This window comes from Anolis sagrei, chromosome 12 (assembly GCF_037176765.1).
Source record: "Anolis sagrei isolate rAnoSag1 chromosome 12, rAnoSag1.mat, whole genome shotgun sequence".
NCBI lineage: Eukaryota > Metazoa > Chordata > Lepidosauria > Squamata > Dactyloidae > Anolis > Anolis sagrei.
The window spans coordinates 16682036-16754124 of NC_090032.1; the positions used below are offsets into that span (position 1 = coordinate 16682036).

The window sequence follows — 72089 nt, forward strand, 5'->3', positions numbered from 1 at the left end:
TGAATCGTCATATAAATATCTGATATACAGGATGTATTTTCATCCACAGGACCAAATACTGGTGGAGTTTGGGGAAAATACACTTTGACATTTGGAAGTTGTAGTTGCTGGGATTTATAGTTTACCTACAACCAAAGAGCGTTCTGAACCCCACCAGCAATGGAATTGAACCAAACTTGATACACAGAACTCCCACAAACAACAGAAAACACTGGAAGGGTCTGGTGGGCAATGACCTTGAGTTTGGGAACTGTAGTTCACCTACATCCAGAGAACACTGTGGACTCAAACAACGATGGATCTGGACCAAATTTGGCACGGATACTCAATATACCGAAATGTGAACACTAGCAGAGTTTGGGGGAAATAGACCTTGACATTTGGGAGTTGTAGTTGCTGGGATTTATAGTTCACCTACAACCAAAGAGCATTCTGAACCCCACCAACGATGGTATTGAACCAAACTTGGCACACAGAACTCCCACAAACAATAGAAAATACTGGATGGGTTTGGTGGGCATTGACCTTGAGTTTGAGAGTTGTAGTTCACCTACATCCAGAGAGCACTGTGGACTCAAACAATGATGGATCTGGACCAAACTTGGCACGGATACTCAATATACCCAAATGTGAACACTAGCTGAGTTTGGGGGAAACAGACCTTGACATTTTGGAGTTGTAGTTGCTGGGATTTATAGTTCACCTACAACCAAAGAGCATTCTGAGCTCCACCAACGATGGAATTGAACCAAACTTGGCACACAGAACTCCAACAAATAGAAAATACTGGATGGGTTTGGTGGGCATTGACCTTCAGTTTGGGAGTTGTAGTTCACCTACATCCAGAGAGCACTGTGGACTCAAACAATGATGGCTCTGGACCAAACTTGGCACGGATACTCAATATACCCAAATGTGAACATGTGCAGGTACAACTGCACCAGGAGTTCCAATTTTGTTTGCTTTGCATTAAATGTTTGTTGCAGTCCTAAGTTTCAGGGACTCTGCAGATAGGTGGCTTCTTTTGGCTGCAATCATAGGGCAAGCCACCTGTCAATTATAGTTAGGTTCCCTGGTCCCGCCCCTTTTTGGGTTTTGTAGGGAATAGGAGCCATTTTGGGCCAGTCCACACAGAGAAGCCTTCCATGCAGGACATAATACCAAGAGCTCCTGTAGAAAACTTTGTCTTCTACGGCTTGGCCGGGAGATATACAGCCTTTCAGCTCCCTTGCTGAGGGAATCCGGTCTCACAGCACTTCAGCCAGCCATCACTGAAACCTGAACTCCTTTTTTCCCTTGGAAGTCTACAAAGCTCTGCTTGGTAAGGGTCACTCGCGGAAGCCAGAAAGCAGTTGGTACCGGGTGTAGGGGCTCCATGCCAACAGAGGCAAAGACAGACTGCCCAGATTAGAAGTTAAGGATTTCCCCATTAATGTATTGTCGAATGCTTTCATGGCTGGAATCACTGGGTTGTTGTAGGTTTTTCCGGGCTATATGGCCATGTTCTGGAGGCAATTTTTCTCCTGACGTTCCGCCTGCATCTATGGCAAGCATCCTCAGAGGTAGTGAGGTCTGTTGGAAGTAGGAAAAATGGGTTTATATATCTGTGGAATGACCAGGGTGAGACAAAGGACTTTTTTCTGCTGGGCTAGGTGTGAATATTTCAGCTGATCACTTTGATTAACATTCAATGGCTTGGAAGTGCCCGGGGGGAATCCCTTGTTGAGAGTGATTTTATCTGCCTGTTTGTTTCCCCTACACTGCCGTTCAGCAGTGGAACTCTCTGCCCTGGAGTGTGGTGGAGGCTCCTTCTTTGGAAGCTTTCAACAGAGGCTGGATGGCCATCTGTCAGGGGTGATTTGAATGCAATATTCCTGCTTCTTGATAGGACTGGATGGTCCATGAGGTGTCTTCCAACTCTTTGATTCTATGATTCTAGGATTCTAGGAGCATCACTGAAAATCTAAAAATGTTGTTGTTGTTCTTGTTACAGAAAGCACCGACTGAGGAGCAAGCCAAGCCACGGAAATATCGACCAATGTACGGGACTCTGTGAAGTTGAGCGGAATTTCAAATTCAAAAGGGAATATGCTGGTGTTGCCAAAACCATAGCAGAGAGAACAGAGTCTAGTCATAGCATCTCCCTATGTGCAGGTTGATGGGGGTGTTGGGGCCACACATTGCAGAATTAAGGGCCGCATCCGCCTTATGGTTGCCTTCAAAGGGCCATTGAATCCATGGATGGAGGATCTATGGATACAGAGGGCCATACAAACAAACAAAACACAAAGTTTGCAAGCTTGGTAGTTGATTAAATGTCCTTTGACCAGTATCTGGCCACTTGGAGTGCCTCTGGTGTTGGCGCAAGGAGGTCCTCCCTTGTGCATGTGGCAGGGCTCAGGGTGCATTGCAGCAGGTGGTCAGTGGTTTGCTCCTCTCCACACTCGCATGTTGTGGATTCCACTTTGTGGCCCCATTTCTTAAGGTTGGCTCTGCATCTCGTGGTGCCAGAGCGCAGTCTGTTCAACGCCTTCCAAGTCGCCCAGTTTTCTGAGTGCCCAGGGGGGAGTCTCTCATCTGGTATCACCCATGAATTGAGGTGCTGGGTTTGGGCGTGCCACTTTTGGACTCTCGCTTGCTGGGGTGTTCCAGTGAGTGTCTCTGTAGGTCTAAGAAAACTATGTCTTGATTTAAGTTGTTGACGTGCTGGCTGATACCCAAACAGGGGATGAGCTGGAGATGTCTCTGCCTTGGTCCTTTCACTACTGGCTGCTACTTCCCAGCGGATGTCAGGTGGTGCAATACTAGCTAAACAGTGTAATTTCTCCAGTGGTGTAGGACGCAGACACCCGTAATAATGCGGCATGTCTCATTAAGAGCCACATCCACTGTTTTAGCGTGGTGAGATGTGTTCCACACTGGGCATGCATACTCAGCAGCAGAGTAGCATAGCACAAGGGCAGATGTCTTCACTGTATCTGGTTGTGATCCCCAGGTTGTGCCAGTCAGCTTTCGTATGATATTGTTTCTAGCACCCACTTTTTGCTTGATGTTCAGGCAGTACTTCTTGTAGGTCAGAGCACGGTCCAGAGTGACTCCCAGGTATCTGGGTGCGCTGCAATGCTCCAGTGGGATTCCTTCCCAGGTCATAATCCTCAGAGCTCGGGATGCTTGTCTGTTCTTGAGATGAAAAGCACATGTCTGTGTTTTAGATGGATTAGGGATCAGCTGGTTTTCCCTGTAATAGGCAGTAAGAGCACCTCGAGCTTCGGAGAGCTTCTATTAAACCATCTCAAAGCTCCCTGCTTGAGCGGTGATGGCACGATCATCAGCATAGATGAAACTCTCTGTCCCTTCTGGCAGTGGCTGGTCATTTGTGTAGATATTGAACATGGATGGAGCGAGCACGTTCTCCTGAGGCAGGCCGTTCTTCTGTTTCCGCCATCTGCTTCTCTGGCCCTGGAACTCAACAAAGAAGCTCCTGTTTTGTAGCAGGTTTCCTATGAGGCGGGTGAGGTGCTAGTCCTTTGTGATACTATACATTTTTCTCAGGAGGAGGCGGTGGTTCACAGTCTCATAAGCCATTGACAGGTCTATGCTGCCTTTCAAAGCCAGAGTGAATTTTGAAAAGGTGTGAATGATGCCTGTTTAGCCAAGGAGGTATTGTTGACGTGAGCCTTTTCTCTTGCATATCCAGGTTGTCCCGGCTGTTTACTTTCATACCCCATGAAGGCAAACCGGTAGGCTTCGTGATCTACCTCTTGAGTGGGTTTACTATCCCTGGACTAGTTGGGTTTCTTTATAGTTTTGTAAACTTTTAGGAAAAGAAGAATCAGATAAGTATTTGATCCAGTTGGGAAGGGAAATTATACTTGACTTTAATTACAATGCCTTTTTGATGGGGTGGGGCGGGGGTTGTTCTTTTTTAAATCTGTTGATATTCTTGCAGAAAGCCGTCCTGAGAAAGCCAACCGTCCTTCTGGGAGAGAACATCTCAAGGTACAAAAGCCCTAACTGCCTAGATATCACCTTTAAGAGGGATTTGGCCACGGTACTTGGCCACGGTAGTCCACGCTGTGGTTACATCCCGCCTAGACTACTGCAACGCTCTCTACGTGGGGTTGCCCTTGAAGACGGCCCGGAAGCTCCAATTAGTCCAACGTGCGGCAGCCATGATTCTAACAGGAGCGGAACACAGGGAGCATACAACCCCCCTGTTGCGCCAACTCCACTGGCTGCCGATCTGCTACCGGGCTCAATTCAAGGTGCTGGCGTTGACCTATAAAGCCTATAAAGCTACCTAGCCAACCGCATCTCTGCCTATGAACCCACCAGGACTTTGAGATCTTCCGGGGAGGCCCTGCTCTCGATCCCACTGGCTTCTCAAGCACGGCTGGTGGGGACGAGAGATAGGGCCTTCTCGGTGGTGGCTCCTCAGCTGTGGAACGCCCTTCCCACGGACATTAGATTAGCACCATCTCTAATGGTATTCTGCAAAAAAGTGAAGACCTGGCTGTTTGTGCAGGCGTTCGAATAATTAGTGCAATGATTGGTAATTGAACACCCTGCAGGGGACTCAGGGCGGATTACAGTGTACACATATATGGCAAACATTCAATGCCAATTTTTGACATACAAACATATACAGACATACACAGAGGCTATTTTAACTTTTTTCTGGCAGCCAGGGGAGCTGTCGCTTTCAATGTCCATCTGCGACGCTGATGAAGCTTTACACTAATGCACAGAGCATGGGAAATAAACAAGACAAACTCCAACTTTTAGCACAACACCACAAATATGATATCATAGGCATCACTGAGATCTGGTGGGACGACTCCTATCGCTGGAATGTAGACATCGAGGGCTATAACCTCTTTCACAGAAACCGAACAAAGGGGAGAGGAAGCGGAGTAGCCTTATATGTCAAAAACTCTTATGCTGCAGAAGAGATGCAAGGCAGCAATCCGGGAAACCAGCTTGAAAGCATCTGGATAAGAATCAAGGGAACTGGGACTCAAAAAGATCTCGTTGTAGGCGTCTACTACAGACCCCCAAGCCAGGAGGAAAAACTGGATGAAGTCTTCTGCCAACAGTTGACCAAACAGGCACAGAGAAGAGATGTAGTAGTCATGGGCGATTCCAACTATGGCCATCTGTCAGGGGCGATTTGAATGCAATATTCCTGCTTCTTGGCAGGTTGGACTGGATGGCCCATGAGGTCTCTTCCAACTCTTTGATTCTATGATTCTATGAAGCACTTCCGCATTCCCCGCATGCTTCCCCGCTGGAATGCTTTGCTGGAGTCTTCTTTATGGCCTCATAAATCAGTTAATTTAGCCTCCCCACACTTTAAGGTGGTACCTAATTTTCCTACTTGACAGATGCAACTGTCTTTTGGGTTGCAAAGGTCGACAACAGGCTACACACAATTGGTTGGAAACCCACTCCAACCCGGGCTGGCTTCGAACTCATGACGTTTTGGTCAGAGTGATCTTAACCAACACCAAAGGAAGGAAGGAAGGAAAGAGGCAGAGAAGGAAGAAAGAGAAAGGGAAGGAAAAGAAAAAAGGAAGAAGGAAAGAGGAAGAGAAGGAAGGAAGGAGAGAAGGAAAGAAAAGGAAGGAAAGAGGAGCAAAGGAAGAAGAGAAAGAAAGAGAAAGAGGGGGGAAGGAAGGAAAGACAAAAGGAAGGAAGAAAGGAAAGAGGCAGAGAAGGAAGAAAGAGAAAGGGAAGGAAAAGAAAAAAGGAAGAAGGAAAGAGGAAGATAAGGAAGGAAGGAGAGAAGGAAAGAAAAGGAAGGAAAGAGGAGCAAAGGAAGAAGAGAAAGAAAGAGAAAGAGGGGGGAAGGAAGGACAGACAAAGGGAAGAATGGAAACAAAAACCAAAGGAAGGAAGGAAGGAAAGAGGCAGAGAAGGAAGAAAGAGAAAGGGAAGGAAAAGAAAAAAGGAAGAAGGAAAGAGGACGAGAAGGAAGGAGAGAAGGAAAGAAGAAAAGGGAATGAGGGAAAGAAGGAGAGAAAGAGGGAGGTAAGGTGGGCCACAGCAACGCATGGCAGGGAAAGCTAGTACTAATATAATAATAATAATAATAATAATAATAATAATAATAATAATAACTTTATTTTTATACTCTACCAACCATCTCCCCTAGGGGGGGACTATTAATTATATTATTATTATTATTATTATTATTATTATTATTATGTGGATTAAATATAAATTGAAAGCCACACAGCAAGACGTTGATACCCCTCCTGCTTCTGGGACTGTGTTCCCCATATAGCACATGGCAAGCCTGACTAGAATAATAGAATCATAGAATCAAAGAGTTGGAAGAGACCTCATGGGCCATCCAGTCCAACCCCATTCTGCCAAGAAGCAGGAATATTGCATTCAAATCACCCCTGACAGATGGCCATCCAGCCTCTGCTTAAAAGCTTCCAAAGAAGGAGCCTCCACCACACTCCGGAGCAGAGAGTTCCACTGCTGAACGGCTCTCACAGTCAGGAAGTTCTTCCTCATGTTCAGATGGAATCTCCTCTCTTGTAGTTTGAAGCCATTGTTCCGCATCCTAGTCTCCAGGGAAGCAGAAAACAAGCTTGCTCCCTCCTCCCTGTGGCTTCCTCTCACATATTTATACATGGCTATCATATCTCCTCTCAGCCTTCTCTTCTTCAGGCTAAACATGCCCAGCTCCTTAAGCCGCTCCTCATAGGGCTTGTTCTCCAGACCCTTGATCATTTTAGTCGCCCTCCTCTGGACACATTCCAGCTTGACAATATCTCTCTTGGATTGTGGTGCCCAGAATTGGACACAATATTCCAGGTGTGGTCTAACCAAAGCAGAATAGAGGGGTAGCATGACTTCCCTGGATCTAGACACTATGCTCCTATTGGTGCAGGCCAAAATCCCATTGGCTTTTTTTGCCGCCACATCACATTGTTGGCTCATGTTTAACTTGTTGTCCACGAGGACTCCAAGATCTTTTTCACACGTACTGCTCTCGAGCCAGGCGTCCCCCATTCTGTATCTTTGCATTTTGTTTTTTCTGCCAAAGTGGAGTATCTTGCATTTGTCACTGTTGAACTTCATTTTGTTAGTTTGGGCCCATCTCTCTAATCTGTCAAGATCGTTTTGAATTCTGCTCCTGTCCTCTGGACTATTGGCTATCCCATCAGAGATACTCATGTGCATACAGAATAATAGACTGGTTAGAACACAGGAAGGCAATATCCATACCATGTCGTTGCACCATCATGGGTTACTAATGTGTTTGTCTTCTCTTTCTCGTCAAGGGCATCCAAGATCATAATCGAGAAGAGCAGCCATGAAAACACAAAACAGGATAAGGTATACTGTGGATTTTATATCTCTTCCTTTGCTTCTGAACGTATCTCCTTCTACCAAATTTGGACACAATACACCTATCAGATAGGCTTGGGCGATCCAGTTCGTTAATTTTGTAATTCGTTATTAATTCGTATTTAAATTAGCTTACGATCCAATATCGAGCCATGCAGGAATAGTGTGAGGAGTAATTAAGAATCAAAACAATTTTTCTAATTTTCGTAATTATTTCGTAATTATTTTCGTATGCCTGGTGCAAGTTTTACAATCTCGCATGTACCCCACTTCCGGTCCCTTTGCTCTGCTGCTTCCCTCCTCTTTCCTCGTGCTTCTTCTTGCCTCACTCTAATATACAATACTATAATATAATATATAATATTATAATAATATAATATATATATATATATATATTATATTTTTATAATACTATTATATTATGTTATTGTATATTATATTATATTATTATATTATATATTATATTACTATATTATTATATTATTATTATTATTGTATATTATATTATATTATATTATTATTGTATATTATATTATATTATTATATTATATATTATATTACTATATTATTATATTATATTATAATTGTATAATATAATATAATATACAATAACATAATATAATAGTATTATAAAAATATAATTGTATAATATAATATAATATAATATAATATACAATAACATAATAATATATAATATATAATATAATATATTATAATAATATAATATACAATAATATAATATAATAATATTATAATAATATAATATAATATACAATAATATAATAATATTATTATATAATATACAACAATATAATATAATAGTATTATAAAAATATAATTGTATAATATAATATAATATAATATAACATAATAATATATAATATATAATATAATATATTATAATAATATAATATACAATAATGTAATATAATAATATTATAATAATATAATATAATATACATTAATATAATAATATAATATAATATACAATAACATAATATAATAGTATTATAAAAATATAATTGTATAATATAATATAATATACAATAACATAATAATATATAATATATAATATAATATAATAATATAATATACAATAATATAATATAATAATATTATAATAATATTATATAATATACAATAATATAATAATATTATAATATAATATACAACTATATAATATAATATAGTTGTTGTTAGTTTTATCACACCAACAGTCAACAACAGAGGGAGAGGGAAGCTTCAGCAGTTCCCCCTGTCCCATTTGGAGGTTTTTTTAGCATATTGCGATATCGCGTCCGCCATTAACGAATCGATTCGTAATTTACAAAATTTCAGAAATTTTGAAATCTTAAATTTTGGAAGTCCTCAGAATTTAGAAACGCTAGCGCACCCTAGAAACGAAACGAGTTTAGAACCAATTTTTTTCTTGATCGCCCAAGCCTAATATATATTTTGTGCATTGGCATATCTTTGTTCCTAACAGTGGAGAGAGATAACCTGGTATATCAGTCTAACAACTGAGAAACCTAATTTGCCTTGCATGAATACTAGCGGATATTTTTTACCACTTAGGAAAAGATTCACTCAAGTATTTTTTAAAAAAACAATGTTTGTATGTCATAAACAATTCCAAATGGGATTGTTTTCATTGTCTATGCGATTGCATCGTCGGGTTTAAATTGGTTTCTGTTTGCAAGCTGTCTTGGGAGAAAGGCAGTATACGAGTGAAATGAAGTAATACAACCCTGTTGCTACAGGTCGATTCAGATGTGCCCACAGAGACTGAGCGTGAAGATGGCGATTCAAGGTACGGAGCAGAAATTGCCCAGCAAACGCATTTGGTTGCCTTTGGAAAGTGGTCACAGGAAACTCATTGTTGTTTCGGGTTGTTCTACAATAGGCCAAGAACCCCTTTCCGCCCAGGACCACACAGAGTCCAGAAACACTGTATATACTCTAAGATAAGCCCAGTTTTTCATCCCAGAGCCTGGAGGCCATTGCTTGCAATCTATGTTCTATTTCTCTCTCCTCTTCCCCTCCCTAAACAGTGTGTTTTCTTTTCTGCTTCTCCTGGAGGCCATTGCTTGCAATCTATGATCTATTTCTCTCTCCTCTTCCCCTCCCTAAACAGTGTGTTTTCTTTTCTGCTTCTCCTGGAGGCCATTGCTTGCAATCTATGATCTATTTCTCTCTCCTCTTCCCCTCCTTAAACAGTGTGTTTTCTTTTCTGCTTCTCCTGGAGGCCATTGCTTGCAATCTATGATCTATTTCTCTCTCCTCTTCCCCTCCCTAAACAGTGTGTTTTCTTTTCTGCTTCTCCTGGAGGCCATTGCTTGCAATCTATGTTCTATTTCTCTCTCCTCTTCCCCTCCCTAAACAGTGTGTTTTCTTTTCTGCTTCTCCTGGAGGCCATTGCTTGCAATCTATGATCTATTTCTCTCTCCTCTTCCCCTCCCTAAACAGTGTGTTTTCTTTTCTGCTTCTCCTGGAGACCATTGCTTGCAATCTATGATCTATTTCTCTCTCCTCTTCCCCTCCCTAAACAGTGTGTTTTCTTTTCTGCTTCTCCTGGAGGCCACTGCTTACAATCTATGTTCTATTTCTCTCTCCTCTTCCCCTCCCTACACAGTGTGTTTTCTTTTCTGCTTCTCCTGGAGGCCACTGCTTACAATCTATGTTCTATTTCTCTCTCCTCTTCCCCTCCCTACACAGTGTGTTTTCTTTTCTGCTTCTCCTGGAGGCCACTGCTTGCAATCTATGTTCTATTTCTCTCTCCTCTTCCCCTCCCTAAACAGTGTGTTTTCTTTTCTGCTTCTCCTGGAGGCCACTGCTTACAATCTATGTTCTATTTCTCTTTCCTCTTCCTCTCCCTACACAGTGTGTTTTCTTTTCTGCTTCTCCTGGAGGCCACTGCTTACAATCTATGTTCTATTTCTCTCTCCTCTTCCCCTCCCTAAACAGTGTGTTTTCTTTTCTGCTTCTCCTGGAGGCCACTGCTTACAATCTATGTTCTATTTCTCTCTCCTCTTCCCCTCCCTAAACAGTGTGTTTTCTTTTCTGCTTCTCCTGGAGGCCACTGCTTACAATCTATGTTCTATTTCTCTCTCCTCTTCCCCTCCCTACACAGTGTGTTTTCTTTTCTGCTTCTCCTGGAGGCCATTGCTTGCAATCTATGTTCTATTTCTCTCTCCTCTTCCCCTCCCTACACAGTGTGTTTTCTTTTCTGCTTCTCCTGGAGGCCATTGCTTGCAATCTATGATCTATTTCTCTCTCCTCTTCCCCTCCCTACACAGTGTGGTTTTTTTTCCTGCTTCTCCTGGAGGCCATTGCTTGCAATCTATGATCTATTTCTCTCTCCTCTTCCCCTCCCTACACAGTGTGGTTTTTTTTCCTGCTTCTCCTGGAGGCCATTGCTTGCTATCTATGATCTATTTCTCTCTCCTCTTCCCCTCCTTAAACAGTGTGTTTTCTTTTCTGCTTCTCCTGGAGGCCATTGCTTGCCATCTATGATCTATTTCTCTCTCCTCTTCCCCTCCTTAAACAGTGTGTTTTCTTTTCTGCTTCTCCTGGAGGCCATTGCTTGCAATCTATGATCTCTTTCTCTCTCCTCTTCCCCTCCCTACACAGTGTGTTTTCTTTTCTGCTTCTGCTTTTGTTCTCCTCCCAGGCAGGAATGTTTTGAAAAGGGAAAGGAGAGGGAGAGAAGCCCTTGCAAGTCAGGAAGATCCATTCATCCTATGAAAGCATTTTCCCCTTATTTATTTGTCGTGTCAGAACAACCAGTCCATTATATTACATTTCTAACAGAACAAAGCAAACAAACAGAAAAATACAAAACTTGTGAGTTTGGTAGTTGGTTAAATGTCCTTTGACCAGTATCTGGCCACTTGGAGTGCCTCCGGTGTTGCTGCAAGAAGGTCCTCCATTGTGCATGTGGCTGGGCTCAGGTTGCACTGCAGCAGGTGGTCAGTGGTTTGCTCTTCTCCGCACTCGCATGTCGAGGATTCCACTTTGTAGCCCCGTTTCTGAAGGTTGGCTCTGCATCTCGTGGTGCCAGAGCGCAGTCTGTTCAGCGCCTTCCAAGTCACCCAGTCCTCTGCGTGCCCAGGGGGAATCTCTCATTTGGTATCAGCCATTGGTTGAGGTTCTGGGTTTGAGCCTGCCACTTTTGGACTCTCGCTTGCTGAGGTGTTCCAGCGAGTGTCTCTGTAGATCTTAGAAAACTATGTCTAGATTTAAGTCGTTGATGTGCTGGCTGATACCCAAACAGGGGATGAGCTGGAGATGTCTCTGCCTTGGTCCTTTCACTATTAGCTGCTATTTCCCGGCGGGTGTCAGGTGGTGCGATACCGGCTAAGCAGTGTAATTTCTCCAGTGGTGTAGGGCGCAGACACCCTGTGATAATGCGGCATGTCTCATTAAGAGCCACATCCACTGTTTTAGCGTGGTGAGATGTATTCCATACTGGGCATGCATACTCAGCAGCGGAGTAGCACATCTCAAGGGCAGATGTCTTCACTGTATCTGGTTGTGATCCCCAGGTTGTGCCAGTCAGCTTTCGTATGGTATTGTTTCTAGCACCCACTTTTTGCTTGATGTTCAGGCAATGCTTCTTGTCTAGATACTAGATATGAATATAGATATATAGGATTTGCAGATATTGCTGGGGAAATGCATGCACACACATACTGTATTTATATATATATATATATATATATATATAAATCTGTTAGGTTGGTTCAACCGGACAGCAAAACTCCACAACCCCCCAACGAAACTTAACCAAAATTCCCATGCCCATAACACAACCCACAAGGTACAAACATATCTACGCAAAATGAAAAACAACACAACAACACACTCACAAAACGGCAAAACAACAAAACTCAAAAAAACCCCAACGAAACTTAACCAAAGTTCCCATGCCCATAACACAACCCACAAGGTACAAACATATCTACTCAAAATGAAAAACAACACAATAACACACTCACAAAACGGCAAAACAACTGAGCATGCGCATTGGTGCCCAGCCGCAAGTTCCCTGGCGCGCGCACACGGCCTTCCGGCCAACGTTCCCTCTGCAGATGCCATGCCCACTCCAAGCCCCTCCGCGCCGCTTCCCGCACACACACACACCCTGCCGCACGCACACACACAACCCCACGCTCCATCACTCCCCCCGCCACCGCACACACACACGCAACCCCACGCTCCATCACTCCCCCCGCCGCTGCACACACACACGCAACCCCATGCTCCATCACTCCCCCCGCCGCTGCACACACACATGCAACCCCACTCCCCCCGCCGCTGCACACACACACACACAACCCCATGCTCCATCACTCCCCCCGCCGCTGCACACACACACACGCAACCCCATGCTCCATCACTCCCCCTGCCGCTGCACACACACATGCAACCCCACTCCCCCCGCCGCTGCACACACACACACACAACCCCATGCTCCATCACTCCCCCCGCCGCTGCACACACACACACAACCCCACTACCCCCGCCACCGCACACAGACACGCAACCCCAGGCTCCATCATTCCCCCCGCCGCTGCACACACATAATAGTCCAGATATCTACCTCAACTTTGATAAGTTTTACTATAGGCCACAGCAATGCGTGGCAGGGCACAGCTAGTGTATGTGTGTATGTATATATATATATGTCTAGATAGATATAAACGTAGATATATAGGCTTGCAAATATTGCAGGATGGAAATGCACATATATAGAGAGAGGATTTGCAAACGTTTCAGGGGGAAATGCATATGTGAAATTAGTATATATAATTATAGATCTTAAGCAACTGAGAGGGGAATGGAAAGGGCCTGAGGATGTTAGAAATTATGGGAGTTGAAGTCCAAAACACTTGGAGGGAGGGCCCAAGTTTGCCCGTGCTGCCATTAGAAGAAGTAAGTTGACTTCATTTCCTCATGTGATGCTTTTCCTCTGACATTTCTAGGACCCCGGAGAGCCTTCAGGAAGGTGGTTCTGGATCAGAAAAACAGGTAAAGAGATAATGACTGCAAAGGGAGCCATAGTTTAAGTACAGCTAGCGCCTGGCTTTCCCTCTTTGGACTTATCAGCCACAGAGACGGGAAAAGTGGCATTTTTGTTTGCCCCATAAACCAACAAAGGTCTTGGCTACAAAGTGGTATTTTCGAATCCATATATATATCCTAGATATAATAATAATAATGATAATAATAATAATAATAATAATACACTTTATTTATATTCTGCTCTATCTCCCCGATGGGACTCAGAGCAGATTACAGTATACACATATAGAGGCAAACATTCATAGAATCAAAGAGACCTCACGGGCCATCCAGTCCAACCCCATTCTGCCAAGAAGCAGGAATATTGCATTCAAATCACCCCTGACAGATGGCCATCCAGCCTCTGCTTAAAAGCTTCCAAAGAAGGAGCCTCCACCACACTCCGGGGCAGAGAGTTCCACTGCTGAACGGCTCTCACAGTCAGGAAGTTCTTCCTCATGTTCAGATGGAATCTCCTCTCTTGTAGTTTGAAGCCATTGTTCCGCGTCCTAGTCTCCAGGGAAGCAGAAAACAAGCTTGCTCCCTCCTCCTCCCTGTGGCTTCCTCTCACATATTTATACATGGCTATCATATCTCCTCTCAGCCTTCTCTTCTTCAGGCTAAACATGCCCAGCTCCTTAAGCCGCTCCTCATAGGGCTTGTTCTCCAGACCCTTGATCATTTTAGTCGCCCTCCTCTGGACACATTCCAGCTTGTCAGTATCTCTCTTGAATTGTGGTGCCCAGAATTGGACACAATATTCCAGATGTGGTCTAACCAAAGCGGAATAGAGCATGGGTAGCATTACTTCCTTAGATCTAGACACTATGCTCCTATTGATGCAGGCCAAAATCCCATTGGCTTTTTTTGCCGCCACATCACATTGTTGGCTCATGTTTAACTTGTTGTCCACGAGGACTCCAAGATCTTTTTCACACGTACTGCTCTCGAGCCAGACATTGTCCCCCATTCTGTCTCTTTGCATTTCGTTTTTCCTGCCAAAGTGGAGTATCTTGCATTTGTCCCTGTTGAACTTCATTTTGTTAGTTTTGGCCATTCATCTCTCTAATCTGTCAAGATCGTTTTGAATCCTGCTCCTGTCCTCTGGAGTCTTGGCTCTCCCTCCCAATTTGGTGTTGTCTGCTAACTTGATGATCCTGCCTTCTAACCTTCCATCTAAGTCATTAATAAAGATGTTGAACAGGACCGGGCCCAGGACGGAATTCAATGCCTTTTATACAATGACAACAATGGCATACAATACACAAACAAAGGCAAAAGTTTCCCTTTCCATCTCCGGCATCTGGAGCCGATGCTCACCTCTGGCCATGGGGAGGTGCTCTTGTTCCATTTTCCATGCCAAGGAGCGTGATGTCCATAGATCCTCCTTGAGAAACTGCAAGTCGCCTCTGGTGTGAGAGAATTGGCCATCTTGTTGCCCAGGGGACGCCCAGATGATTTGATGTTTATCATCATCCTTGGGAGTCTTCTCTCATGTCCCCGCATGAGGAGCTGGAGCTGATAGAGGGAGCTCATCCGCCTCTCCCTGGACTCGAATCTGCGACCTGTCAGTCTTCAGTCCTGCTAGCACAGGGGTTTAACCCACTGCGCCACCGGGGGCTCCTACCTCCCTGCTGAGGCAGTACCTATTGATCTACTCACAATACATGTTTTCGAACTGCTAGTTTGGCAGGAGCTAGAGCTAACAGCGGGAGCTCACCCTGATCCATGGCTTCAAACTATTAACTTTCCAGTCAGCAAGTTTTTCTACAGCTAACAGAAAATCCCGCGGTCCTGAGTTATCAGCCTCGGGACTTGGGAAAGTTATCTTTTGGATTAAAGTTCAAAGATTACCCTACAATCTATATATATAAAAATGCTCTGGTCATAATGAGTACCTTAAAAACAAAAGAATCAATGGACGAAATCACGCCAAATTTGGCAACAAAACGTCTCACAACACAAGGAGTGACCATCACTCAAAAAATTATGATTTTTGTCATTTGGGAGTTGTAGTTGCTGGGATTTATAGTTCATCTACAATCAAAGAGCATTCTGAACTCCACCAACCAAACTTGGCTCACAGAACTCCCATGACCAACAGAAAATACTGAAAGTGTTTGGTGGGCATTAACCTTCAGTTTTGGAATTGTAGTTCACCTCCATCCAGAGAACACTGTGGACTCAAACAATGATGGATCTGGACCAAACTCTACACAAATACTCAATATGCCCAAATGTGATCACTGGTGGACTTTGGGGGAAATAGAATCTTGACATTTGGGAGTTGTAGTTGCTGGGATTTATAGTTCACCTACAATCAAAGAGTATTCTGAACTCTACCAATGATGGAATTGAACCAAACATGGCATACAGGACTCCCATGACCAACAGAAAATACTGGAAGGGTTTGGTGGGCATTGACCTTGAGTTTGGGAGTTGTAGTTCATCTACATCCAGAGAGCACTGTGGACTTAAACAATGATGGATCTGGACCAAACTCTATACAAATACTCAAGATGCCCAAATGTGAACACTGGTGGAGTTTGGGGAAAATAGAATCTTGACATTTGGGAGTTGTGGTTGCTGGGATTTATAGTTCACCTACAATCAAAGAGCATTCCGAACTCCACCAACAATGGAATTGAACCAAACATGGCACACTAGGACTCCCATGGCTAAGAGAAAACACTAGAAGGGTTTGGTGGGCATTGACCTTGAGTTTGGGAGTTGTAGTTCACCTACACCCAGAGAGTGTTCGATGGATCTGGACCAAACTTGGCACGAATATTCCAGTGTGCTTCCGGTGTTGCTGCAAGAAGGTCCTCCATTGTGCATGTAGCAGGGCTCAGGTTGCATTGCAACAGGTGGTCAGTGGTTTGCTCTTCTCCACACTCGCATGCCGAGGATTTCACTTTGTAGCCCCATTTCCCAAGGTTGGCTCTGCATCTTGTGGTGCCAGAGCGCAGTCTGTTCAGCGCCTTCCAAGTCACCCAGTTTTCTGTGTGCCCAGGGGAGAGTCTCTCATTTGGTATCAGCCTGGGTTTGAGCCTGCCACTTTTGGACTCTCGCTTGCTGAGGTGTTCCAGCGAGTGTCTCTGTAGATCTTAGAAAACTATGTCTAGATTTAAGTCGTTGACGTGCTGGCTGATACCCAAACAGGGGATGAGCTGGAGAATGTCTCTACCTTAGTCCTTTCACTATTGGCTGTCACTTCCCGGCGGATGTCAGGTGGTGCAATACCAGCTAAGCAGTGTAATTTCTCCAGTGGTGTAGGGCTCAGACACCCCATGATAATGCGGCATGTCTCATTCAGAGCCACATCCACTGTTTTAGTGTGGTGAGATGTGTTCCACACTGGGCATGCATACTCAGCAGCAGAGTAGCACAGCGCAAAGGCAGATGTCTTCACTGTATCTGGTTGTGATCCCCGGGTTGTGCCAGTCAGCTTTCGTATGATATTGTTTCTGGCACCCACTTTTTGCTTGATGTTCAGGCAGTGCTTCTTGTACGCAGAGGCGGCCCTAGGTAATTTTCAACAGTAAGCAAACAGTATTTTGGCGAACGCCCCCCCCCCCCCCCAACCAATCATTGATATATATTTTCTGTTCGTCGTGGGAGTTCTGTGTGCCATATTTGGTTCAATTCCATCATTGGTGGAGTTCAGAATGCTCTTTGATTGTAGGTGAACTATACATCCCAGTAACTGCACTTGCCGCACTTGCTCCCTTGCCTGGCCCGCTTTGGGTCTGGAGGCGTGCCTGAAGACCCCGGCGTGTGCACCAAAAGTCACCTCTTCTCCTGACTTTCTCCTCAACCATTGGGACCAAGAGAGAGGGAAAGAGAGAGAGAGAGAGAGAGAGAGAGAGGTGGAGATGCCCACCTTTCCTGAAGGTAGGCGCAAAAACAAAGGAGGGAGCGGAGGTGGGAGATACCTCCAGCCGGAGGGGCTCTCTCTCTCTCTCTCTCTTGGTCCCAAAGGCTGAAGAGAAAGTCAGGAGAAGAGGCAACTTTTGGTGCACACGCTGGGGTCTTCAGACACACCTCCAGACCTGAAGCGGGCCAGGTGCGGCGGCTCCGCTCCTTGGCCCACCCGCGGATTGGGGAGAGGAGAGGAGGCGGGTGGAGCGCCGGGGGATCGGGAAAGGGAGCCGGTCATGGGGAAGGGATCGAACGCGGAGAACGATTGAGCGCCGGCTCTGCTCGCGCACCCGGTGGCCAGGTGGAGCAGGAACGAGAGGGGCTAGGCGAGGCTCAAGGGCCCGGCCCATTTGGGAAGAGGATCGCCCGGCAGCGAGGCAAGAAAGCCGAGGCTCCCCCCGGACTGCTAGGGCTGTTGTGAGCTGAGGGGGCGCTCCTCAAGTGGCGGTCGAGGGGCATTTACAGAGACGCATCTGCGCCCCTGGCAAAAAAAAAGTGTTCTGCGACCGCTTACTTCGCGTAATGTACGAGCCACCCCTGCTTGTAGGTAAGATCACAGTCCAGAGTGACTCCCAGGTATTTGGGTGCGCTGCAATGCTCCAGTGGGATTCCTTCCCAGGTGATCTTCAGAGCTCGGGATGCTTGTCTGTTCTTGAGATGAAAAGGACATGTCTGTGTTTTAGATGGGTTGGGGATCAGCTGGTTTTCCCTGTAATAGACAGTAAGAGCACCTAAAATAAAACAGAAGCGACCAGCATGCAAGCAAGCAAAATATGCTATTGAAGTCAATGTAAAAGTAGATTTTTGTGACGCACATTGTGATGTCTGTATAATGCATGCATAATTATTTTAAAAGGTATATAAACCAAGGATTTCCTTTGTTCTGAACCCTTCTTTCCTGGCTTACCAGGAGGGTCCATATCCGGTTGGCGCCAACCGAGAATAAAGCCGTGCTTTTCAGTTCTCAGGATCTCTCTTTGTCTCTTTTCCTCAAACCTTCTCCCTGCCATTTCGGCACTAGTTGGATTGGCTACCCTTGCAATCTGGGACCCATCTAAAAGGTAAAGGCTGCCCCCTGACATTAAGTCCAGTCATGTCTGACTCTGGGGTGTGGTGCTTATCTCCATTTCTAAGCCGAAGAGCCAGCATTGTCCATAGACAACTCCAAGGTCATGTGGCCAGCATGACTGCATGGAGCGCCCTTACCTTCCCGCCGGAGCAGTACCTATTGATCTACTCACATTTGCATGTTTTCGAACTGCTAGGTTGGCAGAAGCTAGGGCTGACAGCGGAAGCTCACGCCGCTCCCCGGAATCGAACCTGCGACCTTTCGATCAACAAGCTCAGCAGCTCAGTGCTTTAACCCACTGCGCCAACGGGGGAACTAGGGAAAAGGGTTTATATATCTGTGGAATGACCAGGGTGGGGCAAAGGACTCTTGTCTGCTGGAGCTAGGTGTGAATGTTTCAACTGACCACCTTGAGTAGCATATAATGGCCTGACAGTGCCTGGAGCAAACTTTTGTTGAGAGGTGATTAGGTGTCCTTGTTTGTTTCCTCTCTGTTGTGCTGTTGTAATTGTGCTGGCTGTTGTATTGAATCACACGTCGGACATTTCCCAAGTGTCTAGGACTGTGTGATGTATCGGCGAATAATGCGTGCAGATCCCAGTAGGGTGGCCTTTTGCAGCTGGCAGGTGGTAATTTTGTCAGCACCGATTGTGTTTAAGTGCAGGCCAAGGTCTTTAGGCACTGTACCCAGTGTGCCAATCACCACTGGGACCACCTTGACTGGCTTGTGCCAGAGCCTTTGCAGTTCGATCTTCAAATCCTTGTATTGTGTCAGCTTTTCCAGTTGCATGACTGCATGGAGCGCCGTTACCTTCCCGCCGGAGCAGTACCTATTGATCTACTCACATTTGCATGTTTTCGAACTGCTAGGTTGGCAGAAGCTAGGGCTGACAGCGGAAGCTCACGCCGCTCCCGGAATCGAACCTGCGACCTTTCGATCAACAAGCTCAGCAGCTCAGTGCTTTAACCCACTGCGCCAACGGGGGCTCTACACCTCCATATAAAATCCACATTATGTGCTTTGAACTGGATTATATGGCAGTGTAGATTCATATAATATTTCTATTGGTTTCTGTAGGATGTGTGTCTGCCCTGACCCAATGAAGTCTTACAAATCTATTGCAAAGGGCTTTGTATATGAGAAGATTTCTTTTCTCTTCTCCCTACATGATCGGACCTGCCTCAACAGGACGAAGCTGCTGGAAAGAGCGATGGTGCCCATCCCAAGAAACTCAAAGATGAGTCCTCTTCTTCATATCCAGGTGAGGGCAGGGGAATATATAGTTTCCTTGAAAACTGTTTAGAGCTGCTCTGTGTCTCGGTCACGAAGATAAAAGAGGGATGAAAATAACAAAACAATGGCTTCAAACTCCAAGAGAGGAGATTCCATCTGAACATGAGGAAGAACTTCCTGACTGTGAGAGCCGTTCAGCAGTGGAACTCTCTGCCCCGGAGTGTGGTGGAGGCTCCTTCTTTGGAAGCTTTTAAACAGAGGCTGGATGGCCATCTGTCAGGGGTGATTTGAAGGCAATATTCCTGCTTCTTGGCAGAATGGGGTTGGACTGGATGGCCCATGAGGTCTCTTCCAACTCTTTGATCCTGTGATTCTATAATAATAATAATAATAATAATAATAATAATAATAATGTATTTTAATTGTTTTGAGCCGCTTTGTGTTGCAATCACAGAGATAAAAGAGGGGTAGTAATATACCACTACTACTAATAAGAATAATAATAAGAATAATAATATATTTTAATTCTTTTGAATCACTTTGTGACTCAATCGCAGAGATAAAATAGATTTAGAAATATAATAATAATAATAATAATAATAGTGTATTTTAATTGTTTTGAGCCGCTTTGTGACTCAAAGATAAAAGATGGGTTGAAATATAATAATAATAGTAATAATAATAATAATAATAATAATAATAATAATGTATTTTATTTGTTTTGAGCCGCTTTGTGTCTCAATCACAGAGATAAAAGAGGGGTAGAAATAATAATAATAATAATAATGATGATGATGATGATGATGAAAGTTAATGGTTTGGGGCCTCTTTGTGTCTCAATCACAGAGATAAAAGAGTTTTGAAATATAATAATAATAATAATAATAATAATAATAAATCTTAAATTTTTTGGGCCGCTTTGCGTCTCAATCACAGAGATAAAAGAGTGGTAGAATAATAATAATAATAATAATAATAATAATAATAATAATAATGTATTTTAATTGTATTGAGCTTGCTTTGTGTCTTAATCACAGAGATAAAAGAGGGGTAGAATAATAATAATAATAATAATAATAATAATAATAATAATAATAATGAAAGTTAATGGTTTGGGGCCTCTTTGTGTCTCAATCACAGAGATAAAAGAGATTTAGAAATATAATAATAATAATAATAATAATAATAATAATAATAATGTATTTTAATTGTATTGAGCTTGCTTTGTGTCTTAATCACAGAGATAAAAGAGATTTAGAAATATAATAATAATAATAATAATAATAATAATAATAATAATAATAAATGTTAAATTTTGGGCCACTTTGTGTCTCAATCACAGAGATTAAAGAGATTTAGAAACATAATGATGATGATGATGATGATGAATGTTAATGGTTTTGGGCTGCTTTGTGTCTTAATCACAGAGATAAAAGAGATTTAGAAATATAATAATAATAACTATTATTATTATTATTATTATTATTATGTATTTTGATTGGTTTGAGACACTTTGTGACTCAATTGCAGAGATAAAAGTGGGGTAGAAATACAACAACAATAATAAAAATGTATTTTAATTGTTTTGAGCCGCTTTGTGACTCAAAGATAAAAGAGGGATAGAAATATAATAATAATAGTAATAATAATAATAATGTATTTTAATTGTTTTGAGCCGCTTTGTGTCTCAATCACAGATAATAATAATAATAATAATAATAATAATAATAATAATCAATCACAGAGATAAAAGAGGGGTAGAAATAATAATAATAATAATAATAATAATAGCTGGTAAGAACATGGCTTTGAAATACTGCATTTGCAGAATGATGACTGAGTCAATAACTGCTGACCACATGGGTGGATGGCAATGAATTTATGATTTATTCTGACGAACTGACCTTTTGAAAGTTGTATATTTGTATTTTAATGTATTTTTGTACTGTTGTATTATGATGTTTACTGTGGTTTATCTTACTGTATTTTAACCCTCTGCTGTTAGCCGGCCTGAGTCCCTCTTCGGAGGTCGAGAAGACCGGGTTATAAAAGCTCGAAATAAATAAATAAATAAATAAATAAATAATGCAGTTCAATTGTTTGAGCTGCTTTGTGTCTCAATCACAGAGATTAAATTTATTTATTTATTTATTTATTTATTTATTTATTTCTTGCATTTATTAACCGCCGCTCTCAGCCCTAGGGCGACTCGTGGCGGTGTACAATACAAAAAAGACACTTTACAAAGCAATCAGGACAACAAACTAACATCACTAATACACAACATTTAAATTACACTAAAAATCCGCTGCGTCATATTATGGAATCATAATCAATCTCGTAGTCGTAAATTCATTCCGGTTGTCATTTCCAGTAACATAGCACTCAGTTGAAAGCCTGCTCGAAGAGCCACGTCTTCAGGCCCTTACGAAAGGCCATGAGGGAGGGCGCCTGTCTGATGTCAGCAGGGAGGGAGTTCCACAGCCGGGGGGCCACCACCGAGAAGGCCCTCTCTCTCGTCCCCGCCAGGCGTGCCTGTGAGGCAGGCGGGATCGAGAGAAGGGCCTCCCCAGATGATCTCAAGGTCCTCGTGGGCTCGTAGGCCGAGATGCGGTCGGAACCGTTTGGGCCGGAACCGTTTAGGGCTTTGTAGGATAACACCAGCACCTTAAATTGGGCCCAGTAGCAAATCGGCAGCCAGTGGAGCTGGAACAACAAGGGCGTTGTGTGCTCCCTGCGTCCTGCTCCTGTTAACAACATGGCTGCCGCGCGCTGGACGAGCTGAAGCTTCCGGGCCGTCTTCAAGGGCAGCCCCACGTAGAGAGCGTTGCAGTAGTCAAGACGGGATGTGACCAGAGCGTGTACCACCGTGGCCAAGTCAGACTTCCCAAGGTACGGGCGCAGCTGGCGCACAAGCCGAAGCTGTGCAAATGCTCCCCTGGTCACCGCTGAAACCTGGGGGTCCAGGCTCAACGATGAATCCAGGATCACACCCAAGCTGCGAACCTGCGCCTTCAAGGGGAGTGCGACCCCATCCAGCACAGGCTGTAACCCTATGCCCTGCTCGGCCTTGCGACTGACCAGGAGTACCTCTGTCTTGTCTGGATTTAATTTCAGTTTGTTCGCCCTCATCCAGACCATTACAGCGGCCAGGCACCGGTTCAGGACTTCGACAGCCTCCTTAGTAGCAGGTGGGAAGGAGTGACAGAGCTGGACATCATCTGCGTACAGATGACACCGCACCCCGAAACTCCGGATGATCTCACCCAGCGGCTTCATGTAGATATTAAACAGCATGGGGGACAATATAGAGCCCTGTGGAACCCCACAAGTCAAAGGCTGTGGGGTTGAAAAGGAGTCCCCCAATAACACCTTCTGGGTACGACCCTCCAGAAATGACTGGAGCCACCGCAAAGCAGTGCCCCCAAGACCCATTTCCGCAAGGCGCCCCAGAAGGATACCGTGGTCGACGGTATCGAAGGCCGCTGAGAGGTCCAGGAGCACCAACAGGGACACACTCCCCCTGTCTAGCTCCCGGCGCAGATCATCCACTAAGGCGACCAAGACCGTCTCGGTACCATGTCCCGGTCTGAAACCAGACTGTGCCGGATCCAGATAATCCGTGTCTCTCAAGAATACCTGGAGTTGTGAGGCCACCACGCTTTCCATGACTTTGCCCAAGAAGGGAAGATTGGAAACAGGCCGAAAGTTGTCGAATTTGGTGGGGTCCAATGATGGTTTCTTCAACAGCGGCTTTATAATAGCCTGTTTTAGGCTCGCTGGAATCTTGCCTTCCCGAAGGGAGGCATTAACCACCACCGTTACCCACTCGGCCAATCCCCCTCTGGCCTCCTTCAGAAGCCAGGATGGGCAGGGGTCTAGGATGGACGTGGTGGGCCTCATTCCTCCAAGTATCTTGTCCACATCCTCGGGCTTCACAAGCTGAAAAGAATCCATCAAAACAGGACAAGCAGGTGCTCGTGTCACATCCACAGAGACTGCATTTAATATGGTGTCCAGCCCAGAACGGATCAAAGCGACTTTGTCTGCAAAGAACCGAGCAAATGCTTCACAGCGCGTGGCCGAATTGTCAGGGCTCCCGCCTGAGGTGGCGGGAGTCAAAAGACCTCTGACAATCCGAAACAACTCCGCCGGACGGTTTTTTGCAGACGCAATAGTGGCCGCAAAGAAAGTTTTCTTTGCGGCTTTTATTGCCGCGGCATATGCCCTTAGAAAGGACACAAACCGTGCTCGATTTGGCTCGCTTGGGTCCAAGCGCCACACGCTCTCTAGTTCCCTCTTCCTTCGCTTCATCGCTGCCAGCTCCTCAGTGAACCAAGGGGCTGGTTTAGCTCGGTTACTTGAGAGGGGACGTTCCGGAGCGATCATGTCAATTGCCCTGGTCATCTCCCCATTCCAGAGAGCGACCAAGGCCTCGACATGATCACCTGCCGAGGTAGCGGGAAAGTCCCCAAGAGCCATCAGGAATCCATTCGGATCCATAAGCCTCCTTATTTATTTCAAAGTTTTCTATACCAACCTTCTCACCTCATTGAGGGACTCAGCCCGGTTTCCAACCATACATACACATACACATACAATCAGTAAAATATCATAGTTCACAATTACAGTAACACATTTAAAATAACAATATATTTAAAACTACGGTGGTCAGTCGTCATATTAAAATCAAATATACATCATCTTCCATCCAAAATCCTAGGGTGTTGTCTCATTCATTGAAAGCCTGTCTCCACAACCACGTCTTCACCTGTTTCCTAAATGTCAGGATAGATGGGGCGGTTCTGACCTCCGGTGGGAGAGAGTTCCAGAGTCGCGGGGCCACCACTGAGAAGGCCCTGTCCCTCGTCCCCACCAGGCGCGCCTGTGAGGCTGGTAGGACCGAGAGCAGGGCCTCTCCAGACGATCTTAATAATCTTGATGGTTCGTAAGGGAGAATACGTTCGGAGAGGTAAACAGGGCCGGAATCGTTTAGGGCTGTATAGGTTAACACCAGCACTTTGAATTGTGCTCGGAAGCTAATTGGCAGCCAGTGGAGCTGGTGTAACAGCGGAGTGGTGTGCTCCCTGTACCCAGCACCCGTTACAAATCTGGCTGCCGCGCGTTGGACTTGCTGCAGCTTCCGGGCAGTCTTCAGAGGCAACCCCACGTAATCTAAGTGGGATACAAACAAACAAATAAATAATAGCAATAATAAGCTGTCCCCAGTTGAAAGCAAAGCAGTGTTTCTTTTAGCCTTCTCCATCCTGAGCCTTGAGGGCAAAGGGCATAAACCCACAGGTGGAGAAAGGTGAGCCTGGATAAGAACGAATTATGAGAGATATATATCTAGCTTGAGTACCCGGCGTTGCCTGGGTTATTTGAAAGAGTCAAATAAAGAGTGCTTCTCCATATAACTACAACATGAATGAAAAGGAGTCTGCTTCCTTCTCGCTGGCCAGGCTTTTCCAGCTCGGTCTGGAGCATGGGACAACGAATCAGCCACTGGAAGATGGCCCACACCCGTGGCTATCATGCAGGACAGCTGACTCAGGTGAGTGCAAATGGAATGCAGAATTGGGTGGGCGTGGGACCAGAAAGAGGAGGAATGTTAGGCAGGACTAGGGCCCCATCTACATTGACATCATAATGCAGATTGGACTATAGTATATGGTCGATGTAGAGACTCATATAATGCAGTTTAGCTGTAATGGTGTGAGCAGTTCAAAGGAAACAAATAAACAAAATTTTCAAGGAGAGAAGTGTTTGGGAGTGATGGGTTTTGTGCACTTGAACAGAATATGAACGATCACTGGTGGCGACAGCCAATCAGGAGAGATGGAGGCGGGATGATCTTTAAACAAAGGAAATGCCATGTGGCCGGTGAGACAAAGAGCTCAAGCAGGGCTGCTTTGAGTGTTGTGAATCAACATGTGTAAAAATATCCAGATCCTTCCTGGCTGTGAGACAGGAGAACAATGGTGGCAGCCTGAGGTTAATTCTAAGTAAACAAAAGCAGAGGGGAAGATTTCCCCTTATCTTACAGAAACTTTTGTCAAACAATTCTTTACTCTAGTGGGCCATCTTCCGATGCTAGAGATAAGAATCTCCTTCTTTTATCCATGCAAGTGTGTCTTTGGCGGAAGGTTTCAGTAACCGCTAATGGCTTTTGTTTCTGAAGGCCAGGGGGTTCCCTTACATATTTCTTTGGAGGGAGAAGGGGCAAAGGGTCAGGAATACAAGGAAACATAAAAAAACATATAGAAATTATACACAGGGAAATCATATGTAGGTATCTTCCCATTCAGTGTTTTGGAGTGATGGGTTTTGTGCACTTGAACAGAATATGAACGATCACTGGTGGCGACATATAGAAATTATACACAGGGAAATTATACACAGAAATTATACTTGGGGGGGGGGGTTGAAAAATAAGGAATCCTTTTGACCCTCATTCCCTGGCCCTTTCTTTCCTTACAGGATAAAATTTACAAGTACAGGCTTCTGAAGCACGAGCGGGACACCAAGGCTGCTGTGAGTCTTTTTGGGAATTTTTTCTTTTCCACCCACAGTGTTTTGCGTTGCATCCCACATCCCTGGGCTTTGGTCTAGGGTAGCGTTTCTCAACCTGGGGGTCGCGACCCCCGGGGGGGTTGCAAGAGGGTTTCAGAGGGGTCACTAAAGACTATCAGAAAACCATATATTTCGGATGGTCTTAAGAACTCCTTTGGCAGAGAAGGCTGAAGATCTCTCCGCTTGTCCTTCTCTCCCACCAAAGGCCTTCCTCCACTGTGATTGGCTGCCTCTCAGCCAAAGGGAGGGATGTTTCTGAGACAAGAAGTGGGTAGGAGAGAGCAGGTGTGCTCGGTGAGGGAGAGCGTGCAAGGCTGGAGGGAGGCTCATGCCAGCGAGTTCCTTCAAGTCATGTGTGGAAATTTTAGCCCAATTTGGTGAGGGAGAGCGTGCGAGGCTAGAGGGAGGCTCATGCCAGCGAGTCCTTTCAAGGCATGTGTGAAAAGTTTGGCTCAGTTCTGTGAGGGAGCGCGTGTGAGGCTGGAGGGAGGCTCATGCCAGCGAGTCCCTTCAAGGCATGTATGGAAAGTTTACCCCAATTTGGTGAGGGAGAGCGTGCAAGGCTGGAGGGAGGCTCATGCCAGCGAGTCCCTTCAAGGCATGTGTGAAATGTTTGGTCCAATAAGGTGAGGGAGAGCGTGCGAGGCTGGAGGGAGGCTCATGCAAGCGAGTCCCTTCAAGGCATGTATGGAAAGTTTAGCCCAATTCGGTGAGGGAGAGCATGCGAGGCTGGAGGGAGGCTCGTGCCAGTGATTCCCTTCAAGGCATGTATGGAAAGTTTGGCACAATTTGGTGAGGGAGAGCGTGCGAGCCTGGAGGGAGGCTCATGCCAGCAAGTGCCTTCAAGGCATGTATGGAAAGTTTGGACCAATTTGGTGAGGGAGAGTGTCCGAGGCTGGAGGGAGGCTCATGCCAGTGAGTCCTTTCAAGGCATGTGTGAAAAGTTTGGTCCAATACGGTGAGGGAGAGCGTGCGAGGCTGGAGGGAGGCTCATGCCAGCGAGTCCTTTCAAGGCATGTGTGAAAAGTTTGGTCCAATTCGGTGAAGGAGAGTGTGCGAGGCTGGAGGGAGGCTCATGCCAGCGAGTCCCTTCGAGGAATGTGTGGAAAGTTTGGCCCACTTTGGTGAGGGAGAGCGTGCGAGGCTGGAGGGAGGCTCATGCCAGCGAGTCCCTTCAAGGCATGTATGGAAAGTTTGGTCCAATTCGGTGAAGGAGAGCGTGCGACGTTGGAGGGAGGCTCATGCCAGCGAGTCCCTTCAAGGCATGTGTGGGAAGTTTGGCCCAATTCGGTGAGGGAGAGCATGCAAGGCTGGAGGGAGGCTCGTGCCAGTGAGTCCCTTCAAGGCATGTGTGAAAAGTTTGGCCCAATTCGGTGAAGGAGAGCTTGTGAGGCTGGAGGAAGGCTCATGCCAGCAAGTCCCTTCAAGGCATGTGTGAAAAGTTTGGCCCAATTCGATGAAGGAGAGCGTGCGAGGCTGGAGGGAGGCTCGTGCCAGTGAATCCCTTCGAGGCATGTGTGAAAAGTTTAGCCCAATTCGGTGAGGGAGAGCGTGCGAGGCTGGAGGGAGGCTCATGCCAGCGAGTCCCTTCAAGGCATGTATGGAAAGTTTGGTCCAATTCGGTGAGGGAGAGCGTGCGAGGCTGGAGGGAGGCTCATGCCAGCGAGTCCCTTCAAGGCATGTATGGAAAGTTTGGTCCAATTCGGTGAGGGAGAGCGTGCGAGGCTGGAGGGAGGCTCATGCCAGCGAGTCCCTTCAAGGCATGTATGGAAAGTTTGGTCCAATTCGGTGAGGGAGAGCGTGCGAGGCTGGAGGGAGGCTCATGCCAGCGAGTCCCTTCAAGGCATGTATGGAAAGTTTGGTCCAATTCGGTGAGGGAGAGCGTGCGAGGCTGGAGGGAGGCTCATGCCAGCGAGTCCCTTCAAGGCATGTATGGAAAGTTTGGTCCAATTCGGTGAGGGAGAGCGTGCGAGGCTGGAGGGAGGCTCATGCCAGCGAGTCCCTTCAAGGCATGTATGGAAAGTTTGGTCCAATTCGGTGAGGGAGAGCGTGCGAGGCTGGAGGGAGGCTCATGCCAGCGAGTCCCTTCAAGGCATGTATGGAAAGTTTACCCCAATTTGGTGAGGGAGAGCGTGCGAGGCTAGAGGGAGGCTCGTGCCAGCGAGTCCCTTCAAGGCATGTATGGAATGTTTGGTCCAATTTGGTGAGGGAGAGCGTGTGAGGCTGGAGGGAGGCTCATGCCAGCGAGTCCCTTCGAGGCATGTATGGAAAATTTGGCCCAATTTGGTGAGGGAGAGCGTGCAAGGCCGGAGGGAGACTCATACCAGCGAGTCCCTTCAAGGTATGTATGGAAAGTTCATCATTATCCATGTCAGTATCCTGTATCCATGTCAGGAGGGCTTTTGGCATTTTCCATTTTATTTCAGGTTCCTCTGCCTCTGCAGTCGTTGATGGAGGAAGAGGTGTACACCATCTTAAAGGCTGTTTTACTCGGTGAGTAAAGGAGGAATCATAGAATCATAGAATCAAAGAGTTGGAAGGGACCTCATGGGCCATCCAGTCCAACCCCATTCTGCCAAGAAGCAGGAATATTGCATTCAAATCACCCCTGACAGATGGCCATCCAGCCTCTCTTTCAAAGCTTCCAAAGAAGGAGCCTCCACCACACTCCGGGGCAGAGAGTTCCACTGCTGAACGGCTCTCACAGTCAGGAAGTTCATTCCTCATGTTCTCTTTTCTTGTAGTTTGAAGCCATTGAAGACTTGGGTATGTTGAAGTGGGGGCAATGCATTGGTTCACATTTCTTGGCCCCAAATGAGGCCATGCTGGTGAGAAAAGGGTTCATTCAGATAAGGAGATTTAGTAACGTATAGTCCCCACTTTATATGGCAGTGTAGATGGGACCTCAGGATGGATCTACACTGCCGTATTATCCAGATTATCAAAGCAGATAATGATGAGATATTGGAAAAATATAGATATTTATTGATTTATGCATAAATTGTATATATTTTTCAGTTACTGAAATGCATAGAAAAATCAGGCTCTCTGTGTATAGAAAGAAACCCAAGCTGACAAGACTATCAGGCTACACCCAAGGCATGGCAGGAGGGAGGAGAAGGGGGGCATGTTATCTCTACATTCCAGGAGATAAGCCACAGAGGCTGGTACGAAAGGCCCAGTGTCTTCCATCTAAGGAAGGAGCCAATCCCCCCTTCCTTCTGACATCTCAAAGTGGGCCTCTTGACTGATGAATGTAAGCCATGGTTGCTCTTCAGCAAGACACAGACTTGCATATTAGGAGACAGAATATGATGCTAAGATGACGTAGGAATGACGATATTGTATGTAGTAGCATGTTTCTTTGTTTGCTTGATTGTGAAAACTATAAAAGGCAGTCAGCCCCTTGATCTGGTGCTTTAGGAGAGAACTCCTCACCAGGGTCCCAGCTGGATAAATAATTGTCTTATCTCCAGAAATGATTTCTCTTGGTATTGTTGTTGTTCATTCGTTCAATCGTCTCCGACTCTTCGTGACCTCATGGACCAGCCCACGCCAGAGCTCCCTGTCGGCAGTCACCACCTCCAGCTCCTTCAAGGTCAGTCCAGTCACTTCAAGGATGCCACCCATCCATCTTAATTCTTAATCATTAATTCACATTTTGAATAAATTCAAAAGCAGATAATTCACATTTTGAATAATTTCACATTATCTGCTTTGAATTTATTCAAAGGTCCATTCTACACTGCTATATAAAAATCCATATTATCTGATTTGAACTGGATTATCCAGTTCAGTGTGGATTTTAAGCAGCTATGTGGAAGGGACCTGGGTCTACACTGCCATATAATCCAGTTCAAAGCAGACAAACTGGATTTTATATGGCAGTGTAGATTGAGTGTCCAACTGGATCTGCACTGCTGTATAATCCAGATTATCTGCTTTGAACTGGATTATCTGAGTCCACTCTGCCATATAACCCAGTTCAAAATAGATAATCTTGTATTTTATAGGGCAATGTGGATTGAGCCTGAGACTGCTGAAAAATCCAGATTATCCAAATTATCTGCCTTGGACTGGATTATATGAATCCACACTGTTATATAATCCAGTTCAAAGCAAATAATTTGGATTTTATATGGCAGTATAGATTGGGCCTCAAACTGCTGTATAATCCAGATTATCTAAATTATCTGCTTTGAACTTGATTATATGAATCCACACTGCCATATAATCCAAAGCAGATAATCTGGATTTTATAGGGCAGTGTAGATTGGGCCTCAGACTGCTGAAAAATCCAGATTATCCAAATTATCTGCTTTGAACTGGATTATATGAATCCACACTGCCATATAATCCAGTTCAAAATAGATAATCTTGAATTTTATAGGGCAGTGTAGATTGAGCCTGAGACTGCTGAAAAATCCAGATTATCTAAATAATCTGCTTTGAACTGGATTATATATGGATTTTATATGGCAGTGTAGATTGTCCCAGGCTGCATCTGCACTGCTGTATAATCAAGATTATCCATATTATCTGCTTTGAACTGGATTATATGAATCCACACTGTCATATAATCCAGTTCAAAGCAGATAATCTGGATTTTATATGGCAGTGTAGATTGAGTCCCAGGCTACATCTGCACTGCTGTATAATCCAGATTATCCATCTTGTCCGCCTTGGACTGGATTATATGAGTCCACACTACCATATAATCCACTTCAAAGCAGATAATCTGGATTTTATACGGCAGTGTAGATTGAGCCTCAGACTGAATCTGCTCTGCTGTATAATCCAGATTATCCATATTATATTATATTATAATTATATTATATTATAATTATATTATAATTATAATATATTATAATTTAGATAATCTAGATTATACAGCAGTCTGAGGCTCAATCTTCACTACCACATAATCCAGTTCGGTGTGAATTTTATGCAGCTGTGTGGAAGGGGCTTGAGTCCATACTGCCATATAATCCAACTCAAAGCAGATGGTCGTGATGTGACATGAAGCTTCTCGGTCTCTCTTTCAGACTACCAAAAAAAGCTCGGAGTGCACCACCCGCTCACCATCCAAATGGAAGATGCCATGGACCACCTTCACCTCCAGCTCACTGCAAGAGGAACCATATGAGTGAAGCCAAGCCCCCCAAAGTATTCCCCATCCCACCCCAACCCCTGTAACCTGAAGAACTAGAAACAGGAGGGGTAAATATATATGTCTGTTTATTGAATTATATCTGGTTTATTTGGGACTCTGAATACAAGTCCTTTCCATCATTCAGAAGAATTTGAGGTCGGGCTCCGCATCCTTGTCGGCGTCCTATTTGCGTGTGCGCAAACCACAAAGCGCCATGCTCAAATATTTACCTGCAGCCAAGCTGAGCCCCCTCCTGCTCCCTTCTGTCTGCCTCCCTTCCTATCTCGCCCCCACCCTCAAACACAAAGTCCTGCTTCTCCGGCTGCTCTGTATTCCCTCTTCCCAATGAAGGGGCCCTTTGTCCGACAACCTGCTGCCCTGCGTGCCGCTCTGCCCGCTGTTTGCACTTGCTGCCTGCGCGCCAAGCCTTCAACAGGCCCTCCGTTTTGGAGGGCCTCTGTGTACACATGTGTATGCGGCACACGCATGCATGCCAGGATTTCCCCCTGAATAATGGAAGAGATTTCAGGCTGAACCGACTCCTGGTCAACTCACCTGAGATAAACCGATGTCCTAGGACCACACACTAAAAAAATAGCAAACATGAGAGTGTTGTCGAAGACTTTCATGGCTGGAATCATTGAGTTGCTGTGAGTTTTCTGGGCTGTCGGGCCATGTTCCAGAAGTCAGGGGAGAATGCTTCTAGAACACTGTTTCTCAACCTGGGGGTCGGGACCCCTGGGGGGTCGCAAGGGGGTGTCAGAGGGTCGCCAAAGGACATCAGAAAGCACAGTGTATTCTATTGGTCATGGGAGTTCTGTGAGCCAAGTTTGGTTCAATTCCATCGTTGGTAGAGTTCAGAATGCTCTTTGATTGTGGGTGAACTATAAATCCCAGCAACTACATCTCCCAAATGACAAAATCAATTTTTTTGAGTGAAGGACATACATTGGGTTGTTAGGTGTCTTGTGTCCAAATTTGGTGTCAATTCGCCCAGTGGTTTTTGAGTTCTGTTAATCCCACAAACCAACATTACATTTTTATTTCTATAGACTAGCTGTACCCGCCATGCGTTGCTGTGGCCAACCTTCCCTCCCTCTTTCTCTTCTCCTTTCTTTCTCTCCTTCCTTCCCTCCCTCTTTCCTTCCATCCCTCATTTTCTTTCCCTTCTTCTTTTTTCCTTCTCTACCTGTTTCTTTTCTCGTTTCTTTTGCTCTTTGGTTCCATCCTTCCTTGTCTCTTTCCTTCCTTCCCTCCCTCTTTCTCTCTTTCATTCCTTCTCTCCTTCCTTCCCTCTTTCACTTTTTTTATTTCATTCTCTCCCTCCTTCTCTCCTCCCTTCCTTGTCTACCCTTCTTTCTTCTTTCTCTCCTTCCCTCCTCCTTTCCCTTCTTCTTTCCCTCTTTCTCTTCCTTCTCTCCTTCCTTCCTTCTCTCCTTCCCTCTTTCTCTGCCTCCTTCTCTCCTTCCTTCTCTACCTTTCTTTCTTTCCTTCTTTCTCTCCTTCCATCCTTCTTTCCCTTCTTTCCCTCTTTCTCTCCTTCCTTCCTTCTCTACCTTTCTTTCTTTCCTTCTCTCCTTCTTTCCCTGTTTCTCCCCCTCTTTCTCTCCCTCCTTCTCTCCTTCCTTCCTTCTCTACTTCTTTATCTCCTTCCCTCCTTCTTTCCCTCCTTTTCTCCTTCCTTCTCTACCCTTCTTTCTTTCCTTCCTCCTCTCCTTCCCTCTTTCTCCCCCTCCTTCCTTCTCTACCCTTCTTTTCCCCTTCCTTCTCTCCTTCCCTTCTTCTCTCCCTCTTTCTCACCTTCCTTCCTTCTCTACCTTTCTTTCTTTTCTTCTTTCCCTCCTTCTTTCTCTTCTTCCTCTCCCTCCTTCTCTCCTTCCTTCCTTCTCTATCCTTCTTTCTTTCCTTCTCTCTTTCCCTCCTCTCCCTTCCTCCTTTCTGTGTATGTGTTATGTGCGTGTATATGCATATATGTGTATTTGTGTATATATCTGTGGTTTTGCGTGTGCATTGTAATGTGTTTTTTGGTTTTTTGGCTTTCTAAGTCTCTTCTGCTGTGTTTTTCAGTAATTTGATGAGTGATGGTCACTTGTTGGCCTGAGAGGTGTCTTGTGTCCAAATTTGGTGTCAATTAATCCAGTGGTTTTTGAGTTACGTTAATTCCACAAACGAACATTACATTTTTATTTATATAGATTATTATTATTAAGACTTCATTGTCATGCAAGTAGGATTACATGGCAGTGTAGACTCATATAATCTAGTTCAATGCAATTCAGACTGCATTATATGAGTTCAAATGACATTATATGGCAGTCTAGATGGCGCCCAAGACCGCTCCACCAGCGGCTCGCATCCCATCCGGGCAAAGGACACTCGTTTGCGAAAATGAGAGAGCACAACTCATCTTTTGCTGGTGATTGGGAGCACAAAACAAAAGAGTTTTAACCCTGGAGGGTTGGGCCAGAATAAATATGGTGGAACCGGAGATGTGGACCTCGGGAAGTCTGATCTGGCCACGGTGGTCCATGCTCTTGTTACATCCCGAATAGACTACTGCAATGCGCTCTACGTGGGGTTGCCCTTGAAGACTGTTCGGAAACTTCAACTAGTCCAGCGAGCGGCAGCTAGATTGCTCACCGGAGCGACATACCACCCCCCTGCTGTGCCAGCTCCACTGGCTGCCGATTCAGTTCCGAGCACAATTCAAGGTGCTGGTTTTGACCTACAAAACCCTGTACGGTTCCGGTCCAGTGTATCTGTCCGAACATATCTCCCTCTACGTCCCACCTCGGAGTCTGGGATCATCTGGGGAGGCCCTGCTCTCGACCCCACCACTGTCACAAGTGAGGCTGGTGGGGACGAGGAGCAGGGCTTTCTCAGTGGTGGCCCCTCACCTGTGGAACTCACTCCCGGGGGAAATCAGGGCATCATCATCCCTCCTCGCCTTTAGGAGAAGGGTGAAGACTTGGTTATGGGACCAGGCCTTTGGGCACTCCGGCAATTAAATCAGACAACCAGGCGAGTAAGACCAACAGGATTGATGAAGTGGAACGGAAAACTAGAACTATGAGTAGCGAACGCTGACCATGTAAGAGGAGAAATTGGGTTTGTATTTGGTTTTATTGATTTTATATAATGTATATTTGTTGTTAACTGTGTAATGATGTAATTCTGTGTTTGATTGTCTTTATGATGCAGGCATCAAATTGTGCCTTTGCTTTTGTAAGCCGCCCTGAGTCCCCTTCGGGGTGAGAAGGGCGGGGTAAAAGAACCCCAAATAAATAAAATGTGGGGAGGTCTCCTCATCCCAACCGGCAGGGCGAGCCTTCTTCAGCGACAACGGCAGGACTTCACCACCATGTTGCTGAGCTGCTGCACTTTGGGCGAGCGGCCCACGTAGTAGAGGATGGTCAAGGGCTCCAGCTTATGGGGGACGCAGCAAGGGGCGGCCGAGGCTTCGGGGTTCAGCTTGTTGTACAAAGGAAGCACCTGCGGGAGTGGGTTGGACAAAGAAGGGGGTCAAAAAACTCTCTTGGAAATCGAACATGACCCCCCAATAAAAGATAGTAACTCACAGTTTTGCCAAGGAAGAAGTCGAACATGACCCCCCCCCACCCAATTTGAGATAGTAACTTATAGTTTTGCTAAGGGCAAGGACACCAGGCTGGATAATAAGGGTTAAGCCTTGGTCAAATTGGTGTGTATCATTTAATCAAGGCTTTATGCCCTATTTTCATATGTTTATAGCAGAAGGTAACCAATTTATCACTGAAAATCGTGCCACAAAAGTATTTGACTTTTTCCAAATAACAAAGGAATATCTATATCTTTCTTGACTTTGGAGTCGGGCCATCAAGAGGATAATCATTTGGCAGACTTTTTAATCATATAACAAAGTCTCCCCCTTTGTGCCCCAATCCAACCGCAAGAGGAAGATCAATCACAAGACAATAAGATTGGCTTTTCTTGCAGGCTGATTCTGGAAACTCCATAATCCACCCAAGAATGCATTGTATTCCTTCATCCCGCCTCCCTCCCTTCTGATTTGCTGGAGCGCAGAGGTGACAGGAGCCTCCTGATTGGCTTTGGCGCACCACAGAAGCCCTGTGATTGGCCCTGACTCACGGGGGATGGCCAATTTATTTATTATTTATTTAGCAGTTTTGTATACCGGTCTTCTCTCCTCTGTCGAGGGACTCGGGCCGGTTTCCAACAGTAATATCACAAACAGTGATTAAAAACATCATATAGCATATTAAACTAAAACGTTAAAATAGCAAAATGCAATCACATAATTACAATGGTCAGTCGTCATAATAAATTCGTTGTTCGTCATTCATCGTCAACCATCCATATCACGGAATATTGACTCGCTCGTTGAAAGCCAAACTCCATAGCCAAGTTTTCACCCGTTTCCTGAACTTCAAGATGGAAGGGGCAGTTCTGATCTCCAGTGGGAGAGACTTCCAGAGCCAAGGGGCCACCACCGAGAAGGCCCTGTCCCTCGTCCCCACCAGACACAATTGCGAGGATGGTGGGACCGAGAGCAGGGCCCCTCCAGAAGATCTTAACAACCTTGATGGTTCATAGGGGAGAATCCATTCGGACAGGTAAACTGGGCCGGAGTCATTTAGGGATTTATAGGTCAACACTAGCACTTTGAATTGTGCTTGGAAGCTAATTGGCAGCCAGTGGAGCTGGCGCAACAGAGGAGTAGTATGCTCCCTGTACCCCGCTCCTGTTAGTAATCTGGCTGCCGCTCGTTGGACTAATTGCAGCTTCAGAGGCAACCCCACACAGAGAGTGTTGCAGTAGTCTATATGGGAGAAAGCCCACACATCCTGCTGTAAGGCTCCAAACTGTGAGACTGAACTAAAAGTCCCCTTTCCCCAAAAAAAACCTGAGTAGTATGCTCCCTGTACCCTGCTCGTATTAGAATTCTGGCTGGCACTCGTTGGACTAGGTGGAGCTTCTGGACAGTCTTCATAGGCAACCCCACGTAGAGAGCGTTGCAGTAATCTAAACGGGATGTAACCAAAGCGTGGACCACCGTGGCCAAGTGACTTCCCAAGGTACGGGCACAGCTGGCGCACAAGTTTTAATTGTGCAAAAGCTCCCCTGACCACCGCTGAAACCTGGCATGAAAATCATACCACAAAAGTATTTGACTTTTTCCATCTGACATGCCACAAAAGTATTTGACTTTTTCCACCTGGGCTCCTGATGCTCCCCCATCTCACAAACAAGGGACTCTCTTTCCCCCTCATGGACATATTTCCCTTTATGGACCTTCCTATGAATGATATGAATTATGAACACTGAGGGAGGGATGCCTGGATATGATTTTTCCTATATTTCTATGTTTCCCTTCGCGTATCTGACCTTGCCCTGACCCTTTTGCCCCCTTCCCATTTCCTTGAGAAAAATGTATAAGAAAGTTGCCCTGCCTCTGGTAATGTAATTAGTGATTGCCAACCCGTTTTTCTTTCAAGCCTTTCCATTGAAGACATTCACCAAAGTCTCCCCCTTTGTGCCCCTATCTGACTGCAAGAGGAAAACTCGGATTAAGTGATCTATGCTTATCTCAGATCACTCTCAAGACAATAAGATTGGCTTTTCTTGCAGGCCGATTCCGGACGTGTTAAGCCCCCTGGACATTAAACTCCATAATCCACCCAAGATTGCATTGTATTCCTTCATCCTGCCCCCCCCCTTCTGATTCGCTGGAGCGCAGAGGCAGCAGGAGCCTCCTAATTGGCTCTGATGCACATCATAATCCACCCAAGAATGCATTGTATTCCTTCATCCCGCCCCCCTCCCTTCTGATTCGCTGGAGCGCAGAGGCAGCAGGAGCCTCCTGATTGGTTCTGCCGCACCGTGGAAGCCCTGTGATTGGCCCTGATGCACGGGGGATGGCCAAGCCTCCTCCCAGCTGTTTGCGTGTCAGCCAATCCCCTTCGAGCTGGGCGAGAGGGGGGAGTGAGAGATTTGAACCACACATCTCTGTATTTTCTATAGAAATGGCATTTATTTGTGTAACTTCATGCTTAGCTTGGCGAATGATTGCCGCTTTGCATCCTTTTCAAATACAACAACAACAAGGACCCTTCCCCATGTCAGATAGTGTGTACATTTAATCAAGGTTTTATGCCCTATTTTCATATATTTATAGCAGAAGGTAACAATTTTTTTTACTGAAAACCATGCCACAAAAGTATTTGACTTTTTTCCATCTGGGCTAGAGAATTAACGACTCTCCTAATGGTTCCCCATCTCAGGCAACGACTCACAAACAAAAAGGACTTTGTATTGTTGAAGGCTTTCATGGCCGGAATCATGGGCTGTTGTAGGTTTTTTCGGGCTATATGGCCATGTTCTAGAGGCATTCCCTCCTGACGTTTCGCCTGCATCTATGGCAATGTATTACTAGGACAAGAGGCCGATTCTGGACTTGTTCAGCCTCTGGACATTAAACTCCATAATCCACCCAAGATTGCATTGTATTCCTTCATCCCGCCCCCCTCCCTTCTGATTCGCTGGAGCGCAGAGGCAGCAGGAGCCTCCTGATTTCCTGGAATGTTGTGTAGCCCACTCTCACCATGTTGTACTGTGTGTCCGTGCTCCATACATAACGGCAGCTTCCAGCACAGAAGTTGGCCTTGTAACCTTTGGGCTGGTGGATCCACTTCCATTTCAGGTCTTTGCGGAAATCAATGTACAAGGTGCGGAGGCAGCAGCCCTGGTCGGTATTCCTGAAAGGAGGCGGGGTTGTGGAGAGAGAAACACAAGCAGATAAACATCAGGTTCATGCCATATGACAGGAGTCTCCTTTGGAGAGAAACAGTGGGGTATAAATAAACATAACATCAACAACAGCCCAATATGACCAACAGCCACAGGAATGTGTCCAGGGGAGGGCGACTAAAATGATCAAGGGTCTGGAGAACAAGCCCTATGAGGAGCAGCTTAAAGAGCTGGGCATGTTTAGCCTGAAGAAGAGAAAGCTGAGAGGAGACATGACAGCCATGTGTAAGTTTGTGAGGGGAAGTCATAGCAAGGAGGGAGCAAGCTTGTTTTCTGCCACCCTGGAGACTAGGACACGGAACAATGGCTTCAAACTGCAAGAAAGGAGATTCCATCTGAACATGAGGAAGAACTTCCTGACTGTGAGAGCCGTTCAGCAGTGGAACTCTCTGCCCCGGAGTGTGCTAGATGCTCATTCTTTGGAAACTTTTAGAGTTTGGATGGCCATCTGTCGGGGGTGCTTTGAATGCAATATTCCTGCTTCTTGGCAGGATGGGGTTGGACGAGGGGCACGAGCCAGGTAAGGGGCTTGGGCCCGGCAAGCGACGAGGGGTTTTTTGCGATACCAGGCTGCGCGGTGCAGCCTCCCTTTCCTGGCTCGCATGAGGGGCAGTGTGACGGCGTCAGTGAAGCCACCTATATGTAGAACTGTAAGTTGCAGGATTTGAACTGTTGTATCATGTCTGATTTTGCCTTTTTACCCTGAAATGTATAGTTAGATTGATTGGTTATTTATAGCTGTCAATCAATGTTGTTTGCACCAGTTGAATTGCTCCTCCTGCTCAATTGTTTGACCCCACTTCTTCCTAGAGAGCAGGACAGTGTTTCCTTTTCCATTCCACCATCAAACTTTCTATCAGATGGACGTGAGAGAGAGACTTGGCTCTGAAGCCCTTGATTAAGTTACCTCTCAGCACCAATTCTGAGGTTCTTACCCTTGAGACTTATGCTTCATGTTCAGATCAACCTGGACGACGTTGAGAAGTCTCAAGCGCCTTCAAACCAGTTCTTTGGCACCAGAGGAAGTCTTTGTGCCTTCAAAATATAGGCCATTGGAACTGGGGTTGTGATTATTCCGATATTCACAGCCATTGAGAAAGAGGGACCTGGAAAAGCTTCTCAGCTGCAAAACACCTTGGACTCAAGACAACCAGAGACTGTAAGGTATATTTTCCTTTACCCCTTTGAAACTTCCAGCTTATTGCCTCAAAGGGATAACTCTTTGTGAACAATTAAACCTATTTTGAGTTATCTACAGTGTTTTGGTCTTTGGGAGTTCCAGTTTTCCTAAAGGAGGGCAAGAAGTAATCCCCTGGGAGAAAGATGTCATGTCCATGCCTCTTTCACTAAGAGTTATAACCCCCAGGCATGACAGCACAGGCAGCACAAGCCAGAAAAGCTGCACCACGTGGCTTGGCCTCACGTGAAGCCCCTCGCCACTTGCAAGGCCCAATCCCCTCACCTGCAAGCAATGGAAGCAGCGAGGGGCTTTGCGCAAAGCCCAATCCCCTCGGTGGGTTGGATAAATGCCCTTGGTGGGCCGCATGTGGCCCGCGGGGCATAGTTTGAGGACCCCTGATCTAGCGTGTGCTTTCTCAATCCCCTCGGTGGGCTGGATAAATGCCCTTGGTGGGCCGCATATGGCCCACAGGGCCTAGTTTGAGGACCCCTGATCTAGCGTGTGCTTTCTCAATCCCCTCGGCGGGCTGGATAAATGCCCTTGGTGGGCCGTATATGGCCCGCGGGGCATAGTTTGAGGACCCCTGATCTAGCGTGTGCTTCCTCAATCCCCTCGGCGGGCTGGATAAATGCCCTTGGTGGGCCGCATATGGCCCGCGGGGCGTAGTTTGAGGAACCCTGATCTAGCGTGGGCTTCCTCAATCCCTTTGGCGGGCTGGATAAATGCCCTTGGTGGGCCGTATATGGCCCGCGGGGCATAGTTTGAGGACCCCTGATCTAGCGTGTGCTTCCTCAATCCCTTTGGCGGGCTGGATAAATGCCCTTGGTGGGCCGCATATGGCCCGCGGGGTGTAGTTTGAGGACCCCTGATCTAGCGTGTGCTTACTCAATCCCCTCGGTGGGCTGGATAAATGCCCTTGGTGGCGCGCGGGGCATAGTTTGAGGACCCCTGATCTAGCGTGTGCTTCCTCAATCCCCTCGGCAGGCTGGATAAATGCCCTTGGTGGGCCGCATATGGCCCTCGGGGTGTAGTTTGAGGACCTCTGATCTAGCGTGTGCTTCCTCAATCCCCTCGGCGGGCTGGATAAATGCTCTTGGTGGGCCGCATATGGCCCGTGGGGCGTAGTTTGAGGACCCCTGATCTAGCGTGTGCTTCCTCAATCCCCTCGGCGGGCTGGATAAATCCCCTTGGTGGGCCGCATATGGCCCGCAGGGCGTAGTTTGAGGACCCCTGATCTAGCGTGTGCTTCCTCAATCCCCTCGGCGGGCTGGATAAATGGCCTTGGTGGCCCACGGGGCGTAGTTTGAGGACCCCTGATCTAGCGTGTGCTTCCTCAATCCCCTCGGCGGGCCGGATAAATGCCCTTGGTGGGCCGCATATGGCCCGTGGGACGTAGTTTGAGGACCCCTGATCTAGCATGTGCTTCCTCAATCCCCTCGGCGGGCCGGATAAATTCCCTTGGTGGGCCGCATATGGCCCGCGGGACGTAGTTTGAGGACCCCTGATCTAGCGTGTGCTTCCTCAATCCCCTCGGCGGGCCGGATAAATTCCCTTGGTGGGCCGCATATGGCCCGCGGGACGTAGTTTGAGGACCCCTGATCTAGCGTGTGCTTCCTCAATCCCCTCGGCGGGCTGGATAAATGCCCTTGGTGGGCCGCATATGGCCCGCGGGGCGTAGTTTGAGGACCCCTGATCTAGCGTGTGCTTCCTCACCTGGAGCAGCTGGGGCTGTTGGCTGATCTGCGACGCCGACCCTTTGGGGAAGGCTCCAACCGGTGTGGGGGAAGCAAGGTGAGGATGATGTGGGGGTCTTTGCCGCTGAGATCCGGAGGTCTCGCACGACCCTTCCACGCCTCCTTAATGAGTTCATCATCCAGTCCTGTAGAAGAAGGCAGCCTTGAGAGACCCTTGGCGAGAAAGGGATGCTTGGAAACACCTCCCCATCTCCCCCTCCATTCACACATAGGTTCGTACCTGCAAACCGAGCCTCCAGTTCCTCACTGTGGTTGGGGCTGATGGTGTTTCCAGCAGGAACATACGTGCAGCAGGGGCAATGCACCCCCAGTTTCAGGCCCAGATTTCTTTCTGGGGGAGAAGGCAAAAGGGAGCAGAATTATTAGAAGGCGCAAAGCAGACTTTTTGATCATTTGCATTTTGAACTCATGTCGTGTGTTTACTGCATTTTAATCTTTGTTCTGTGTATTTTAATAGATGGATCCCATAGAAATATATTATTACTAGCTGTACCCTGCCACGCGTTGCTGTGCCCTATAGTAAATCTTTTCAAAGTAGAGGTAGATATCTGGACTATTATGAAAGAGAGGTACCTACCTATTCCTTCTCCCTTTTTCTCCCCCTTTCTCTCCTTTCTTCCTTCTCTACCTCTTTCTTTCTTTCCTTCTTTCGCTCCTTGGTTTCATCCTTCTCTCTTTCCTTCATTCCCTCCCCTTTCTTCCTTTGCTTCCTTCCTTCCTTCCATGTTTCCTTCCTTCTTTCACTTTCTATTTGCTGTGGCCAACCTTCCCTCTTTCTCTCCTTCTTTCCCTCCCTTCCTTCCTTCTCATCTTTCCTTCTCCTCTTCCTTCTCTATCTCTTTCCTTCCTTCCCCCTTTTTCTTTCTCTTCTGCTGTCTTTCTTTTCTTCCTTCTCTCTTTCCTTCCCTCCCTCTTTCTCTACATCTTCCCCCTTCCTTCACTCCCTCTTTCCTTCCTTCATTCCCTTTTTTCTTTCCTTCTCTCCTTCCTTCCTTCTCTCCTTCCTTCTTTTCCCTTTTTCTTTCCCTCCCTCTTTCTCTCATTTCTTCCTTCTCTACCTCTTTCCTTCCTTCCCCCTTTTTCTTTCTCTTCTGCTGTCTCTCTTTTCTTCCTTCTCTCTTTCCTTCTCTCCCTCTTTCTCTACATCTTCCCCCTTCCTTCACTCCAAATGTGAACACTGGTGGAGTTTGGGGAAAATAGACCTTGACATTTGGGAGCTATAGTTCACCTACAATCAAAGAGCACTCTGAACTCCACAAATAATGGAATTGAACCAAATTTGGCACACAGAACTCCCATGACCAACAGAACATACTGGAAGGGTTTGGTGGGCATTGACCTTGAGTTTGGGAGTTGTAGTTCACCTACATCCAGAGTGCACTGTGGACTCAAACAATGAAGCATCTGGACCAAACTTGGCATGAATCCTCAATATTCCCAAATGTGAACACTGATGGAGTTTGGGGAAAATAGACCTTGATGTTTGGGAGTTATAGTTCACCTACAATCAAAAAGTATTCTGAACTCCACAAACAATGGAATTGAACCAAACTTGGCACACAGAACTCCCACAACGAACAGAAAATATTGGAAGGGTTTGGTGGGCATTGACCTTGAGTTTGGGAGTTGTAGTTCACCTACATCCAGAGTGAACTGTGGACTCAAACAATGATGGGTCTGGACCAAACTTGACACGAATACTCAATATGTCCAAATGTGAACACTGGTGGAGTTTGGGGGAAATAGACCTTGACATTTGGAAGTTATAGTTCACCTACAATCAAAGAGTATTCTGAGCTCTACAGACAATGGAATTGAACCAAACTTGGCACACAGAACTCCCATGACTAACAGAACATACTGGAAGGGTTTGGTGGGTATTGACCTTGAGTTTAGGAGTTGTAGTTCACCTACATCCAGAGAGCACTGTGGACTCAAACAATGATGGGTCTGGACCAAACTTGGCACGGATTCTCAGTATGTCCAAATGTGAATACTGGTGGAGTTTGGGGAAAATAGACTTTGACATTTGGGAGTTATAGTTCACCTACAATCAAAAAGTATTCTGAACTCCACAAACAATGGAATTGAACCAAACTTGGCACACAGAACTCCCATGACGAACAGAAAATATTGGAAGGGTTTGGTGGGCATTGACCTTGAGTTTGGGAGTTGTAGTTCACCTACATCAAGAGTGCACTGTGGACTCAAACAATGATGGGTCTGGACCGAACTTGGCACGAATACTCAATATGTCCAAATGTGATCACTGGTGGAGTTTGAGGAAAATAGTCCTTGACATTTGGGAGTTGTAGTTCACCTACAATCAAAGAGCATTCTGAACCCTACCAACAACAGAACTGTGCCAAATGTCCCACACAGAACCTCCAACAGTCATAAGCAGAGAGTCAATGGGGGAAAGTGGCAGTCCCTTGAATAACAAGACCCTCACCTCTCTTGCCCAGCCACTGGCTCACCGTGTCCGTGACGTCAAAGGAGACCCACTCGGCCCGATCCGTGGGGTGTAAAGTCTTGCTTTCCACATAGCGCTGAGTTGATGCCAAGGGCTCCCTTGCCCGAACCACCTGAAGAGTTTGTTGTTGTTGGTTAAAATGTATACTCTGCCCTTTCTAGTTGTTTACAAAAAGTTGTGTACAAAATCAAAACAAGTCAATGTGTTTACGAAACAATGAACGAATGATTACAGTTGCATGGGACTCTCTTTATCCAGCAAATAATAATAATAATAATAATAATAATAATAATAGTAATAATAATGTGTGATGCAATACAACAGCCAGTAGAGTGTCCGCTGTGGACTCATCTTGTTGTGTTTCAAATAATAATAATAGTAATAATAATAATAATAATAATAATAATAATAATGCCAGCAGAATGTGTGCTGTGGACTAATCTTGTTCTGTTTCTAATAATAATAATAATAACAATAATAATAATAATAATAATAATAATAATAATGATACAACAGCCAGCAGAGTGTCTGCTGTGGACTCATCTTGTTGTGTTTCTAATAATAATAATAATAATAATAATAATAATAATAATAATAATACAGCCAGCCGAATGTCTGCTGTGGACTCATCTTATTCTGTTTCTGATAATAATAATAATAATAATAATAATAATAATAATAATAATAATAATAATACAGCCAGTAGAGTGTCTGCTGTGGACTCATCTTGTTGTGTTTCAAATAATAATAATAATAATAATAATAATAATAATAATAATAATACAGCTAGTAGAGTGTCTGCTGTGGACTCATCTTGTTGTGTTTCTACTAATAATAATAATAATAGAGTTTAACGATCGAACTGCAAAGACTGGCACAAGCCAGTCAAGGTGGTCCCAGTGGTGAACAGCACACTGGGTGCAGTGCCTAACGACCTTGGCCTGTACTTAAATACAATTGGTGCTGACAATCTTACCACCTGTCAGATGCAAAAGGCCACCTTACTGGGATCTGCAAACATTATTTGCCAATACATCACACAGTCCTAGACACTTGGGAAGTGTACGACGTGTGATCAAATACAACACCCAGCAGAGTGATCTTGTTTGTTTGTGTTGTTGTGAATCAAATAATAATAATAATAATAATAATAATAATTCATTTACTCAAATCTAATGGTCACTAACTTGCCTTCCCAAAATTATAATATTAATAATATTGCAGTATAATATTATAGTACAATATAATATAATATATAATATTAATATTGTGCTATGATAATAATATAATTTATTTTATATTATTTTATTTATTCGGGGTGAGAAGGGCGGCATATAAATGTCGTAAATAAATAAATACTCCCAACTCAAGAACGGGAAACGGAATGTTGGTGGACAGGAAAAGAGATTTCAAGATGGACTTAAAACTGTGGCATAGACACCAAGAACTGGGAAGCCCTAGCCCTTGAGCTCTCCAGCTGGAGGTCAGCTGTGACCAGCAGTGCTGCAGAATTCAAAGAAGCACGAATAAAGGGTGGAAGGGAGAAATGTGCCAAGAGGAAGGCGTGTCAAGCCAACAATGACCAGGACCGCCTTCCACTTGGAAACTGATGTCCTCACTGTGGAAGAACATGTGGATCAAGAATAGGGCTCTACAGCCACCAATGGACCAACCACCAAGATACTACATTTGGAGGACCATCATCATCACACTATGAGGGATCGGCTAAGTAAGTATCCTAGAATTGGAATAGGCCCCAAGGGTCATCTGGTCCGACCCTCCAACCACTAAACCACACTGGGTCCCATTATCCACAGCAACCTGCTCCTTTTAATGGAACGATCCAAGTCAAGAGACCCTCCAAGGAGAAGGTGGGCAACCCATGGTGGTTGGGACCCCAATGAATGGCAAGGCAAACCCTGGGGCTCCAACCTGATAGAGCTCCAGGCGTTGCTCCGTGGCTCGTGCCCGAGGGTTGGGGACTCTGTAGATGCGGAGTTCGGCCTGGACGAGGCTGCTGAGGTTGGATTCGGCACCAGAGACATCAAAGTGGAGGAGGCGGAAGAAGGGGCTGCTTTGGGTGCTGGAGATGGCGTCTGCAGAGGAGGAGAAAAGAGCAAATGGCATCAGAAGACCCTGGAAAAGAGGACTCACCCCAGCATAAAGTATTCTGTTGATTTATGGGTGCACTAGCTGTCCCCTGTCATGTGTTGCTGTGGCCCACTCTGGTGGTCATGGGGGTTCTGTGTGGGAAGTTTGGCCCAATTCTAATGTTGGTGGGGTTCAGAATGGTCTGTGATTGTAGGTGAACTATAAATCCCAGCAACTACAACTCCCGAATGTCAAGATTCTATTTTCCCCAAGCTCCACCAATGTTCACATTTGGGCATATTGGGTATTCATGCCAAGTTTGGTCCAGATCCATCATTGTTTGAGTCCACAGTGATCTCTGGATGTAGATGAACTACAGCTCCCAAACACAAGGTCAGTGCCCACCAAATCTTTCTACTGTTTTCTGTTGGTCTTGGAAGTCCTGTGTGGCAAGTTTGGTTCAATTCCATCGTTGGTGGAGATCTGAATGTTCTTTGATTGTAGATGAACTATAAATCCCAGCAGCTACAACTCCCGAATGTCAAGATTCTATCTTCCCCAAACTCCACCAATGTTCACATTTGGGCATATTGGGTATTCGTGCCAAGTTTGGTCCAGATCCATCATTGTTTGAGTCCACAGTGATCTCTGGATGTAGGTGAACTACAACTCTCAAACTCAAGGTCAATGCCAACCAAACGCTTCTGGTGTTTTCTGTTGGTTATGGGAGTCCTGTGTGGCAAGTTTGGTTCAATTCCATCGTTGGTGGAGATCTGAATGTTCTTTGATTGTAGATGAACTATAAATCCCAGCAACTACAACTCCCAAATGACAAAATGAATTTTTTTGAGTGAAGGACATACATTGGGTTGTTAGGTGTCTTGTGTCTAAATTTGGTGTCAATTCGTTTAGTGGTTTTTTTAGTTCTGTTAATCCCACAAACGAACATTACATTTTTATTTATATAGATAGATGATATATGGCAGGGGTCCTTGAACTTTCTAAACAGAGGGCCAGGTCACAGTCCCTCAAACTGTTGGAGGGACAGATTATAATTTGGAAAAAAAAAACCATGAATGAATTCCTATGCACACTGCACATATCTTAGTTGCAGTGCAAAGAACACTTAAAATTGTTCTTCATTTTAATTATTGTATTGCTTTTAACAAATATAAACTTATTAGTATTTCAATGGGAAGCGTAGGCCTGATTTTGGATTGTTTGGATTGTTTGGATGATTGTTGTTGTGTGCTTTCAAGTCGTTTCAGACTTAGGTTGACCTTGAGCGAGGGCCGGGAAAACGACCTTGGAGGGCCGTATCTGGCCCGCGGGCCATAGTTTGGGGACCCCTGCTCTATCTTATCTATCTATCCTTATCTTATCTATCTAATACTAAACTTATTAGTATTTCAATGGGAAGCGTAGGCCTGATTTTGGATTGTTTGGATGATTGTTGTTGTGTGCTTTCAAGTCGTTTCAGACTTAGGTTGACCTTGAGCGAGGGCCGGGAAAACGACCTTGGAGGGCCGTATCTGGCCCGCGGGCCATAGTTTGGGGACCCCTGCTCTATCTTATCTATCTATCCTTATCTTATCTATCTAATACTAAACTTATTAGTATTTCAATGGGAAGCGTAGGCCTGATTTTGGATTGTTTGGATGATTGTTGTTGTGTGCTTTCAAGTCGTTTCAGACTTAGGTTGACCTTGAGCGAGGGCCGGGAAAACGACCTTGGAGGGCCGTATCTGGCCCGCGGGCCATAGTTTGGGGACCCCTGCTCTATCTTATCTATCTATCCTTATCTTATCTATCTAATACTAAACTTATTAGTATTTCAATGGGAAGCGTAGGCCTGATTTTGGATTGTTTGGATGATTGTTGTTGTGTGCTTTCAAGTCGTTTCAGACTTAGGTTGACCTTGAGCGAGGGCCGGGAAAACGACCTTGGAGGGCCGTATCTGGCCCGCGGGCCATAGTTTGGGGACCCCTGCTCTATCTTATCTATCTATCCTTATCTTATCTATCTAATACTAAACTTATTAGTATTTCAATGGGAAGCGTAGGCCTGATTTTGGATTGTTTGGATGATTGTTGTTGTGTGCTTTCAAGTCGTTTCAGACTTAGGTTGACCTTGAGCGAGGGCCGGGAAAACGACCTTGGAGGGCCGTATCTGGCCCGCGGGCCATAGTTTGGGGACCCCTGCTCTATCTTATCTATCTATCCTTATCTTATCTATCTAATACTAAACTTATTAGTATTTCAATGGGAAGCGTAGGCCTGATTTTGGATTGTTTGGATGATTGTTGTTGTGTGCTTTCAAGTCGTTTCAGACTTAGGTTGACCTTGAGCGAGGGCCGGGAAAACGACCTTGGAGGGCCGTATCTGGCCCGCGGGCCATAGTTTGGGGACCCCTGCTCTATCTTATCTATCTATCCTTATCTTATCTATCTAATACTAAACTTATTAGTATTTCAATGGGAAGCGTAGGCCTGATTTTGGATTGTTTGGATGATTGTTGTTGTGTGCTTTCAAGTCGTTTCAGACTTAGGTTGACCTTGAGCGAGGGCCGGGAAAACGACCTTGGAGGGCCGTATCTGGCCCGCGGGCCATAGTTTGGGGACCCCTGCTCTATCTTATCTATCTATCCTTATCTTATCTATCTAATACTAAACTTATTAGTATTTCAATGGGAAGAGTAGGCCTGATTTTGGATTGTTTGGATGATTGTTGTTGTGTGCTTTCAAGTCGTTTCAGACTTAGGTTGACCTTGAGCGAGGGCCGGGAAAACGACCTTGGAGGGCCGTATCTGGCCCGCGGGCCATAGTTTGGGGACCCCTGCTCTATCTTATCTATCTATCCTTATCTTATCTATCTAATACTAAACTTATTAGTATTTCAATGGGAAGAGTAGGCCTGATTTTGGATTGTTTGGATGATTGTTGTTGTGTGCTTTCAAGTCGTTTCAGACTTAGGTTGACCCTGAGCGAGGGCCGGGCAAATGACCTTGGAGGGCCGTATCCGGCCTCCGGGTCTTAGTTTGAGAACTGGATTAGATAGATAGATAGATAGGATAGATAGATAAGATAGAGCAGGGGTCCCCAAACTATGGCCCGCGGGCCGGATACGGCCCTCCAAGGTCATTTACCCTGCCCTCACTCAGGGTCAACCTAAATCTGAAACAACTTGAAAGCACACAACAATAACAATCCTATCTCATCAGCCAAAAGCAGGCCCACATTTCCCACTGAAATACTAATAAGTTTATATTTGTTCAAATTGTTCTTCATTTAGTTTGAGGACCCCTGATATATGGTATATTATATATATATATGCTCTGTGCATAATGAGTGCCTTAAAAACAAAAGATCAAATGAATGAAATCACACCAAATTTGGCAACAAAACGTCTCACAAAGACTGACCATCACTCAAAAAATTACGATTTTGTCATTTGGGAGTTGTAGTTGCTGGGATTTATAGTTCACCTACAATCAAAGAGCATTCTGAACTCCACCAACGATGGAATTGAACCAAACTTGGCACACAGTTCTCCCATGACCAACAGAAAATACTGGAAGGCTTTGGTGGGCAGTGTCCTTTGGTTTTGGAGTTGTAGTTCACCTACATCCAGAGAGCACTGCATGATGGATCTGGACCAAACTTGGCACAAATACTCAATATGCCCAAACGTGAACACTGGTGGAGTTTGGGGAAAATAGAATCTTGACATCTGGGATTTGTAGTTCACCTACAATCAAAGAGCATTCTGAACTCCACAAACAATGGAATTAAACCAAACTTGGCACACAGAACTCCCATGACCAACAGAAAATACTGGAAGGGTTTGGTGGGTATTGACCTTGAGTTTGGGATTTGTAGTTCACCTACATCCAGAGAGCACTGTGGACTCAAACAATGATGGGTCTAGACCAAACTTGGCACGAATACTAAATATGCCTAATTGTGAACACTGGTGGAGTTTAGGAAAATAGACCTTGACATTTGGGAGTTATAGTTCACCTACAATAAAAGAGTATTCTGAACTCCACCAACAATGGAATTGAACCAAACTTGGCACACGGAGCATTCTGAACCCCCAAAACGATAGAATTGGGCCAAACCTCCCACACAGAACGTCCATGACTACCAGAGTGGGCCACAGCAATGCGTGGCAGGGGACGGCTAGTAGTCACTTATAAAAACACTGAAACACACAGCAAAAGAGACTTAAGAAGCCAAAAAACAAAAATTACATTATAATGCATGCACAAAACCATATATGTGTGTGTGTGTGTGAGTGTGTGTGTGTGTGTGTGTGTGAGTGAGTGAGTGTGTGTGTGCAAACACACATATACACACATATATACACACACAAAATACATATACACAGACTGGGCCACAGCAACGTGGGGCAGGGGATGGCTAGTATGTATATATATGTGTGTGTGTGTGTGTGTGTATACACACACACACCACACAATAAAAGTAAAAACCTGTGTGTGTGACTGGGGTGTCCACTTACACAGACCTGCTCCTTCCACCACAAACAGCTATAACTCCCACTACTCAGGAGACACCAAAGGACCTCCCTCCAGTGACCTTGCAGGTTAGAATGAGAGTCATGAACACGTCCAAGAGCCCTGCCAATATCTGCCAAAAGCAAAATACTGTCCACCACCTAAGTAAAAGCTTTCCCATGGGGACAACTTCATTCTAGATTTTACGTGTTTCCTCCCAGACAACCCAGTGTTTCTTACTCTCTCCATTGGTGTGGAATTTGCATGACCCCGCCCACTGCCTCACCCTTAACCCTTTCCTATTATTTTCCTATTATTACTTTCCCATTATTTTCTATTGCACACAGCAAACAGATGAATTGATCAGCAACTCAACATACTAGAGAGGTTTGGGGAGAATTCGTGATTTATAGGAGTTGTAGGTCCTGAGATGTATAGTTCACCTGCAATCTCTATTCTGTCTCCCATGCTTTTCAACATCTACATGAAACCGCTGGGAGAGGTCATCCGGAGTTTTGGAGTTAGGTGTCACCTCTATGCAGATGACACACAACTCTACTACTCTTTTCCACCTAACTCCAAGGAGGCCTCTCGGGTGCTGGACAAGTGCCTGGCCGCTGTGTCTATCTGGATGAGGAGGAACAAGCTGAAGATCAATCCCGACAAGACAGAGGTCCTCCTGGTCGATCGCAAACCTGACCGGGGTATAGGGTGGCAACCTGTGTTGGACGGGGTCACACTCCCCCTGAAGTCACAGGTCCGCAGTTTGGGAGTCCTCTTGGATTCATCGCTCACGCTTGAGCTGGTGGCGGTGTCTGGGAGGGCTTTCGCACAATTAAGACTCGTGCGCCAAATGCGACCGTACCCCGCGAAGGCGGATCTGGCCGGGGTGGTCCATGCCTTGATCACCTCTAGATTGGACTACTGTAATGCAGTCTATGTGGGGCTGCCCTTGAAAACAGCTCAAAAATTTCAACTGGTCCAACGGGCAGCGGCCAGAATGTTAACTGGTGCTCCTTACAGGGAGAGGTCAATGCTCCTGTTCAAGGAGCTCCACTGGCTGCCGTTTATCTTCTGAGCCCAATTCAAGGTGCAGGTGCTTACCTACAAAGCCCTAAACGGTTTGGGACCACCCTACCTGCGTGACCGCATCTCTGTGTATGAACCCACACGCTCACTTCGTTCATCCAAAGAGGCCCTGCTCATGATTCCGCCTGCATCGCAGGCGCAGCTGGTGGGGACGCGAGACAGCGCCTTCTCTGTGGTGGCCCCCCGACTCTGGAACACCCTCCCCAAAGATCTTAGACAGGCCCCTACATTGGCAGTCTTTAGAAAGAACTGAAGACTTGGCTGTTCCAATGTGCCTTTCCAGAATAGGAACTCTCCAACAAGTCCCAGAAGCACTTTATTAGAATTAAGATTGCTGCACATCGCACACTGCACTTACCCATAATCCTTACATACCACTTGTCACGTCAGCACTTTTAATTCTGTACCTATTACTCTGGCCCGGCCCAGTTTTATTGCGTTTTGGTGTATTGTTTTATTGCTGTTGTTTAATATTGCTTTAACTGTTTTTAATTTGCTTTGGTTGTGTATTGTTATGTTGTGTTTTGAGGCCTCGGCCTGTGTAAGCCGCATCGAGTCCTTCGGGAGATGCTAGCGGGGTACAAATAAAGATAATAATAATAATAATAATAATAATAATAATAATAATAATCTAAGAGCACTCTGTATGTGCTGGTACGGCTGTACCAGGAGCTCCAACTTTATTTTCTTTCTGTTATCTGTTTGCAGTCATAGGGCAGGCCTCCTGTCCATCATAATTAAGCTTTGGTTCCGCCCCTTGTTCAGGGCTCTGGGAGGGAAAGGAGCCATTTATTTATTTTTTGCAGTCTCTCATAAGGAAGCTAAACTATAGGACGTAGACCAGCTCGTCCGGTAGCAAAGCTTCTTTTCTCAAGAACATCCGGGGAAACATAAACAGAAATTCCAGGGAAAAGGTCCCAAGGCTCTGGCTGAGAGCTCACAGCCTCTCAGCCTCACGGCAATCAGAGGGAAAACAGCCCTGAAGTTTTCAAAGAATTCTCTGAGGGAGGACAGCACTACAGATCCACGGAGCTCCAGCTGAAATATCTTCAAGCCTCGGCTGGTAGGTCTACTCGATACCCAGACGCATTTGGAATCGGTAGTAGGACCCACACTGATGAGGCAAAGATAGTAAACAGCCCGGGAGAGGTTAAATAGGGTTTTTTCTTACAGAGAAAGTTCAGTTAATCAAAGTCAGGTACCAGTCCATTGAGGACTAGACTAAGAAAGCCTTGAAGTTTGAACCATTGAAAATTTGTTGTTTGTTCCATAATAAAGACTTTGTTGTATCATTAAAGACTGTAAAGACTATCACTTCAGAAAAATCCCTGAGCACCTCTCTTTGAGGCGCCCCTGGCTTCCCGCTGGGCTTAAAGTATACGTCCTATAGAAAAGACCGTTGTTACAGGCCCAGCGCGCGACAGAACTCTGAACTTCACCAGCAATGGACCTAGAACTAACTTGGCACACAAAACCCCCATGACCAAGAAAAAATACTGGAGGTCTTTGGAGGGATTTATAGGAGTTGTAGTTCACCTACAACACTGGTGGCGCAGTGGGTTAAACCCTTGTGCTGTCAGGACTGAAGACCGACAGGTCACAGGTTCAAATCTGGGGAGAGCATGGATGAGCTCCCTCTGTCAGCTCCAGCTCCTCATGCACACAGAGCCCCCATGTCCAGCATAAAATACTGGAGGCCTTCCTTGCACCATCTGACAACTGCAGAGAAGTAGCAGCCAGTAATCAAAGGACCAAGACATTGACATCTCCAGTCCATCCTCTGTTCGGATATCAGCCAACACACCAACACCTTAAATCAAGAAACAACTTCATAAGATCTACAGAGATACTTGCAGGAACATCTCAGCAAGTGAGAGTCCAAAAGTGTTAGGCTAAAACCCAGAGCCTCAATCAGTAGGTGATACCAAATGAGAGTAGGTTATATGAAATGAAAGTGAAATACTCAAGGCACAATTGCAAACAGTGCCAACAAAGAGAAAAAATAGGACAAGTTCAAAGAAGCCAGAATGGATGTCCAAAGAACTTCTAACTGTGCTAAGACAAAAGAGACATGCACAAGAAGTGGAAAAAGGGAGAAATCACCAAAGAAGAATTCAAACAAATAGCCAACTCCTGTAGGGAAAAGGTCCGCAAGGCTAAAGCACAAAATGAGCTCAGGTTTGCCAGGGACATTAAAAACAATAAAAAGGGCTTCTTTTCTTATGTCAGTAGAAAAAGGAAGGAGGAGATAGGGCCTTTTTGAGGAGAAGATGGGGCAATGCTGACAGGGGATAGGGAAAAAGCAGAACTGCTTAATGCCTTCTTTGCCTCAGTCTTCTCACAATAAGAAAGTCATCTTCAACCTCAGCAAGATGGAGTGGATGAGGGATTAGAGGACATTCAACCCCAAATGGGAAACAAGTCGTCCAGGAATACCTGGCCACTCCAAATGAGTTCAAGTCCCCATGGCACACAGCCCATGTCTGAGATACACACACATTTTCTGATACGATAAATAAATAAAAATCTATATCTATGTCACTGCCCTTCCCAATGCCTCTTACTGTCAGTGTGCCCAGGAGGCAACATGTCCACACGCTGCACTTCCTTGGCATAGTACTCCTCCTCTTCGCTGCTGCTGGCGCTGCGTCCACCGCAGGCTCCTCTTTCCCGGGAGAGCTCCTTTGTGCTGTTGTACAGCAGCATCACCTCGGCCGGCGGCTGTTCGGGAACCCCTTCCTCTTCCTCAGGGGGTGCCACCAGCTGCAACTTGCTCAGGATTTGCCCTCGTACGGCCTCGACCCGCCGGGCCCGGGCCACCTCCAGGTCCAGGGTCTGGCACGTTGAGAGCGCCTGGGCCATCTCTCTGGGGCCTAGGACCAGTGGCACCACCAGGAGCACGGCAATGAACATGTTTGGGGGTGATAAGGACACCCGCACCCCGAAATCCAGGCTAGAAAGGGGGCAAACTGCTGCTCGGATGCCCTGCTTTGAAGGCGACGGGACGTTTTGTATTTTTTGTTTAGTGCCAATTTATTTTGGAGGATGCCAAAATCCTGCTCTCTGGCTGAGGAATTGTCCAAAGTCTCAGTCCACCAAGATGGAACGAAAAGATGCTGAAGTTATCCTGACATAAGAAAGAAAGAAAGAAAGAAAGAAAGAAAGAAAGAAAGAAAAGCAAAGAGAGAGGGGGGGAGAGAAAGAAAGAGAAACAGAGAAAGAAAGAGAGCGAAAGAAAGAAAAGGGGGCCAAAGAGAAAGGAAGGAAGGGAAGAAAATGGACAAATAACGAGAAAGGAAGAAAAGGAAGGAAGGCAAAAGGAACAGGAGGAGGAGAAAGAAAAGAAAAGGGGGAACAATAAAAAAGGAAGAAATGGGAGGAAGGAAGGAAGGAAGGAAGGCAAATGAAAAGAAAGAAAGGAACAGGAGGAGCAAATAAAAAGAAAGAAAAAGGAGGGGCAAAAAGAAAGGAAAGAAAATCGAGGGATAAATAACAAGAAAGGAAGAAAAGGAAGGAAGGCAAATGAAAAGAAGGAAAGGAACAGGAGGAGCAGGAAGGAAGGAAGGAAGGAAGGAAAGAGGAGGGGCAAAAAGAAAGAAGGAAAAAAGGGGAAGAAACAAAAAAGGAAGAAACGGAAGGAAGGAAAGAAGGAAGGAAGGAAGGAAGGAAGGAAAGAAGTCAAATGAAAAGAAAGAAAGGAATAGGAGGAGCAAATAAAAAGAAAGAAAAAGGAGGGGCAGAAAGAAAGGAAAGAAAGAAAGAAAAAAGGGACAAATAAAAAAGAAAGGAAGGCAAATGAAAAGAAGTAAAGGAACGGGAGGAGAAGGAAGGAGGGAAGGAAGGAAAGAAGGGCAAAAAGAAAGAAAAGAAAAAGGGGAACAAACAAAAAGAAAGAAAAGGGAGGAGGGGAGGAAGGAAAGAAGGAAGGAAGGAAGGAAGGAAGGAAGGAAGGAAGGAAGGAAGGAAGGAAGGCAAATGAAAAGAAAAAAGGAACAGGAGGAGCAAATAAAAAGAAAGAAAAAGAAGGGGCAAAAACCAAGAAAGAAAAAGGGAGCAATAAAAAGAAAGGAAGAAAAGGAAGGAAGGCAAATGAAAAGAAGGAAAGGAACAGGAGGAGCAGAAAGGAAGGAAGGAAGGGCAAAAGAAAGAAAGAAAAGAAAAAGGGGAACAAACAAAAAGGAAGAAACGGAAGGAAGGAAGGAAGGAAGGAAGGAAGGAAGGAAGGAAGGAAGGAAGGCAAATGAAAAGAAAGAAAGGAACAGGAGCAAATAAAAAGAAAGAAAAAGGAGGGGCAAATAAAAAGAGAGGAAGAAATGGAAGGAAGGCAAATGAAAGAAAGAAGGAAGGAAGGAAGGAAGGAAGGAAGGAAGGAAGGAAGGAAAGGACAAGAATGTCACTAATTAAAAGATGCAGAAGTTCTTCCGACCTGTCCACGGAAAAGTCTGCAGAGTCTGATGCACCAAAATTAAGTTGATGGGGAAGTTCAGCTTGTCAGAAGAAAGAAGAAGGGAAGACTTCAAAAAGGGAAGGAAGAAGAAGGGCAAATCGAAAGACAGAAAGAAACAGAAGGGGCAAATACAACCCAGGAAAGAAAGGGATGGGGCCTAATAGCCGAGCGGTCAGACCCCTGTCCTGGGGCTGCTCCCTCGGTCTCTCCAGCCGGGACCTTTTCTGCTGGGCTCCATCCCCAAAGCAGAGCTGAGGCCAAGCTGTGTCTGTCCGCACTCTCGTTCTCCTTCTGTCCCTCAGAAGCCGGGCCGGGGAGCCTCTGAGAGGGGGGCCCAGCCCTCCCCACCCTTCCCACACGTCCTCCACCCCTTTCCTGCCACACGCTTCTGCTCCACAGAGCCAGCATTGATCCCACTCCGGCCACAGAGAAGGGCCAGGAGCAATGCAAAGAGCCCTCGGGAAGCCTCTTTGGCTCTTCTCCTCTCCTCTCTCAGTGTAACAACACCCTTGGCTCTCTGGTTTTAGCCTTACTATCGGGCTGCGTTGGTGCATACGGACCGAAGGAAAAGTAGAAAACACTTTGCCAGTCTTATTGGTGCCACACTATTATTTACAAAAAGGCCTTTCAGTTAGCCCCATTTAACCTCCACTCAGGGGCGGCTCAACCCATACGCAAAGTAAGCATTCACAGTACAGTTGATTTTGCCCAGGGTGCTCTTGAGGCGCTCTTGGGGGAAAATAGACCTTGACATATGCGAGTTGTAGTTACTGGGATGTATAGTTCACCTACAATCAAAGAGCATTCAATGATTGGTTGAGGCGCTCTTGGGGGAAAATAGACCTTGACATATGCGAGTTGTAGTTACTGGGATGTATAGTTCACCTAAAATCAAAGAGCATTCAATGATTGGTTGAGGTGCTCTTGGGGGAAAATAGACCTTGACATATGCGAGTTGTAGTTACTGGGATGTATAGTTCACCTACAATCAAAGAGCATTCAATGATGGGGGGGGGGGGGTGCCAAAATACTGTTTGCTTACCGTTGAAAATTACCTAGGGCCGCCTCTGCTGGCACGTTAATCTATTAATGTATTGTTAAATTTTACAGATGATGTAGTATAATGTTTTAAAATAATTTTATTGTAAATTGTAATTTTTACTGTATTTATGCTGTTAGCATCCTCTGATGCTCATGTGAGGCCACGCTGAGTCCCCCTTGTGGGGAGAAGGGCGGGATATAATTATATGAAATATGAAATAAATAAATACTTGCTGGAGCAAGCGAGAGTCCAAAAGTGGCAGTCTCAAACCCGGAAACTCAATCAGTGACTTGATACTGGATGAGAAACTCCCTCCTGGGTGCACAGAAGACTGGGTGACTTGGAAGGCGCTGAACAGGCTGCGCTCTGGCACCACCAGATGCAGAGCTAACCTTAAGAAATGTGGCCACAAAGTGGAGTCCACGACATTCAAGTGCGGAGAAGAGCAAACCACAGACCACTGAGTACAATGCAGTCTGAGCCCTACCACATGCACAATGGAGGACCTTCTCACAACGCACCAGAGGTACCTGGAGTGGCCAGCTTTCGGTCAAAGGGCATTTAGTAGAATGCCAAGTTTTGAACTTTGTTTGTGGTTTTAAAGGCATTATTATTATTATTATTATTATTATTAAGGTATTCTCAATTCGCTTCTGACCTGATAAATAGAAATTATAGATCCTAATGTGCCATCTAGTGGTAAATATGGCAAGTGGCAGGCTGGAAGGATTTCTGTTTTAAACAGAATAAATAATAATAATAATAATAACAACAACAACAACAACAACACAATCCTAGAGGTGTTCGACTTGTGATTTTGTGATACAAAATCCAGCACACATACTGTGCTTTTGTGTCAATAATAATAATAATAATAATTATTATTATTATTATTATAAAGACAAAGAGGGAATACCGTAAAAACACAATTCAGAGCAGAAGAGAAAACTGGCGAAAGAAGGTACTCCATGGACAGTTCCTGGGAAAAATTGAGAGGCAAATTGACAAAGAAAAAAACATGGTTGTGGCTCACAAATGGGACTCTGAAAAAGGAGACAAAGGAGGGCCTGATTCTGGCAGCCCAAGAACAAGCCATTCGAACCAAGGCCATCAAAGCCAGAACTGAAAAGTCGACTACAGATCCCAAGTGTAGACTCTGCAAGGAAGCAGATGAAACAATAGATCTCATCCTGAGCTGCTGCAAGAAGATCACGCAGTCGCAGACAGACTCCAAACAGAGGCACAACACTGTTGCTCAGATGATTCACTGGAACTTGTGCCACAAATCCCATCTGCCTGCGACAAAGAACTGGTGGGATCCCAAGCCGGAAAGAGTTACAGAGAATGAACATGCCAAACTCCTCTGGGACTTCCGGATTCAGACAGACAGATGTTTGGAGCATTATACTCGTGTTAAAAAACAAAGTATGGATCGTTGATGTTGCAATCCCAATTGAAGAGAAACAACTGGAAAAGCTGACACGATATGAGGATTTAAGATCGAACTGCAAAAACTCTGGCACAAGCCAGTCAAGGGGGTTCCAGTGGTGATCGGCACACTGGGTGCAGCGCCTCAAGACCTTGGCCTGCACTTAAACACAATCAGCGCTGACATAATTACCATCTGGCAGCTGCAGAAGGCCACCTTACTGGGATCTGCACGCGTCATTCACTGATACATCACACAGTCCTAGACACTTGGGAAGTGTCCGACGTGTGATCCAATTCAACAGCCAGCAGAGTGTCTGCTGTGGACTCATCTTGTTGTCTTTCTAATAATAATAATTAATAATAATAATAAATAATAATAATAATAATAAAGACTCTGTCACAAACTAGTCAAGATGTTCCCAGTGGTGATCGGCACACTAGGTGCAGCACCTCAAGACCTTGGCCTGCACTTAAACACAATCGGTGCTGACAAAATTACCATCTGCCAGCTGCAAAAGGCCACCTTACTAGGATCTGCACGCAATATTCGCCGATACATCACACAGTCCTAGACACTTGGGAAGTGTCCGACGTGTGATCCAATACAACAGCCAGCAGAGTGTCTGCTGTGGACTCATCTTGCTGTGTTTCTAATAATAATAATAATAATAATAATAATAATAATAATAAACAATATTTAAAAATTGAGAACAAAATACACATCTGATGTGTGATCCAATACAACAGCCAGCAAAGTGATCTTGTTTGCTGTGGACTCATCTTGTTGTGTTTCACATAATATTATATACTGCATTATATAATATTATAAGATAATATATAATGGCATTGAGTCCCATTTGGAAGAAAAGCGGGATATAAATAAAGATAATAAAGGTCGCCGGTTCGAATCCAGGGAGCAGGGTGAGCTCCCGCTGTTAGCCCCAGCTTCTGCCAAGCTAGCAGTTTGAAAACATGCAAGATCAGGTGGGATGGGGAGTCTTTTGGTGCAATGCTCAACAGAGCAAGGGGCCAAAGTGCTTTGGGGCAATTGCCGTTTGTTGCACGGCAGGTTTGGCACATGGGTCCCATCCGTCAGGGTGACAGAACCAGCACCAACTGGAGCAAACTGGCCACACGCAGCAACGCGTGAATGGGAAGGAAAGGCGGTCCTTGGAAGGTTGTCCACTCTCGGTCTTGAATCGTTTTCTTTTCTGGTGCGACTTTCCGATTCCAAGCCTGAACTGCAATTTAACAGGATGTAAGATTCTATGGCTGGATGGTCATCTGTCGAGAGGGCTTTGGTGGAGTGTTACTACATAAACACAAAGGATAATTGGACTAAATTGAGGATGTAAGATTCTATGGCTGGATGGCCATCTGTCGGGACGGCTTTGGTGGTGCCTTACTACCCAATACAAGGGGTTTGGACTAAATGACCCTTGGGGGTCTTGGATTCTATGGTTCAGAGGCTGGGTGGCCATCTGTCAGGACGGCTTTGGTGGGGTGTTACTACATAAACACAAAGGGGATTGGACTAAATTGAGGATGTAAGATTCTATGGCTAGATAGCCATCTGTTGACAGGGCTTTTGTGGGGTATTACTACATAAACACAAAGCATAATTTGACCAAATTGAGGATGTAAGATTCTAAGGCTGAATGGCCATCTGTCGGGAGGGCTTTGGTGGGGTGTTACTACATAAATACAAAGGGTAAGTGGACTAAATTGAGGATATTAGATTCTATGGCTGGATGGCCATCTGTCGGGACAGCTTTGGTGGTGCCTTACTACCCAATACAAGGGGATTGGACTAAATGACCCTTGGGGGTCTTGGATTCTATGGTTCGGAGGCTAAATTGAGGATGTAAGAGTCTATGGTTGGATGGCCATCTGTCGGGACGGCTTTGGTGGGGTGTTACTACATAAACACAAATGGAATTGGACTAAATTTAGGATTGAAGAATCTATGGCTGGATGGCCATCTGTCGGGACGGCTTTGGTGGGGTGTTACTACATAAACACAAAGGGAATTGGACTAAATTTAGGATCTTAGAATCTATGGCTGGGTGGCCATCTGTCGGGACGGCTTTGGTGGGGTGTTACTACATAAACACAAAGGGAATTGGACTAAATTTAGGATCTTAGAATCTATGGCTGGGTGGCCATCTGTCGGGACGGCTTTGGTGGGGTGTTACTACATAAACACAAAGGGAATTGGACTAAATTTAGGATTGAAGAATCTATGGCTGGATGGCCATCTGTCGGGACGGCTTTGATGCGCTATTAATAGAACTATAATATAATAATAATATAATGCCTAAGAATTGGTTCAAGCAGATATAATAATAATAATAATAATAGTAAGCTTGTTGATCGAAAGGTTGCAGGTTCGATTCCGGGGAGCGGCGTGAGCTTCCGCTGTCAGCCCTAGCTTCTGCCAACCTAGCAGTTCGAAAACATGCAAATGTGAGTAGATCAATAGGTACCGCTCCGGCGGGAAGGTAAGGGTGCTCCATGCAGTCATGCCGGCCACATGACCTTGGAGGTGTCTACGGACAACGCTGGCTCTTCGGCTTAGAAATGGAGATGAGCACCAACCGCCAGAGTCAAACACGACTAGACTTAATATCAGGGGACTACCTTTACCTTTTTTACTATAATATAATAATAATAATAATATAATGCTGAAGAATTGGTTCAAGCAGATATAATAATAATAATACTATAATATAATAATATAATATAACATAATATAATAATGCTGAAGAATTGGTTCAAGCTGATATAATAATAATAGTACTATAATATAATATAATAATATGATAATGCCCAAGAATTGGTTCAAGCAGATATAATAATAACACTATAATATATAATAATAATATAATGCCCAAGAATTAGTTCAAGCAGATATAATAATAATAGTACTATACTATAATATAATACAATTTAATAATATAATAATATAATGCTGAAGAATTGGTTCAAGCTGATATAATAATAATAATAATAGTACTATAATATAATATGATAATATGATAATGCCTAAGAGTTGGTTCAAGCAGATATAATAATAATAATAATACTATAATATATAATAATAATATAATGCTGAAGAATTGGTTCAAGCAGATATAATAAGAATAATAGTACTATAATATCATATAATAATAATATAATGCTGAAGAATTGGTTCAAGCAGATATAATAAGAATAATAACAGTACTATAATATCATATAATAATCATATAATGCCCCAAAATTGGCTCAATTGGATATAATAATAATACTATAATATAATAATATAATGCTGAAAAATTGGTTCAAGCGGATATAATAATAATAATAATACTATAATATAATGCTGAAGAATTGGTTCAAGCAGATATCATAATAATATTAGTACTATACTATAATAATAATATAATGCCCAAGAATTAGTTCAAGCAGATATAATAATAATAATACTATAATATAATAATATAATGCCGAAGAACTGGTTCAAGCAGATATAATAATAATAATAATAATAATAATACTATAATATAATAATATACTGCTGCAGAATTAGTTCAAGAAGACATAATAATAATAATAATACTATAATATAATAATATAATGCTGCAGAATTGGTTCAAACAGATATAATAATAATAATAATAATAATACTATAATATAATATAATAATAATATAATGCTGCAGAATTGGTTCAAAGAGATATAATAATAATAATAATAATAATAATATAATATAATAATAAGGGTACTATAATATTATAATAATAATATAATGCTGAAGAATTGGTTGAAGTGGATATAATAATAATATAAGAACTATCCTATAATACAATATAATATAATAATATAATAATGCCTAAGAATTGGTTCAAGCAGATAAAATAAGATGTAAGAGTCTATGGCTGGATGGCCATCTGTTGGGAGGGCTTTGGTGGCGCCTATGCAAAGCCAGCTAGCCTTGGGAGGGAAGGAGGGAGGGAAAGAGAAAGAGAGTAGGGGGCGGGGCTTATGCAGACCAGGGGGCGTGTCCTAGTTGGGAGGGAGGGAAGAGAATAGAGCGTCGGGGGGCGGGGCTTATGCAGAGCAGGGGGCGTGTCCTAGCAGGGGCAGGGCGGTCCTGCGAGGCCCCGCCCCTGTCTCCGCCCCCTTCCCTGCCAGAGGGAGGGGGGGAAAGAGAGTGTAGGGGGCGGTGCTTATGCAGAGCAGGGGGCGTGTCCTAGCGAGGCCCCGCCCCCTTCCCCGCCAGCTGGAGGAAGCCGAGTAGGAAGTGGGTTGCGATGTCCTTTTGTGTCCTACAGCCGGAGCGGAGAGGAGGAGGAGGAGGAGGAGGAGGAGGAAGGCGCCCCGCTCAGCCTCGGCCCATGGGCCCCACGCCGCCCGGAGCCAGGAGGGGCCCCTGAGCCGCTCTTGGGCAGCCCCAGCCGGGCACAGGCTCCTCTGCGGCTCGGAGCCCTTGCCTTGCCGCCAAGGTCAGTGAGATTGAGCGCGGGTAGGGCGGGGGCTGCGCACAGAGAGAGAGGGAGAGAGAGGGCTGCCTCATTCCTCTGCCTTCCCTTCCTTCCTTCTTCCCTTCCTTCCAGGGATCCCTCATCCTACACAACAGAGAGAGCAAAAGGAGCAAGGCAGGCAGGAAGGAAAGGAAAGGAAAGTAGGAGCCATACTTTTTGGCCAGGTTGCCATTGGACAACTTCAATAGCATTGAATGGCCTCGCAGCTTCAAAGCCTGGCTGCTTCCTGCCTGGGGGAGGGAAAAAATCCTTGGTTGGGAGGTGATTATTAGCTGGCCCTGATTGTTATTAATTATTATATCTTCTGGAACCAATTCTCCAGCATTATATTATTATTATATTATATTATTATTATATTATATTATTAGTACTATTATTACTATTATATCTGCTTGAACCAATTATTGGGCATTATATTATTATAATTATATTTATTATATCTGCTTGAACCAATTCTTAGGCATTATATTATAATTATATTACATTATAGTACTACTAATATTATTATTATATCTGCTTGAACCAATTCTTGAGCATTATACTATTATATTATATTTATTATAGTATTATTATTATTATATCTTCTTGAACCAATTCTTAGGCATTATATTATTAGTATTAGTATTATAGTATTATTATTATTATATCCGCTTGAACCAATTCTTAGGCATCATATTATTATATTATATTATAGTACTATTATTATTATTATATCTGCTTGAACCAATTCTTGGGCATTATATTATTATTTTATATTATTATTACTATTATTACTATTATATTTTCTTGAACCAATTCTTAGGCATTATATTATTATTATTATTATTATTATTATTTTATCTTCTGGAACCAATTCTTGGGCAATATATTATTATATTATATTATAGTACTATTATTATTATTATTATTATATCCACTTGAACCAATTCTTAGGTATTATTATTATTATATTATATTATGGTACTATTATTATTACATCTCCATGAACCAATTCTTGAGCATTATACTATTATATTATATTTATTATACTATTATTATTATTATATCTTCTGGAACCAATTCTCCAGCATTATATTATTATTATTATTATTATTATTATATTATTATTATATCTCCTTGAACCAATTTTCCAGCATTATACTATTATATTATATTGTATTATATTATAGTATAGTGCTATATTATTATTATTATTATTATTATTATTATATCTTCTTGAACCAATTCTCCAGCATTATATTATTAATATATTTATTGTAGTATTATTATTATTATTATATCTTCTTGAACCAATTCTTGAGTATTGTATTATATCCTTGAATATATAATATAATATATAATAATATAATATTATATTATTCTATTATTTTCTGGATTGCTTTTTCTTATTACTCTATTTTTGAGTATTATTTTATTTTTATTATTATTATTATTATTATTATATCTTTTTGAACCAATTCTTGTTTGATTCTTGAATATTATAATATTATATTGTTACTTTTGGATACAGGGATAATAATAATAACAATAATAATGCTATAATATAATATAATACTCAATGATTGGTTCAAGAAGATATAATAATTTAATAATTATTATTATGTTATATCATCTAGAACCAATTCTTCAGTATTATATTATTATATTATCCTCTTGAACCAATTCTTGGTTGCTTCTTGAGTATTATTATTGTTTCAACCAATTCTTGAGTATTATTATCATATTACTACTTTTGGGTACAGGCATAATATATAACAATAATAAAACTATAATAATAATAATAATATAATGCTCAAGAATTGGTTAAAGAAGATATACTACTACTACTATTACTACTACTACTACTACTACTAATAATAATAATAATAAAAATAATAATATAATATATAATAATAATTGGCACACTGGGCGCAGTGCCCAAAGACCTTGGCCTGCACTTAAACACAATCGGCGATGACAAACTTGCCAGCTGCAAAGACTCTGGCACAAGCCAGTCAAGATGGTCCCAGTAGTGATTGGCACACTGGGTGCAGCGCCTCAAGACCTTGGCCTGCACTTAAACACAATCGGCGCTGACAAAATTACCATCTTCCAGCTGCAAAAGGCCACCTTACTGGGATCTGCACACATTATTCGCCAATACATCACACAGTCCTAAACACTTGGGAAGTGTCTGACGTGTGATCCAATTCAACAGCCAGCAGAGTGACCTTGTTTGCTGTGGACTCATCTTGTTGTGTTTCAAATAATAATACTATAAGTATATAATAATATAAGGCTCAAGAATTGGTTCAAAAATATATAATAATAATAATAATAATAATAATAATAATAATAATAATATACTAATATAATGCCAAAGAATTGGTTCAAGCAGATATAACAATAATAATAGTACTATAATATAATAATAATATATTCCCCAAGAATTGGTTCAAAATATATAATAATAATAATAATAATGTAATATAATATAATAATATAATGGTCAAGAATTGGTTCAAGAAGATATAATAACAATAATAATAATAATATAATGCTGAAGAATTGGTTCAAAAAGATATAATAATAATAATAATAATAATAATGTAATATAATATAATAATATGCTGAAGAATTGGTTCAAGCAGATATAATAATAATAGTACTATAATATAATATAATAATCATATAATAGTCAAGAATTGGTTCAAAAACATATAATAATAATAATAATAATAATAATAATAATAATAATAATGTAATATAATATAATATAATAATATGCTGAAGAATTGGTTCAAGCAGATATAATAATAATAGTACTATAATATAATATAATAATCATATAATAGTCAAGAATTGGTTCAAAAAGATATAATAATAATAATGTAATATAATAATATAATGGTCAAGAATTGGTTCAAGCAGATATAATAATAATACTATAATATATTATAATAATATAATACCTAATATATAATTATAATCAGGGCCAGTGAACACTTCCCAACAAAGGATTCCCTCAGGCAGGAAGCAGCCAGGCTTTGAAGCTGCAAGGCCATTGAATGCTAATCAAGGTGGCCAATGGCAACATTCACATTTGCCTCTAACAGACAAGGTTTCATTCTCCCACTCTGGACATTATTTCACAGATATATAAACCTCACTTGCCTAGTTTCCAGCAGATCTCACAACCTCTGAGGATGCCTGCCATAGATGTGGGCAAAATGTCAGGAGAGAGTGCTTCTGAAACATGGCTATTCAGCCTGGAAAACTCAGCAACCCAATAATTCTGGGCATTAAAGCCTTTGTCGACACATAGATGTAATACTTTTGGATACAGGGATAATATATGATGATGATGTAATAATATACTCACGAATTGGTTCAATAATAATAATAATAATAATAATAATACTTTATTTATACCCCACTCCATCTCTCCCAGGGGGACTTGGTGTGGCTTACATGAGGTCAAGCCCATCAATGCGGTACATACATTGTAATACAAAAACATAACAATACCAGAAAATAAAATATATAAAATGCAAAAAAATATATAATAAACGACACAGACAATATAAAACATTATATTATTATTATATCAAGAAGATATAATAATAATAATCAAGAATTGGTTCAAAAAGATGTAATAATTATAATATTCAAGAATCAATCAAGAATTAGTTCAAGTAGATATAATAATATGATGATAACTCAAGAATTGGTTCAGTAATAATATATTATTATATATATTAATATATAATATATATAATAATAATATATTATTATTGAACCTATTCTTGAGTTATCATTATATTATTAATATATTACTATTATATTATTTATATATATTATTAATATATAAGAAATAAAATTATTATTACTATTATTAATATATAAGAATATATTAATAATAGAAATAATAATGTTATTTCTTACCCACCTCTCCTCGAGTCAAGGTAATAATATATTATTATTGAACCAATTCTTGAGTTACCATTATATTATTAATATATTACCATTATATTATTATTATTATTATTATTATTATTAAACTTTATTTGTACCCCGCTAGCATCTCCCAAGGGATTATTTATATATATTTATATATAATTATTTATATATATTATTAATATATGACATAGAATTATTATTATTACTATTATTATAATATATTAATAATAGTATGTATTAATAATAATATTACTATTATTATAATATATTAATAATAGTAATAATAATTTTATTTATTACCCGCCTCTCCTCGAGTCAAAATGCACAGTCAAAATTGCAAAAATGTTATAGACACGCATATTCAAACAAAGTTCTGTTAAAAATACCTATTTAAACATATTTATATAAAATATTTATTCAATACACAAGACGGAGATGGAAACACTGGACTTCAAACTGGCTGGGAGTGGGCAATGTTGGGAAAGTTAGCTTCCCAATTAGAGGAGGAATCAAAGAAAAGCTGTATTGAATGAGAGACAAGGCATGCGGATATACCGTGTGCTGCCTGTATATCCCTGGATGCAATTTGCACTCTGCGCATGTTTGGCGCAACGAAAGGGCACAATAAAGGTCACAAAGAGGAGCCTCTTGGATGGAAAAATGCCTTGGGTCGATTCTTGATCCTACGGAAAGGAAAGGAGAAGACATATAGCCTGTGAGCACACTCATATATACATATTTGGTAGCGACACATGGGCACATGGTCATGGATGTACGATGCATGGGCACACGGTCATGGCTCTTCCCGTTCCTTTTGGCTCACCCTTAATCTCAGGAAGCCAAGGTTCCCGTCGGGACTCGATCGTCTCCAATGCAGTCATTGCTGTGAGTTTTCCGGGCTGTCTGGCCGTATTCCAGAAGCATTCTCTCCTGACGTTTCGCCCACATCTATGGCAGGCATCCACAGAGGTTGTGAGGTCTGTTGGAAACTATATATCTGTGGAATGATGTCCAGGGTGGGAGAAAGAACTCTTCGGCTCAGTGTTGCAATTGATCACCTCGATTAGCATTGTGAATAGCCTTGCAGCTTCAAAGCCTGGCTGCTTCCTGCCTGGAGGAATCCTTTCTTGGGAGATGTTAGCAGGAAGCAGCCAGGCTTTGAGGCTGGATGTCATCTGTCCGGGGTCTTTGATGATGGTCTTTGAATAGCCTTGCAACTTCAAAGCTTGTCTGCTTCCTGCCTGGTGGAATCCTTTGTTAGGAGGTGTAAGCAGGAATCTTCCTCTCAATGTTGCAATTGATCACTTCGATTAGCATTGAATAGCCTTGCAGCTTCAAAGCCTGGCTGCTTCCTGCCTGGGGAATCCTTTTTTGGGAGGTGTTAGCAGGAAGCAGCCAGGCTTTGAGGCTTGATGGTCATCTGTCTGGGGTCTTTCATTGTGGTCTTTGAATAGCCTTGCAGCTTCAAAGCTTGTCTGCTTCCTGCCTGGGGGAATCCTTTCTTGGGATGTGTTAGCAGGAAGCAGCCAGGCTTTGAGGCTTGATGGTCATCTGTCTGGGGTCTTTCATGGTGGTCTTTGAATAGCCTTGCAGCTTCAAAGCTTGTCTGCTTCCTGCCTGTGGGAATCCTTTATTGGGAGGTGTTAGGAGGAAGCAGCCAGGCTTTGAGGCTTGATGGTCATCTGCCTGGGGTCTTTCATGGTGGTCTTTGAATAGCCTTGCAGATTCAAAGCCTGGCTGCTTCCTGCATGGGGGAATCATTTGTTGGGAGGTGCTCAGGTGGTACCACTTTGACTGCCTTTGGCTTAGCCTCCTAAATCAAATTGTCAAATCGAATTCGGAGACTTCTAGAGAGTTGGTGGTGTTGCAGTCAAGACGGGCAAACATTTTGTCCTCGTCATCGGATCCAGTGAGTCCTCGGTTCCCATCTACACCCACCATTTACGGCAGTTTCAAACCGTATTATTATTATTATTATTGTTCAGGTGACGATGTAGTAAATCCATTTTGTGGCCCAAATGGAGCACCAATGTACACAATTTATTATTATTATTATTATTATTATTATTATATCTTCTTGAACCAATACTTGGGCATTATTATTATTATTATTATTATTATTGTTGTTCAGGTGATGATGTAGGAAATCCATTTTGAGGCCCAAATGGAGCACCAATGTACACAATGTATTATTATTATTATTATTATTATTATTATTATATCTTCTTGAACCAATACTTGGGCATTATTATTATTATTATTATTATTATTATTGTTGTTCAGGTGACGATGTAGTAAATCCATTTTGTGGCCCAAATGGAGCACCAATGTACACAATTTATTATTATTATTATGATTGTTATTATTATTATATTTTCTTGAACCCATTCTTGGGCATATTATTATTATTATTATTATTATTATTATTATTATTATTATTGTTCAGGTGACGATGTACGAAAACTATTTTGAGACCCAAATGGAGCACCAATGTACACAATGTATTATTATTATTATTATTATTATTATTTCTTGAACCAATTCATGGGCATGTTATTATTATTATTATTATTATTATTATATTCTTGAACCTATTCTAGGGCATATTATTATTATTATTATTGTTCAGGTGACGATGTACGAAAACCATTTTGAGGCCCAAATGGAGCACCAATGTACACAGTGTATTATTATTATTATTATTATTATTATTATTATTATATCTTCTTGAACCAATTCTTGGGCATATTATTATTGTTGTTGTTGTTGTTCAGGTGACGATGTATGAAAACCATTTTGAGGCCCAAATGGAGCACCAATGTACACAATGTATTATTATTATTATTATTATTATTATTATTATTATTTCTTCTTGAACCAATTCATGGGCATTATTATTATTATTATTATTGTTGTTGTTGTTGTTCAGGTGACGATGTAGGAAATCCATTTTGAGACCCAAATGGAGCACCGATGTACACAAAGTGCTTTCTTTCATGCACTTTGGTGGGAGCTTTTTGTCTAGCTTGCTGCAGCTCTGAAACCGCTTTAAATAGTGCGTGTGGATGGAGTTTTCCCTTTCGCCCTTCCTGGATGGTATCCGATGAGGAGGAGCTTGGCAGGAGCAAAACGTAGGAAGGGAGTCGAAGGTCACAGGACAAATAATCTCTGGAGGACGCCTGAGGCAACCCTGGCGCACCTTCTGAAAGTTTTCATTGCCGGCGTCCGGGGTCTCTCCTTGCACTTTTCACGCTTACCTGATCTTGCTGGGAATGAATGAATGGCACAAGGAGGAGGAGGAAAGCTGTGTAACACAACTAGCCCCCTTAACATAACCGTCCCCCTTCTCCCCTTGAGTAAACTCGGAGTGTGTGTTGGGTAAGGGACCGGCGCCAATGCAAAGGGGACAAAGGTCCTTTGACTGGCCTTGCGGGAAGGGCGGTGGGGGAGCAGCGGGCCCGTGGGTCAAGATCCACGGTGGGCAGAGTGTGATCTAATCATCCGTGTCCCATTCAGGTCGTAGGGGGAGGAGGACCATGCTTGTTGTTGTAGGTGCATCATAGCTACCCTTGATTATATTATTATTATTATCATATCTTCTTGAACCTATTCTTGGGCATTATATAATAATAATAATAACAATAATAACAATAATAACAATAACAACAATAATAACAATAATAATAATAATCCGCAGCACTGGCGAGGTATGGATTGGTGACTCCAAGTCGGAGTTGTTCTTCCTCCCGTTCCGGGAACGGCAAGGAAAACCAGGACTCCTTGGTGGATGCCAAAGAAAGAGTCCTAGTTTTCTATTTCGGGTGGGAGCAGGGGGGAGGTGAGACCCCAAAGGCCATATATGTTTGCAGAGGGTTGCAGGGGAGAGATATAGGGACATATGTGGGGTGTTGGGGAGAGATACGTCAAAATGGGTTTGCCGGGTGTTGGGGAGACCTATGTCAAAATGGGCTTGCCGGGTGTTGGGGAGACCTATGTCAACAAGGGTCTGCAGGGTTTTGGGGACCTATGTCAACAAGAGACATACATCAAAATGGGTGTGCAGGGTGTTGGGGAGACTGATGTGAAAATAGGTTTGCAGTGTTTTGGGGAGACCTATGTCAAAATGGGTTTGCAGGGTGTTGGGGAGAGATATGTCAACAAGGGTCTGCAGGGTGTTGGGGGGGACCTACTTCAATATGGGTTTGCAGGGTGTTGGGGTTTGCAGGGTGTTGGGGAGACCAACGTCAAAATGGGTTTACAGGGTGTTGGGGAGACATGTGTCAACAAGAGTTTGCAGGGTGTTGGGGTTTGCAGGGTGTTGGGGAGACATACGTCAAAATGGGTTTACAGGGTGTTGGGGAGACATGTGTCAACAAGAGTTTGCAGGGTGTTGGGGTTTGCAGGGTGTTGGGGAGACATACGTCAAAATGGGTTTACAGGGTGTTGGGGAGACATATGTCAACAAGGGTCTGCAGGGTGTTGGGGTTTGCAGGCTGTTGGGATTGCAGGGTGTTTGGGAGACATACGTCAAAATGGGTTTGTAAGGTGTTGGGGAGGCATATGTCAACAAGGGTCTGCAGGGTGTTGGGGTTTGCAGGGTGTTGGGTTTGCAGGGTGTTGGGTTTGCAGGGTGTTGGGGAGACCTATGTCAAAATGGGTTTGCACGGTGTTGGGGGGACATTAGTCAAAATGGATTTGCAAGGTGTTGGGGAGACCTATGTCAACAAGGGTCTGCAGGGTGTTGGGGTTTGCGGGGTGTTGGGGAGACCTGTGTCGAAATGGGTTTGCAGGGTGTTGGGGAGACCTATGTCAACAAGGGTCTGCAGAGTGCTGGGGTTTGTAGGCTGTTGGGGAGACATACGTCAAAATGGGTTTGCAGGGTGTTGGGGAGACATATGTCAACACGGTTTCGGTTTTGTGGCAGTGAAGGTGAGTCGAGAGGGTTGGCAGAGAACCACGCCAAGAGGTTATTCCTCTCTCTCCTTAGTACGTTTTAAGTTGCGAAATCCCAGGGTTTTTCTCCCTCCGAGGAACTTGTACGGGAAGGGGCAGGAGAGTGGGGCAGAAGGTGCCGAGAGTGCCTTTCCTCCTCTGATGTGGGGTGGAGTCTCCCTGGAGTGACCTTGAGCCGTCCGGATGACGGAGGTGCCAAAACGGCATAGCTTTTGGAGGGACTTTCACCCCAAACCTGGGCCTTGCTCTGCCCCAGTCGGCGGTGGGTCGAAATGCACAGTTCCGGACCCTTTTGGGGTGCAGCCTTCCCCCTTAATTGATCAATGCGGCTTCTGTAGCACTTGCATGGACTTCTTGCTTGCTTTCTATTTTGGTATTTATGTCCTGCTGTTGTTTGTTATTTTCCGTACCGGGACGTAAGGAGGGTCGCAGTGTAATTACAAAAATAATGCTAATAAAAGGAAGA

At 43.9% G+C, this 72089-nt stretch overlaps 2 protein-coding genes across 2 annotated transcripts in view; one reads left to right on the top strand and one right to left on the bottom strand.

Moving 5' to 3' along the window:
• Nucleotides 1–34083: 34083 nt before the first annotated feature.
• Nucleotides 34084–54436, bottom strand: LOC132764403 (transforming growth factor beta-2 proprotein-like). The gene is made up of 7 exons (XM_060758406.2): nucleotides 53850–54436; nucleotides 45524–45687; nucleotides 43571–43703; nucleotides 41339–41449; nucleotides 41078–41243; nucleotides 37979–38132; nucleotides 34084–34869 (listed from the first exon to the last, which is right to left on the bottom strand). Exons 1-7 carry the CDS (start codon nucleotides 54196–54198, stop codon nucleotides 34711–34713), a joined length of 1236 nt encoding a protein of 411 aa, XP_060614389.2. The 5' UTR covers nucleotides 54199–54436; the 3' UTR covers nucleotides 34084–34710.
• A 7996-nt stretch (nucleotides 54437–62432) lies between these two features.
• The window catches only part of ESRRA (estrogen related receptor alpha), a 41355-nt gene continuing 31698 nt past the window's right edge, over nucleotides 62433–72089 (top strand). Inside the window, exon 1 of the mRNA XM_067472487.1 lies at nucleotides 62433–62692. The gene's annotated coding sequence lies outside the window, so the exon portion shown is untranslated. The remainder of the gene's footprint in view (nucleotides 62693–72089) is intronic.

What these genes read in the sequence shown, in the direction of transcription:
- LOC132764403 (XM_060758406.2), bottom strand. Translation starts at nt 54,198, where the DNA reads ATGTTCATTGCCGTGCTCCTGGTGGTGCCACTGGTCCTAGGCCCCAGA. An exon ending in CCAGTGGCTGGGCAAGAGAG is followed by an intron (nt 41,450 to 43,570) that starts GTGAGGGTCTTG and finishes CTTCTCCCCCAG; the next exon opens with AAAGAAATCTGGGCCTGAAA. An exon ending in ACTGGAGGCTCGGTTTGCAG is followed by an intron (nt 41,244 to 41,338) that starts GTACGAACCTAT and finishes CTTCTTCTACAG; the next exon opens with GACTGGATGATGAACTCATT.